Genomic DNA, 72089 nt, shown 5'->3' with positions numbered 1-72089 from the left:
ATATGACAAGAAATAAGCTTACTGTTCTAGTTCACTGTGAGGAAAGCCAAGTCCACTATTGGAGTTGACCTGAAATGGAGCAAAAAGGTAAAAGGAAAATTTTTGGGTTATGCAGGGAGAAGGCCAAGTCTGCACACTGTATTTTTTGAAAGATAAAAAAAATTTGATGTCTTGGTTCAAACATTCTGACTTACTTAGTCTCAAAATGAATCTATATATATATATTTGTGAAGTTAGTCCTAGGGAGAGTATCTATGCCTTCACTTTCATATACATGGGATTATTGCTTTATAGAAATATGGACTCAGATTTTGGAAAAATGACATAAAATGGTAAGAACACGTCCATTAATTCAATCCCTCATCATCAAGGAACTTCTTTTACTTTATTTTGTCACATGTGCAGGCTATACTGTATTGGGTTTACACAGGAAGGTTTTGATAATGGGAGTGCTATAAATCTGTCTTCTGTGAGGAGCTGCTAGAAGCTTCCCCCACATCTGATAAAGCAAATGCCATCCAGGTTCAAGATGGACCTGCCACTGACCAAGACAGACCCCATCATCAATGACAGCAGTGCCTCTGGGATAACAGATTTGAGAAGGGGAAAAAGCTACCATAGAGCAGCAGCTGTAAACAAGGAGTGAGAATATGTGAGAGAAACAGCTCTGCAGATGCTCAGGTCAGTGAAACAGGGGAAGAGGTGCTCCATATACGGGAGCAGAGATTCCCCTACAGCCCATGGTGAAGACCATGGTGAGAGAGGATGTGTCACTGCAGCCCATGGAGGTCCATGGTGAAGCAGATATCCACCTGGAGGATCCTGCAGGATCCCATGCTGGAGCAGGTAGATGCATCCAAAGATACGCCATGGGAAGCCTATGCTGGAGCAGGCTCCAGGCAGGACCTGTGAGCATGTGTAGAGGGCAGCCCAGGCTATAGCAGGTTTGCTGGCAGGACTTGTGACTCTCTGGGGGACCCACACTGGAGCAGTTCATGAAGAATTGCAGCCTGGGGGAAGGAATCACATTTGGAAAGCTCATGGACTGTCTCCTGTGGGAGGAACCCCACATTGGTGCAGGTAAGAGTTTGAGGAGGAAGTGGCAAAGAAAAGGTGTGATGAACTGGCCACAACCCCCATTCCCTGTCCCTCTATATGCTCAGGGGGAGGAGGTGAAGCAATCAGAAGTGAAATTGAACTCAGAGAGAAGGGAAGGAAGATATGGAGTTATTTCTCATTATCCTATTCTGATTTGATTGAAAACAAAAAAAAATTAATTTTTCCCAAGTCAAGTCTGTTTTGACTGTGATGGTATTCAGTGAGTTATCTTTCCCTGTCCCTATTTCAATCCATAAGCCTCTCTTCGGTATTTTCTCTCCCATGTACAGCTGAAGAGGGGAGTGACAGAGAGCTTTGTGGGCACTTGGCATCCAACCTGGGTCAACCCACTACAGTATATACCATCACCCTTTCAAAAGAGCTTGGATGTTAGTTTCATACACTTTTTCAAGGGCTTAAATGCTAGAGCTTTAATGCTTGTAGTTGAATGGGAAACTCATAAGGTGTGAAGTTACAAGGACTCAGCACACTGAGGCCTCAGACCCCTCAGTTTCCTCTGAAGTAAATTCTGTATGAGGTTACGACCTACAGTGTTGTAGTGGAGGAAAGCAAGAACTGGTTATAGAGCACCAATTTTGTTTGCTTTGGCAATCTGTGTAATCTTAAATTTAACAAGGAACTAAATCAAAGGTGTGTATCTAAGTAAACTACTGTATGATAATGGAGTATTACATGAAAAATATGTCAAAAAACCAGGCAGATTGCCCAGGCAGATTTTTCTAGTTAAAAGTTTGCTATGTGCTGGTCACACTTTCAGTCATGTGACAGTTACGCACATGTCAGCTATTTGAGCTGGCAAAATAGTCTTAATTTTAGGATATGCGTATGTGAAGGTCAAAATTCAAGTAAATACAGCCCTCACCATTGTTAATACTAGTAATTATATGAACGATAACATAGAGAGAATATGAATGTATATGTACTCCATTAACTGTCATGAATTTTCTCACCAGTGTAACGAATTAGTTTTCTGTATTCAGTACCTATGAAAGTAAGACTGACAGACATTTTCTAATTTCCTTGAATAAAGATTAGCAGTATTACATTTCAATTACACTTCTTAGCCATCAAACTGTTTAGAAACCAAAGAGCATATTCAGAGGGCTGGTAAGCAACCCTGCATCAGTTGAATTTCCCCTGTCTGACTCCAGTAATTTCTTTACCTCTCCAAGGCTTCTCCCCAACTGCAGAGACATAGGCAGGGTCTTAAGAAATTTACATTGTATTCTATTATTTATTTATTTTTACTGGTGACTATTGATGTTCAAGGCTTATGGCTAACAATTAGAAGTAATGAAATACATAATACAATGGCATAATAATGTGACCTGGAACTATCCAGATTCTTCTATCCTGTAGTGGTTTGAACTAAGTTTTCCCCCTGAAGCTAAGAAAAAGTGGTAACCCCCAAGGAGGTGGTAACCCCTGGAAGTTTTGAAATTTTGTCCAATGGACGCTCCTGCAAAATGTAAACATACCACAAGCAACCGGAAGAGACGAGTTGTAGTTTGGTTGTTGGTAGGAGAGGTGGCCGTGTTGTAGAGCCACGAGGAAGGGGCTCAGAGCCCCACGGGGGGCTTTGGCCCCCAGCCCCAGCGGGGGGCCTGCGGGGACCTGGAACAGCATAAATGTGAGTGAGCAGAGACAGCAGTGGCAGAAGCAGCGTCCAGAGACTCTGGCTAAGAGCCAGGACAGATAAGAACTGAACCGGAGAAGCAGCAGAGACATGCAACTGAGTAAGGAAGACACTGAGTTTTCTCGGAGAGCCAAGAAGGAGAGTCAGCAGCAGAGCTACAGAGTTCTGGGGGTAAGAACTGAACCAGACCCCCAAACTCCTTTGAGACCCCTCTGAGAAAAAGAGGGAGATGGACTCCTATTAAGGAGAGGAGTTTTAGACATGAAGCACCGGAGAGAGAGGAGCTGAGAAGCTCAGAGCGTCCTGGGAAGCTGGACCGGGACGGAGAGGAATGCGGGGGGAGTTGACCTTGGCCCCCCCGCTGCTGCTGACAAGCCTAGCAGTCTGAGACGGAGCACAGGAGCTCTGGTAGAACTCTTGAGGCAAAGGCTTGCAACTGAAAGCTGCCCAAGATGTTCTGACTCAGGGTGAATCCCCTGAGGAAGGGACTTTCACGAAGATGCCCCTGCACTTAGTGATATACCTGTGGTAAAGCGAGTGTTGTCCCTGCTACGCAGTCCACGGGTGAGGCCTTTGCTTGGATCGAAGGAGAGCCAAGGAGCTTGGAGACCCCCTTGTGTATGTTGAAAAGAGATCCAGCTACAACAACCCAGTTGCAACTGCTGCATGGAAGACAGATGAGGAGAACCTGCTGCCTTAGAAGAGACTCCTACTTTAAGACTGGAAGGAATCTGCTCTTCTTCCCTCCTGGACTCTTATTTGGAGGGGAGAAGAGGTCTGGTCCATTGTAAATACATATGTCATGGTAGAGATAGTTGTGATCGTGTGTATAATGTGTTATAATATTTATTTGTATAGTCATTGTAATATATTCCCTTTCCCCCACTGGCGTTTTGTCTGGAAAACCCATCTCACATTAGGTTGAGATGTGGAAGGGGGTTTAGACTAGGGAATTTAGATTTTGGGGCTATCTCAAACCATGACATATCCTCAGGTACTGTGCTGTGTTAGTTGCTGCCTTTGTGCATTGCTTTTTTCAGTTTCTTTACACTAACACTAACCTGCTTACTTATCTGGGTATTTTGCCATATACTAGCTACTCTTTTTGTGTCTAATCCATCATATTGGAGGTAAACCTGCACACACACACACACCTTCTTTGTATTCTGCTGTTAGTTTTCAGCTGTTGATGGCTAATTGGTAATGCTTAGCAGTTTTTTTAATATATTCAAAAGGAGTTGCATGACTTTCACAATCTCCAAGAGCAGGGAGAAGATGAAAAAGAAAAACAAAAAAAGCAAAAAAGAGGGAAAATACATTTCTGGCCTCAAGGATGGACACGTGTAGTCTATTATGTAATCTGTCCTGAAGTCTCATTAGCAAAAAGAAATCCTCCATCTCTACTAAACCTCCCACTCCATTAACATGTGTTTTTTCTTCTTGTTTCGTTAGAAGAATTAAGATGAGAAAATAGATTTTTAGTTATTATTCAGATGTGAGAGAGAGGCATTAAATCTGTTTCTGCAAAGTAACAGATATTACAAGGTTTCTCAAACAAACATTATAAAGCATAGGTGTAATTTGTTTATCACAGCAACCGCTATATAATCCAGAAAACAAAAGCTCTCAGGAGAACTGCAGCAACAGGAAACTGATGTGAAAAATGGTGAAGGTAGAAATGGAGATAAAACACTGATCTCTCTCTCAAAAAGCAAAAGTACTGTATATTTTGTTGAGACCAAGATTCCAACTTTTGCCTTCAGGAAGCTGCTATTAGGAAGGTTGTCCCAAAGGACTGAGATATAGGAGGATTGGTGTAACTCTGATGTCATGATCTAGAACGGACAGACCCCGTTTTAAGATTGAAGTCCTATAGCTACCAGTAGACTTTTGTGTCAATGCAGTTGTCCAGGATGTCTTTAAAAAAAAAAAAAAAAGTTCACCTTTGGTAGATCAGAAAAAGCCTTCCAGGTGTGAAAACAGCTCCCTGTTCAATGCCCAGAATGGGTGCAAAGCAGCAGTTGCATAGCTGTCAGTAATATAATGCCTACAATCTTTTTGTTATTTCAGCTGAATGCGGCATAATAAATTAGGTCAATGTTACAGTGTTGTATGTTGTTTTTTTTTTAATCAGAGAAACATTGCTCTCATTTTTCTGCACAGTTTAAATAAAATTTGGGCTAAGAAAGATCTTCAGCAGATAGAAACTGACCTTGCACTTGTGGCAATTAAACTCTGCTGTGGATTTGGTCCCTGTAGGGTACACCAAGATTAAATTCTTCCTTTATTATTAGTGTTCTTCTCTGTTATAGCTGTGTCTGCAGTGTAGGACTATATAGCATTGAATGCTGAAGGCTTGGTAACATAACAGAATTGGAGTCTAGCGGTTAACGACTTCTAAATCTCCTACAATATTAATTCCTTTCCCCCTCCTTTATTCCTTTTTATCCATTTGTTCTAGCTTCTTAAGCTATTGTTTTAACTGCTTTCCTTCTTTTAATCAGGATGAAGTGAAGAATGCTTGCCTTTTCTTACTAATATGCATGATATGCCCAGAATACCTCGTAACAAATCTACAGAGATTATTTTCTTGATAAAGAGAATACCCAGCACATACACCACAGCCGAAGAATGCTTAATATAAAATTATTTGCTCTGTGGAGGGAATAATGGAAAACCACAAACAGGCATTATCATTTATTTTCTTAGTTAACAGTCTCAGAATGATGAAATAATTTTGGTTATAAGGGACTTCGGGAGGTCTGTAGCCCAACCTTCTGTTCATAGCAGGGTTGATCCCTAATTCAGACAAGGTTGCTCAGGGGTTTGTTCAACTGAGTCTTGAAAACCTCCAAGAATGGAAATGGTATAATGCCTCTGGACAACCTGTTTTACTGCTGGGCTGTCCTTCTGGAGAAAAGGTTTCTCCTTCTCTATAACCTGAGCCTCATGCTACAGCTTGTGCTACAGCCTTTCAACTTCTTGCCACACACCACTGTTAAAAGCCCAGCTGCATCTCCTTCATCCCCTTCCAGCAGTACTGGGGATACTGTTGAGTGCCCCTGAAGCCAACCTTTCTCCCAGCTGTACTGGCCCGGGTCCCATAGCCTCTTCTCATAGGGCAAGGGCTCCAGGCCTCATCATCCTGGTTGCATCCCCTGAACTCACTCCACTGTGTCCATGCCCTTCACATATTTGAGGGTCAAAACTGAATGAAATAGCCAGATACGGTCAAATGAATGCAAAATAGAAAATAATCCCTTCTCTTGATGTTCTGGTTCTGCCCCTTTTCATAAAGCCCAGTATGTTTTTGGACTTTGCTGCTAGGGTGCACTGCTGACTTCATATTATTGTACTACAGTCATAGTTTCAAAATATGGATGCCTTAATCTAACTTTCCATTGTGCGCTTTTTTTTTTTTAAAAACACATCAATTCTTGTGTTGCATTGAGAAATTTTAATCACTTTCTGTGCTGCCAGTGACACAGCAATTTTCTTTACCTATGTCAAGGGACAGCGTGCTGCTGCTGCATACCAAACCTTATAATCTTTCTCTAAATACTGTTAAAGCAATCTTTTCTGTATCAGTTGTACTCTTTCAACTTTTATCTACTTCACTGTTACGAAATCATTCCTTTCTCATGTAAGAACATTACAGGTACTCTGAACTATTTCCCAATTACGTTATAGGTACTCTGAACTCTTTTCCAATTACTGACAACTTGCAAAGTTATGTCAAAACTACTTCACTTGTGTTGTTATTTTTAATATCAGTAGTGATTGTCTGTATAAAAAACCCAAAACAATGTTGTCATGTTATGGTCCTTTCCCACTCAATAAAATGATAAAAATCAATAGCATCTCTTGAGGAGAAGATCATGCAAACCAAAAACCAACCAACCAAAAAAAAAGTAAAACACAGAAAGAAAACATAGCTCTATAAATCTGTAAATTCACTATAAAAATGTATAAGGCTATCACTTCATGCTTTAGGCTGTAAGGAATACAGAGAAATTGAAATAATTTATGGACTAGTTAGCATGTACCTTACATCTGCCTATAAACGAGAAATATAACCAATGCCTACTTTTCAGAAAAACTAGATATTAATATATTAAAAATGGGTGCCATAAAAATTGAAACCAAAACCTGATTACTTAGAGTCATAGAATCAGAGAATATATTGAGTTGCAAGGGACCTTGAGTCCAACTCCTGGCTCTGTGCAGGACACCCCAAGAATCACACCACGTGCCTGAGAGCATTGACCAAGTGCTTCTTGAACTTTGTCAGTCTTGGTGCTGTAACCACTTCCCTGGGGAGCCTGTTCTGGTGCCCAGCCACCCTTTGGGTGAAAAACCTTTTTCTTATATCCAGCCCAAACCCCCTCTGACTCAACTTCAGGCCATTCCCTTGGGTTCTATCACTTTTCACCACAGAGAAGAGATCAGTGTCTGCCCCTCCTCTTCCCCTCACGAGGAACTTGTAGACTGCAATCAAATCTCCCCTCAGTCTCCTCTTCTCCAGACTGAACAGAACAAGTGATCTCAGCCACTCCTCATAAGACTTTCCCTCCAGACCCTTCACCATTCTTGTGGCCTTCCTCTGGACACCCTGGACCCCCACGTGCCTTTTCATAGAGCTGCTCTCCCCCGTCTTGTTCCCCCGTCTATTCACACAAGCAGGGTTGCCCTGTGCCAGACGCAGAATCAGGCACTTGCCTTTGCTAAATTTCATGTGGTTGGCAATTGCCCATCTCTCTATTTTGTTGAGGCTTCTCTGTGGGGCCCCTCTGCCCTTGAGGGAGTTGACATCTCCACCCAATTTAGTGTTGTCAGCATACAGACTTAGTATTCCTTCAAGTTCTGTATCCAGTACCTACCATTTTTTTCCAGCGAAAGTTCTACTACCTAAGTACTTAGGAATTTTACAGCTATCTTTTAATAACAAGTACAGTGTCTAAGTTACATCACAGAGATAACACTAACGGTGTATCATCCTTGATACTGTTAGGTGAAAGATGATGTTTTCCAAGAATATTTTGAACAATCATTTTAGAGCAAAATGTTTCAGCTCATCATAGGTTCCAGTGTTTTTTCTTTTCTTCTGAAGAGACATGAAATACTACTTTATATCACATATACTGCAATCTTCTCTTTAGTTGCCATTCACAGAGTTTGACATTGTTGCTTTAAATTGACATATAATCTTTAAAACTAGTACAGGATTTTCATAAAGAGAATTTGCATCAGTTATATTTTTATTTTCTTTCTGTTTGCTTTACTCAAAAAGTTTACCTTAAATGTGTATAGATTCATCATTATGGAACAGAATGCTGTATCTCAAAGTAATTCCCCCTATGGATTCCCCTGAAACTGACAATGAAATGTAAGCAAACTCGTGTCACAAACAGCCTGAACTGGTGATGTATGTGAAAGAAAGAATTCTTATTAAATATTGGACAGATTCTCTGTGCATTTCAGTACTGTCAGAGGACACTCATGACTTTATTAAGTACAAGAGTAAGAAAAAATCCATTAGACTCAATCCTGATGGTGTGAAAGTGTTTCAAGTGTGAGTAGACACGATGTCAGCATTGAAGATGAACATGTTTTATTGCTTTATTACATAGTTCTATTTCTCCTATATATTTTTAGCATCTATAACATTTTCATTTATACTTCAAATTATCTGTATCTACCATAAACCTACTCTGAACTGTTTGTGTGAAAATATTCTGAGTCTCTATTGTTCTTAGGCTTATGGATTCAGAGCGCGTAGAAAATTCTTTGGGGAAGGGCTATTTTCAGAAAATTGTCTAGCTGTTCAAAAGATGCAAGTGCACTGAGCCTTGGGACAATAAGACAAGCAGAAAAATGTGATTTCATCAAAAAGTTATTGAAGAAAAGGTTAGTTATTTTGTCCTTGGTTGTTTAACAATCCCTTTGATCCAGTACATTGCTATGTGGCCACGAGAGTCTGTCCATGCAGATTAAATTTCAGGAGTCCAAATAAACTCTCAGGAAGCTTCATTTAAACATTCACTTAAACTTTACTTAAGTCTTTGTTAAGGCTAACCAACACCGAAATTGAATTGAGGATGTGGATCTAAGAATTCAGTGGGCTTACTATTATTCTTATCTAGCTCAAGCTTTTTTTAAATGAAAATTTGGATTAATATATATTTCCAAATGTTAGAGTCACTTAAAGGAAAAGTAAATAAATGTGACATTGCAAAATACCATGAATTTCAGAAGAAGTAGGGAAAAGTTCCTTCTTCATTCAAGATCAATGAATATTGGCAAGGAAAAAAAGCATATTTCACCATCAACAGTTACAGTTTTAAAGAAATAATGAAAATTATTTATGAGAAATGCAATATTCTTGCAATATTAGAGACATTTTTACAGGCAGAACTAGCTGCTAATTTCTCAACATGTTGTACAGTGTTCACAAAGTGAAGCGTCTTCCCTTGTTCTGAACTAACTAAGCATTTTATTACCAACAGCATATTTTACATAAATATCTTTTGGAATAGCATTTAAAAAAGAAAAAATCCCACAACAACAACCCCATTAATTTTACTAGTAATTGGTTTTTATACATCTACCTAACAGCAGACAAAATGCCCAAATCTATACTTATGTACTTGCTCTTGTGAAGTATCCTAATAATCTAAAACCCCACAGATCTTCCTAAAATATGCCATATTTTTTTCTGTCTTTTTCCCATTAATTCCTATCAAAACATGAATAACATTGTAGGTGTAGAAAACCTTTAGAAGAAATAACGAGGAGGGAGAGAGTTAAATGCCCAGTCAAGGAAACTTTTGCTGCTAGAGAAAATCTTTAACATGGGAAGAAATTAGTTTCTCATCCAGGGTGCTCTTTATCTGTCTGCTGAGAGGTAATTCCCTTGTTACAAGTGATAAAATTCTCACAGACATGCCTGGAGGTCCCCACAAGAGGGGCCAGGCAGGCCATAAAGAACAGGGGGAGAATTCACCCTGAGGTTTTACTGAGCATGCGAAAGATGGTGTTATAAAAGTATCAAAATAGGTTTCCCTTTTCACCTTTTCATCCAGCTGTATTGATCATTTAGATATAATGCAGTGTCATTATACTGTCAAAATAAACTTAAAATTAAAGTTTGTTAAAAAGGGATACATAGTTTTGAACACTTTAATCAGATTTAACAGGTCATTTAACTGATCAGTTTTGAAATAAAATAAATGTATTCATTTCAGGGACTCAGGATAATTTTGATTTTTATATGAAAATAAGACAGTGCTTCCTCTCAGCATGACTGTAAGCATTTGAGCAGACAGATTTTTCTTGTTTTTACTCACAAGTAGATATGAATAGCACCTACTTTGTTTATAGCCCACTGACGTCTTTGTAGTTGAAGTGGGAACAGTTGGGTCAGAAACTTTCAGTAAAAATGCTATGTATCAGCGGCTGCATACTCCCATAGAAGAATTTCCAGATGAGCTAATTACTCTTTCAGGGCATCAGTGGAAAGTCATTGCTTCTGAAAAATTTATCACTGTTTATTTCCTTTTCTTCTCTTATCTGAACATCAAATGTTTCCTGAACTCAAGACAACCCAAGCTGCTCATTTTCCCTAGCAAGGCGCCGAAGAAATTCAAAGCCGTACATGTTTGAAAGGTTTCCTTTCTATCTCTTCTGCGTCCCAGGAATAAAGAGCCTACTGATCAATACAATGCCTAAAAAGTCCAACAGAATTTTCATAATGTGTAAATGTATTTCCGGAATATCCTGGGGTTTGGGGGCTTAGGGTTTTTTTTCCCAGTATGCTTTGTGGTTACTCAGTAAAACAAAATCTTTCTCTGCTACCGTTTATAATCGAGACTACAAACACAATAGTACAGGTAACATGTCTTTAGTTCAAATCACAGCATTCAGTGCTCCTACTGTTCCCACAGAAACAAACACACATATACAGAATGCTTTCTATTTATATTCACCCAATACTCATTTAATGTTTTGTGAAAATGCATGCCTTCAGCAGCTTTACACTTAGAATACCTCCACAACTGTTAGCCCCTACTATCCTTAGTGCACTTTAGGTAATTAGGGTGGCACAAAACAGTTTGTGGCAATTTTTTGTAGGTCATCCCTCCCATACCTTTAGTTGATTCAGGATTGCATTAAAACATGCTTGACAAAATATTTCTAATCCCTTGTGTGGACACCGTTTACATATTATTAATGAGTGCATTCTCCTTTATGAGGATGCTCTTCAATGAGACCTTAAAATGAACAAACCTATTTACAGCAGAACCTCCTCCCTTATTCCTTGTTCATTGGGAAATCACCTTCTTATATCCCTCTTTTGCAAGAACATGACAGACAAGCACAGCAAATCAACAGAGTTGATAATGAATATCTAGTTTGGGAGAAGAGAGGAGGAGGTGATGAAGGGAATGTCTGCTCCTGGACTCTGAACTAGGAAATGCATAACTAAGGATTAGAATTATGGTTGGTAAAGCTTGTTTGCTTTGTTGCATTGCTCCATATCTATAGAATTTCCTGATTTAGCAGGCAATCTCAGGGAACTTTGATGCACAAAATTAGAAAATATATCTGTTCCTGCCTGTGTGTGCTAAGCATCTAAAGAGCGCTGAATAGATATAAAAGCTGAGCAAAACTTTAACAACACTGTGACAGATTACTTCCATCCATAAAAGCAGTGAGGTAAAAATTAACCTATTTACAATTCTGTTGAGATTTTAAAGTTTTATTTCCGTTGCTTTAGAGGAAGCTATAGTTAAGTGAGATAACATAGGAAGTTAGGTACAATGTTAACTGCAGAATCTGATGTGACACCCTATCACTTAATAGGATTTGATTCACCTTCATTTGTACAAAAGATTAGTTACTTGAATTCTGCTTATAACGAAGTAGGAACTGGTAGAAATTGTTACCTAGTAATAAATTCCTTTGGGGAGGGGAGGAAAGAAAAGGCAAAATTGCTTAAAATCCAGCAGTCTGAATGCAGACAGAAACAAAAACATTGTGTTCTCCAAACTTATATGAGAGTTTTGATTTAATTTGAAATTCAGACTACATTTAAGGATCACAGAAAGTCTCCCTCATCTAATTTTGAAAAAAAAATCCAGTTTCTGTTACATTTATAAAATAGTCACATTTTTTAAGGGTACATATATCATTAAGAATCAATCCTGCTGTCTGCATGAACATGTACAAGCAATTCAACAAAATTGTTCGATGTCAACAGAAGCAGTGGAACACTTTTCCTGTATTTAGTGTGTGGGTATTTGGAAAGCAATTTGGATTTAGCAGGGTGACTAGCTGAAGTCAAAAGGATTTCCAGTGACAAAATTATTTACAGCAGTAAATCTCATTTACCGATAAATATTTTACTGAGTAGAAAATCAGGCATGAAAGTACTAATACTATCATACTCAAATTTCTTGCAAAATTAGGTGCCTGAATTGCAGTAACTTTGCTTCTTACATGATACTAAAATTTGAAAACAAGAAAAAACAAAACCAAAAGGAGAGTAATTCACAGAAAATTTAAATTTGTTTCTGTTATCTTTAAACATAAACTTTTGAAAAACAATGAGCTGAAACTGTGTGTGCCAGTCTTTTACAGGAAACAAAAAAGCCACTTTTTTCCTTGAATCTACTTTTAAAACAATACAGTAAGATAACCAGATTAAATTCTATCCCTGTTTCTAAGACACTTTTTTTTATTCTCTCCTCTCGCTCCTTTCACTTCCCATCCCAGCCCCAGAACTATTCAGCTTGATCCTAGACCCTTTTTGTCTCTTTTTCTCTTCATGAACATCCAGTTTACAGCAAGGTGACCTGACAAGATTTCGGACATTAGTCTGCCTGGAATGTGCTCAGGCATTTCTCCCTAATGTCTGAAGTATTTATATGTCTTATAAAAACTGACAAACTGAGTTTTTTATAATAATGGAGCAAAATAATTTCAGGGCAAATTATCTCATTTCCCTGAAGACTAACAGTCATGAAAACAACTGGGAACATCACAGTCCAGTTTAACAACTCTTCAACAGGCTGACTACTGGTGCACAATTTTATTGTGAATAAAAGAAGAGGCTTAAATGGATGCAGTTGGTGAGAGGCACTTTCATCTGAGTTAATATTTAAATATGATTGTGTAATCAAAGATTTCTCTACCTTGAAGAACTCATAATCTAATTCATGATAAAATGAGATGCAACATAGTACCTCATATTGAATTACTGGCTTGACCCAGTCGGAAGCAAGCATTAAATCTAAAAATATGTTATCTTTAGTATTTTACAACATGTTGAATTCCTTTACTGAGTTGATATATAAAACATCTGTATAACTAGACAAAAGCAAATAAAAAATCCCCCAATTTTTCCTTAGTTTCTTTTTTCTTAAGAAAAAAGTGCTAAAACTGGCACCTGAAAAGGAATTAAGATCAGACTAGGTTCATCCATCTGGGAAATGGTTTTGAAGAGAAGGTTAAGGAGGGGTCCAAGTTGAACATGAGCCACCAATGTGCCCTTGCAACCAAGATGACCAACAGCTTCTTAGGTTGTAGTGGGAGGAGCACTGTCACCAGACTGAGATGCTATCCTTCCTTTTTATTCAGCACTGGTGGGACCACATGAGCATTATATGCCAGAGTATTGTATTCATTTTTGGGTTCCTCAGTACCAGAGAGATATGGACATACTAGAGAAAGATCCAAAAAAAGGCCACAGAGATGGTGTATGGACTGGAGAAACTCTTATGAGGAATGGCTTAGAGAACAGGGACTCTTCATGCTGGAGTAGAGGAAAACTCAGGGTGATCTGTTCAATGTGTGCAAATATCTGAAGGGAGGGTGTAAAGAAAATAGAACCAGGATCTTCTTAATAATGACCAATGACAAGAAAAGAGGCAACAGGTATAGAGTGAAACACAAGACTTTCCACATAAGCAAAGTTTTTTTTTTTACTTTGAATTGACTGAACACCTGAGTAGGTTGCTTAGGGAGGATGTGTAGTCTCCATCCTTGGTTGGAGTACAAAATCCAAAAATTCCATGGTGCCTGGTGATGGAACCAGAGGCAATGGGCACTAACTGAAACACAGGATGATCTGTCTAAACATCAGGAAACACTTTTTCACTGTGAGGGTGACTGAGCTCTACCACAGGGTGCAGAGAGAGTTTGTGGAGTCTCCATCCTTGGAGGTAACCAGAAGTTGGCTGGATAAGGTCCTTGGAAGCTTTCTATAGATTACCTTGTTTGAGGAGCAAGGCTGGACAAGATAACCCTTCCAACCTTAACTGTTCTGTGATTCTGTGCTTTATGACTGTGATATCATTGACATTGGTAGTTTTATAACATTACCAGAGAGAATGTTTCTTTTGTGGTCTATAACCTCAACATCAATCTTGCAAGAGGATAACCACAGCTGACAGCTGGCAGCTAAACAAAACTTTAATTAAGAAGATATTCATCCAATACCACGTAACTTCTTTAGAAAACATCTTCATTCACGGGACAGGAAGTCAAAATTGCAGTGGAAGTAATTTACAAAATTTCTTCTGCAAGATAACTGAATAAATTTAAATCTTAATTGATAAACATAAGAATAATCTTTGACCTCTTCCTTCAAAGAAACCCATTTTTATATCCAAAAAGAATGACTACCTGCTAGCTTTAAATGTTTTTAAAATTGGAATTATTTAAAATTATTTAAAAAATAATAAAAATTTTTGTATTATAATTATTAAAAATCTATTATTTTAACAATAGCAGTATACATATAAGGTTGTTAACTCATTATTGAATTAGGACATTTCTCTCTTCAAATCCACACAGGTCTAGATAATATCAATTTCAAAATTAATAAAAAAAAATTAAAAGTCTTTCAAAGTGAAACTCCTTTTGATACTAAGAACAGAACTCTGAGTATGATAATCTAGAAAGACATATCTGATTTTAATTTGGTTTTAGCTAGTATTAAAACACTAAGTGTACAATTTCAGTTATATCAATGCTAGCTGCAACAACAGTTTTTAACTTGGCCTAGAGATCAGACATAGCTTTTTCTGGGTTTGCTGCTCACTATTATTATCACTATTACATTATGAATAACTGTCAATATTATAAACAAGTTCAAAAATCAGAATGTCTGTCCCTTTAGTGTCTGATGAAATAGAGTGGTGTCAAAAGACATAATGAAATCTATGCAGACAGTATCCACTGGTTTTTTTTCATCTACCAAACCTCTCATTTCAACACAGAATGTTATCAAGGTGGTCAAGCATGACTCCCTCTAGGTAAATGCATGCTGACTGCTCTTGGTAGTTTCCTTGTTGGTTAATTGCCCAGAAATATTTTTCAGGATTAGCTACTCCATTGCCTCCCCAGGGATGGAGATGAGGCCTGTAGTTCCCTGAGTTCTTCTTCTTGCCTTTCTTGAAGATAGGAGTGACATTTATTTTCCTGAAGTCCTCAGACACCTCTCCTAGTCACCATGATCTTCTGAAGATAATCAAGAGAGGCTCTGCGAACATGGGTGTAACTCATCAAAGTCCATGGATTTATTGCGCATCTAGGTTGTTTAAATTTTCCCTAGTCTGATTCCCTTTCACCAGTGTTATGACTTCCCTACTTCAGGTATCTGGGATTTTTAAAGACCAACTTTGCTAGTAAAGACAGTAGCAAAAGGAGGTATTTAGTACTGAAACAAGAAGCTAGGCCCAAAAAAGTTAAGTGAGAAATCTGGGTCTGCTAAGAAGCCCCCTCAACATCTAATTGGTCTGTTATTAATATGTATAGATAGATGTTGTAATCATATGAATATGTATTTAATTGCATATGAAAAATTGTATAAAAACTCTGATTTTGTGTGAAACCTTTGAGCAAGTTTTCTGTAGTGCAAACCACACTTGCTCCTGTCATCGTAATAAATACCTTTGCTGCTCAAAAGATCCAAAGTCTCTGAGCAGTTCCTTATACCAGATTTTTCGGATTCAGTAGCCCAGCCTGTTTCATGACTTATTTAATGAAGGTTCCCCTCTTATTCAGCAGTGGGACCATATTTTCCCAAGTTTTTCTTTACCTGTCGATATACTTATAGAGGCTTTTCTTTTTGTCTTTGATATCCTTCATTAGACTCTATTCCTGGACTTTGATTTTCCTACTGGCATCTCTCCATGTTTAAACAGTGCCTTTGTATTTCTCCCAGGTTACATGTTCCTGTTTCTGCCCTTCATATACTCCCTTTTTATGTTTCAGTTTTGCAAGAGAACCTTGTTTATCCATGCAGGCCCCCAGATATCTTTGCCTGACTTCCTGCTTGTTGGGATAGACTGTTCAGAGCTTGCAGGACATGAGTCTTGAACATCAATCATGTCTCTTGGGGCTTTCTTCCAACCAAAGCTTTATCTAATGGGATTATTTTAAGCAGAGCTTTGAAGTGGCCAGTGCCTGCTCTCTTGAACTCTAAGGCTGGAACTTTCTTTTTGCTCTGGTCCTTCCTCTCAGGATCCTGCACACCACTGCCTCATAGGAATGGTAGTCAATACTGCCTTTGGCTTTTACATTCCTAACAAGTCCTTCCTTGTGTGTGAATACAAGGTCCAGCAGAGCACCCTCTCACTTTCCTTTCTCACTTGAGTCACTCCAGGAATGTCCTGGATTGCTAATGCCATGGTGTCCAGTCCCTGCTCAAGCAGATACTGGTGTGGTTGAAGTCTTCCATGAGAACCAGTACCTGTAAATGAGAGGATCCTTCCAGTTGTCTGTAGAAGGCCTCACCCTGTTCTTCCTGGTCTACAGTAAACACTCACTGTTGGTTCATCATCCATTCCCAGGAAAAGCTTCAGGTATTTCAGCTTCTCTGACACATAAAAGACAGCTCTACCTTCTCATCTTCCTGCTTGGTTCTTCCTAAAAGCCTGTATCCCTCACTAGAAGCACTCCAGTCATGTAAGCTCTCCCACTGCCTCACCATGATTCCAGCTAGATCAAAGTTCTGCAACTCTACACAGATTGCTAATTTACTACTATCTTCCCAGGCTACATGCATTGGTGTATAGGCACTTCAGAGAAGCATCCCAGCATGCTGTTCTCCCAGAAGATGCTTAGGGGCAGGAAAAATATATTGTGGGATTTCATACAATGTTTTAAAAATGAGTTATGACACACAGAATAATTCAATTTTTTTTATTGTATTCATATTTCAACTTTCAGAAAGAACAGAAATTCTGTATATGAACACAAAAGAACTACCTTTTAACAGATTCCAAACATTTACTGAGCTAGAGTCATCATATTAGTAGTTCCAATTTATGTTACAGCAGATTAATTTCTTCAATTTTTTAATAAACATTGATTCCAACTTTTCTCTCTGATTCCCATGAGTCAGACAGCAATGTTATTTGTATAAGAGAGATTATATTCCTAATTACTTTTGTCTCATGAAGACTTTGTGTGGAAAACATACATTAATCACTCCTCATTATAAATCAGAACAAAAGAATGAGTTCTAGATACAAGCTACAAATAACCTATAGTCCTTACATGAGCAAAAATTCCACTTAGGCCAGAAGAGTTTTGCTTACTGAGTGAAGGTCAAAGCCTTGTAAGCAGCAGAAGGAACAATTTCTTTCTGCTTGGATCTTGGAGGTAATAACAACATTTGTCAACTCTTTGAAATTTTTGCAAAGTAAGCCTAGAGCAAGCACTGGAAGTAATAAGACACTCTTGTCTCGTATTTTCAGTGCTGAACTGGAGGCATATATTTTTGTCAAATGTTAATATTTCCATGAAAAAAATAACAGAAAAGTCAGGGGTTTGTGCAAGTCAGTTTCACAAGGAAACACACTGGGGCAACATTACTTTGAACTAACTTTTATACTAAGCAGAAAGTACTCTGATAGAAGCCTATCCTATATTGTTCTGTTATCTTACTAGACTAACTAGATTGGACACTTTCTTGAATTTAACTAGCAAGTAGCAGAATGATTAAGAATCAAGAGTTGATGAAAATAAACTGTGTGGTCACGTCAACACATCAGAAGAGAGAGCCATCTTGCAAAAAGATCTGGACAGGCTAGAAGAGTGAGCTATCACTAACTGTGCAAAGTTCAAATTTATTTTTTAACAAAGCCAAATGTAAAGTCCTGGGATGACACTACCGAAGAACCCAGTCCAGACTAGACAATGGGTGGCTGGGGAGAAGTCTTGCTGAAAGAGAGCTGGGAGTCCTGGTGAACAACAGCTTGAACAGCAGTCAACAGAGGCAAATTGGATCCTGCCCTGCATCTCCAGGAGCATTACTAGCAGAAATAGATATGTGATCATCCCACTCAGAGCTTGACAGAGTACTGTGTTCAATTTTCATCCCCACAGGTCAAGAAGGATGGAGACAGACTGGAGAGTGTCCAAAGGAGGAGGAAAACTTCTGAGCAAATAGGTACATACTGTATTTGGTGTGTACACGGGCATCCACATACCATTTATAATCCAAGATACTGCAATTTTCATCAGACAAATAGTCCAATTGATTTCAAGGCCTACACCAAAAAGTTAAGGCTGATCTTAAGGTTCTACTAAAGCTCAGACTTACTGATGATTCCTGCTATTAAGTTCTTCGGCTCCACTCCTTGCAACAAATCAGCTCAAAAATGCATTGAGCAGTCAGGCCACGTTCCAGGCACTAAATCTATCTCCAGTCTCTAATCTCTTACTAATTGCAGACCTGCAATACATCCTTCTATGACCATCCTCACCTGCATATATTTGGAACTCAAATATATAAAATGCTTAGTAATGGAAAGTTCTTATTTTCCATTTCCCAGCTTTCAACTTGTTTGTTGCCCTCCTTAGTTGCAGCTGAAGGAAAATCCTTAAAATTAGACATTCACTTCTGTGTAGTAATATCTAAAGTTAACCCCAAGTTTCAGTACACTGTTCACCAATCAATGATTTTGAGGTTTTTTTTTAGCAGTTTATAAATATGTTTGGCACCAGAATATGTCAAGCCAGATATTCTGCATATTGTAAGTCTGGAAACTTCTATTGCAATTTTCCTAATATGGAGAAAAATAATATTCTGTTATGCTTCTGCAGCATGATGTCTGAAGTATTAATTCACCCCACAGTTCTTAATATCACAAAAAATATATGACTTCAAATATGAGATGTTTTATTAAAAATATAGTATAGAAATGTACTGATGTCTTAAATCAACTCTTTCCTGCAAGCTAGGAATAAAAAAAAAATTAGTCTATCTTCAGATATCAACAATCATCTCTTTTTTTTTTTTTTTTTGGTTCTCAATTTGATAAAATTGAAGGGTTTTTATTCTTATTTTCATATTGAAATCAAAGCATACATCAGAAATAACCATAATTCATACATAAGTAAGGGATATAGTTGACAATAGATCAGACTGGTTTTGGATATTGGGCCCCAGACATATGGAACTTGACTACTAAGAAGCATATTTGAATTAAAATTTCACTTTTGAACAGGGTATACATTAGTTTATTGATGACATACACAGTGATGCACCCAACATAGAAATTATGATTTAGTTTTATCTGTTTAAGGTTACAGTAATGGGAACTGAATCAATAGGCCCTGGCTGGTATGAGATCATGTTTCGCCATTAACAGATATCTAAGTAAGGACTTACATAGAAAAGTGAAAACTGGGAGAATGATTCATCTGAAATTCTTACTGGCACATTTTCCAGTCATTTATGACAAATTGTGAGCATGATCTTTATATCAAACAACACAAAGCTTTAGAGCAATATAAGAAATTTTTTACTACAACCACCTGAAGTATTTGCACAACTACTGTTTTTTGTGAGAATACTTCCAGAGGATTAAAAAAAAATGTGTTATCTTTCCAATGTATATGCCTAGTTTGCTCTAAGAAAAGTGTCATTCAGGTATTCTTCTGAAAACTCTTTATAATCTGTCAATATATGCTGCAGCCTGGAGTTACATTTGATGAGATTTTCTCTGTGAGAAAAAAACCCTGAACAGTTCACAAAACTAAAATTCAAGAAAGCATTTTTACTGACAGATGAAGAAGGAGTGAATGTATAAAACTTGAAAATTCAGTAATAAATAATAATATCTCATTTATTATAATCAGTATATAAATTGAATTAAAAAAAAAAGTGAGGAGAGTCAATATTCTGGTAGGTCTTGCTGAAAAGCTGGTTGAAATGGAAAATCTATGAACTCAGGAATAAGGGTCTTAATGACTGTGATTGCAAACATAAAAAACTCAGGAATAAGGGTCTTAATGACTGTGATTGCAAACATAAAAACAGAGAGAAACCTAATGAGGTTCAACTGAGTGTAGGGTCCTGTATCTGAGGAGGAAAACCACAAGAACCAGCACAGGCTGGGGGCTGACCTACTAGAGAGCAGCTCTGCAGAGAAGGACCTGGGAGTCTTGGTGTATGACAAGTTGTCCCTGAGCCAGCAGTGTGCCCTTGCAGCCAGGAAGGCCAATGGTGTCCTGGGGCGCATCAGGAAGAGTGTGGCCAGCAGGTCGAGGGAGGTGATCCTGCCCCTCTACTTGGCCCTAGTGAGGCCACATCAGGAGCATTGTGTCCAGTTCAGGGCTCCTTAGTACAAATGAGACAAGGAGCTACTGGAGAGAGTGCAGTAGGGGATCACAAAGATGATTAGGAATCTAGAACATGTTTCTTATGAGGAGAAACTGCAGGAGCTGGGCCTGTTTAGTCTAGAGAAGAGATGACTGAGAGGGGATCTCATTAATGCACACAAATATCTAAAAGGTGGATGCCAAGAGGATGGTGCCAGACCCTTTTCAGTGGTGTCCAATGACAGGACAAAGAGTAATAGCCATAAACTTAAACACAAGAACTTCCACCCCAACATGAGGAAGAATTTCTCTACAGGAGTGAGGCAGAGCACTGGAACAGACCGACCCGAGTGGTCATGGAGTCCTTCTCTGCAGAAACATTCAAAGTCCACCTGGACACATTCCTGTGTAACTGGCTTTAGGTGGCCCTGCCTTGCAGGGTGGTTCAATATCTCCAGAAGTCTAAATTTAACAGTTATGTGATTCTATGATTCTTTTTGTTCCTATGCAAAATCCATTAATGGACAATATTTTTATTCCTATGCTAACAATATCCTGTTGTTTAAATTGATTTTTTTCTCCTCTTAATACTGACATGTACTTCATGCTTACTCTGTAGTGCTGCACTCTCTCTATTTCGTACCTAGAAAGAAATGATGTCCATTTTCAGTTTTTGTTTTACAGTTCTAAGTAAGTGGATATTTTCTATTTTATTTTTTAAAGTGAGCAAAGCTGAAAGTCTTTGTCTGTATCCATTCTATTTTGAATTCTTAATTTTTAATACCATGTTAATTTAATTTCCATAGAAGTTTTTCCTCACAGATTGTGTTATCCTAGGAAGGGGTACTGGAGATTCCTACAGATACTCAGTATTTCAGCAGTACTGCCAATGAAAATAATGTCAATTATTTTATCTTATGTATTTTATAAGATGCCAGAATACTCTCATATTGCTATGATTATTTACTGTTTTGTTGAGTGGTTAAGCAGTACAAAAGTTAGTCTCATTCTCTACATAATTTGGTCTCCCAAAAATATTCAATGAGTTCTGTTTATGCAGCAAAAGTCCTGAAAACTCAAAAGTTTCCATGACGGAGGAAAAGTATCCTCCAGAGAGCTCTTTTAATAAGATACAGGAGCCATAAAATCAGACCCAACATTAAAATATGCATTTAAAGCAGAAAAAAAAAGTCTTGTTAAGAAGAGCTCTTAATTATGATAAAAACAGTACATGCTTTGAAGACCCATATAACTGATCTAACCTTTAAAAACCAGCACTGATTTATCTTTCCACCATCACATTTTAATAATGAATCTCTCTGATAAATGTGCATCTTTTAAAACAGACACACAAAGGGCCGTACGTGCTTACCTTGTGTAACTCCCACCATTGATTTAATGACATCACTTACAGAAATAAAATTAATAGGACTGCAGTTTCTATATGTAAATGCTGAGCATTTATTTTTTAGAGCTAGAACTGGCTTAAGATACTCTATAATGATGGAAATATATATATATTCAAAGAAACAGTACTGGCCTACTATCTGCACTTTTCTCAAGCTATTTTCAGCACCCTCTGCACATTTACATTTTATAAGCGGGAAAGGAACATTGCTCTACATTTCTTTATAAAAAATAGGGCTGACTTTGGTTTCTGTCTGTCTAGAAGTATGCTTCACTGAATAAAATTTCAAAGTATAATCATTCACAGTTTGTCTTTTGGCTTGTGGCAAGGACATGGGTTAGGTCAAGCTGCTTTTTGGGGGGATTATTAGTAAAGCAGTATCAGTTTAAAAAACAAGGTTACAAGCAGTACACTCTCTTGTAAAGCTCAGAAATTCTTACACAGGTCTTAGAAACACCTATTGGTTATGGGCAAATCCATACTAAGCAGAAGAAACAAGATAATTATGTTTAGATGTTCCTTCTGAAGATTTACATGCCTTCAACTTTTTTCCTATGAAAAAAATACTGGTCTGAAGAATGTATCTTTATCAAGTATGTTAATCTTTTGATGATTCCTTTCACAATCTTTTAAATAATCCTATTGTCTGCTTCATATTAGATTATGTCTTTACACTGCTAACCTTCAAGCTCAAGTTATTTGACTAAGTAAGTAAAACCTTTCAGGCAGCAATGCGACCGGACTAAAATCCAGTCTGATAATCACTGTAATCATAGAAGTTCAACTGAGGTCAAAGATAGGCCACACACAGCACAGTAGAGGAATACAAGAGTCTATAGAAGTATCACAGCAGCAGGTGATTACCCTCGATTCAGTTGTTGATGAATTTCTCATCAACTAACACAAAGCCTAGATTAAATAGCATGATACAAAGCATGCTAGAGCTGATTCAGGATGAAATTCTGAATACTATTTTAAAAAGCACATAAACCAAAAGCAAAATAACAGCAAAAATCCAATAAATGAAACAATGAATTAAGTGTAAAAAAGTAGCAAACAAAAATGGATTATCTACCCATAGTCATAAAACTTCCACTGTATTTAAATGTGGGTCTTAACACACAAAAAGAGAAAAAGAAATATAAAATCATGGCACTAGAAAACATAGACATAGAGGATTAAGAAAAGTGCAAACTGTCCTTCTCTTGATAATTATATTTATAGCAGTGGTACCAGTTCATAAGTCAAAGATAGTTAAAATACATTATAGAGCTTAGCTGAATATTAAAATGTAACTAATTAAGAGTAAAGACTAAAAAGAGGTAAAAAAGATAATATATTATCAATTTTCATAACATATATGTAATGCAAACAGAATACTGATACAAAAACTAGGGAAGATGTATGGAAGTGAAGAAGTAGGATTATTCTAACATGCTAAAAAAAAAAAGAAAGAGCAGAAGTGGATACAGCATTATGGAGTAATAGGAAAAATATGTCTAAATTTAAAGATAAGCATGACATTTTAGTATAAGTATTGGTGAACAAGATGACTTCTGAACTGCTTTCAAGTCAGATTAGTACAATAAAGAAGAAAATGAACACTGGATTACATTCACAATAAAATGAACTTACTTTGTCATTTTATATCTGTATACTTGTTTAAGGTTCTCCTGTAGTCCTGAAGAGTCAAAAAATAATTTAAACATGGATATAATTTTAAACATCATTTTTACTTGCTTATTTTCAAAGTCAGGTGTGATATTTAGAGACTTACTGAGCCTATCCCTAAGCATGTCCTATTCCTATTTATCTCTGACTCTCAAACTGCAATCACATAGACCAGACAAAATATTCACCAGACGTATTCCTGATATGTTCTTGTGTAGCCAGTGCTTTGTATTCTGGGCTGATGACAAAAAATATGAGAAAATGGATGCCTGAACAACCATTTTCCTGGTTAAAATCTTTTAATATCTCAAACAAACACAGCAAATCAAGGATTCCTTGACAGAACTATTAGATGCAGGAAAAAGGAAATGTTTACATATTGTTGTTCTTTCTTTCTCCTTTGGGTACTAAACTATTACAAACTAAGCAATCAGCTGAAATAATTCTATTTGCCTTTAGAAGCAACAGATGGATTTGATCTAAATCAGTGAATAATGTGAGATGAAGTGGTCTGAACAATTATGGCTGAGAAGAATAGTCATTCACATTGCAAATCCTATATGAAATGCAATATTCATATAGATTATACAATTCTGAAATAAAAGCTGTACACTCCTTCTTTCCTTTAACAAGGAGAGATGAAATCTGTAGATTTTCCAAAGATGAAAGGGAATTCAGTAAGATACAGACAGTTCAAAAAGAAAAAAGAAAAGATAGTATTTCAAAAACACTTGACCTACTGTCAAAATATAGACAGGAATAAAACAAAGAGGTACAAAAAGAGATTGTGGAATATTCTAACAATGCAATAAAAATTAGGATGAAAGGTTATTAAGAAAGGCACAGACTGTTCCTAGAAACTGGGGAGGTGGGAGGGTGGGAGTGGGGGAAGATACTTCATTCTCCTTTTAACTCAAAAAGCAGAGAAATATAATCAGCAATTTGTCCTCATACTGCAGGCCAGATCAAAATCCCTGTAGGAAAAGACCCTTTCATGAGCCATCCTGCTCATTCACAAATTTAAATATTTGTTTTTTAATTCTTAGTTTTTAAATTTTCTTAATAGAAATAGGTCTTATCTACAGTATATTTTTAAAAATTTGTCTTGAATTTAGAGCCATTCCCTCTTTTGCCATGCCCACTGCATATGTGTCAGTCTCTATTTTTCTCTGAAATTACTCTAACTGGTCATATTGCACAGTATTAAGAATGTCTAATATCCTGCCAGTTGCAGTGGGGGAATGTAATGATGTGTTCCTTTCATCAAAATTAAAAAGGAAACTCTGTCAGGTTGGTATTCTGGTGCCCTGGAAAACTCACTCTCATTTGAGCCAACTTTAATATCAGATATAATTCTAGAAAACTACGTATCTTTCTTTTCTTTTCTTTTTTTTTTTTTTTTTTAACTTAAAATGTAATACAGAATCAGACATTTTTTCAAAACTACACTTTTCAGAATTCTGCATGTAATTTCCTTATTGCACAGTGTAAACACAAGTTATTACAGAAAAACATATATTCAGCTCAGAGACCATAACCTGGCAGCAAATGACTTGTAAGGAGCTGTGTTTTCAGTGAGGAGTTCCATGTGAAAGTGCATGTCACAATCAGGTCTTCCTTATCTGACTGCAAGTGTAACAAAAGCAAAAGGCTGTATGTAACTGGGAGGCAGGCTGGCAAAGTAAATCAAATCTATCTGAACCTGTAGCGACAGAAGATCTGTTAAACATACCTCAAGAGGCATGACTCTGAACACCTTCACAGCAGACAGAACAGGTTGAGCTTGAAACAACCATAAGAAACAGGCAACTAAAATCAGGTCAGTAGCATCTATTGGGCAATTACCCTACAAATTAGCACTAACCACATGATAATCTGTAGGTGCAGAGGAATTATACTGGGAAATAAAGGAGGAGGAGGATGTTTTTAAATCAGAAACAAGGAATTTTTATTCTGGATGCCAGAAAAATTAAGCTCAAATTATTGTGTGAAAGGATTGAACTGTTCTGGGAAACTTTAAAATACGTCACTAGTCCAATGCTGATCTAATAAGAACAAGGATAATTGGCCACCACCTGGTTCACATGAATAATCCTATTGATTTCAGCAGAGCTACTTTCATGAGTAGGCCAATTATAATTTTGCTTTTACTGAGCATTCACATATCATCCCTCTAGAATCTTGTAATAATTTCTGAAGCTCTTACAAATTTGTCTACAATTACTTCTTTTTAATATTATCTTAAGGTCCCTATTCTCTACCTTTGGAATATCTGTGTCTCTTTCTTTAAATTATGTTAATAATCTCCAAAAAAAGGATAGATACAACCCAAATAATGCATGCATGAATAACAAGACAGTAAAGTTATTAATCTAGAATAGCTAAACATATTATCTTATTTCTTAAGGCAACACAATTTTATTCTTAAACACATCAGTTGTATGTGTTTATGACCCAGTCAGTCTACATAAATGAAATCTTTCTGTTATTTTACACATACTTTGTCATTTTCCTCCTACTGATTTTATCTCTGCTCATAACACAAATTATTTGTTTTATTTAAAAATAATAATAATTAGGTACACAATGCATTTGAACAATGCCTTTCTTTCTTCAGTCTGCAGATGACTTTCCCTTTCTTATGCATACCAATTTTTTAAAAATGTCCAGTAAGGCACACAATATAAAAAATGGGACTTTTAAGCTGCTTTATGTTATGCATACAGCTATGCCAAATGATTTTATCAGATAAAATATTATTGTAATAGCTACCAAAGAAGCAATGATTAGTCACTTAAAGTGTCAACAACTTTTTATTTAATACTACAAAATTGCATTGTTATGCCTGCAATGCATATTTTACAACTTCACATTCTTGAACTAGATTAACAACACTTTGGCTGGAAAGATGCTGATATGCATTCTTTGCACAGTGCAGGTGAGGAAGAAGGTCACTGCAATTCTCTCGTTTTTAAAGTTTGGACATCTGTGCTCTTGTTTGCTTGTTTGTTAGCTACGGTAGAAAAACATAATATTCTGAATCAAGGTGAACTGGTGGATAAAGAATGCTTGCTGAAGCAGGTGAGCAGTTCTTTCAGAAGCAAAATTCCTACTAATATTTGAAGACTTTTCTTGATGTGCAAATTAATAGCCACAGTCCTACGATATCACAAGTTTTATTCAGAGACTATTATACCGTATTAAATTGCATTAACATGATTGCCAGCTTAGAGCCTGATTTATTATAAACATATAATAAAAAAGATACATTGACTTATTTTTCTTCCCAATATATCAGCATCTATTTTGCGTGAGTTGATGATTCAGTTCACCCACTTGGAATGATTTATGGGCAGACAGAACAGCAGAACGTTCTTTTATAATTCTTCTCTGAAAAGAACACCAAAAACACTGATCACAAATTGTTGCATAGGACTGCATTTTAGGGTCTGGAATTTAAAATCTAAAACAAACCTCCATAGCAAATGTATCTTGTCTTTCGGAGTGAATAGTTAACAAAAATCAGCTAAATTCAGCTAAATTCACAGCACGTGGATGACTCCTAGTTTTTGCTGTACCTATGCAAAGAAGCACTGTCTGATTTTGACCATGTCGAACCAGTCCTGCATGTAAAACAAGACTACCACTTCACAGTTGTAGTTACTCAACAGCGTTCATCATTCTTCAATTTATTTGTGTTCACATAAATGAAACACTAATTAAAAATAAAAATTCTGAGTCTATTAAAGTTAACAAGCATTTCTGACATCAGTTTTAGCAGACCCAGCATTTACCTAAAAAGATCAGTTTCTTGGTCTTAAGGTGACGTATTTTTCATATATTTAAAATCTGAAGGATTAAATGAACAAAAAAGTAAATTAAAGCATCAATTTTCTAGTTAAAGATTCACAGTAGTATTTCCAAAAGATAAGAATTTTTGTGGCTTACTTCAAGTTTGTCCATTAAATCAAAAAGTTAAGGTATTATTTCGGTTAAGTAAAGCTTCTTATTAACCACAAAAGATCAAAATCTTTTAGTGTTCACCACTAAAGGGAAATAAAAAAGTCATTTTAAAATGGAAAGTAATTTTATACTGAAGTGCAGAAATTAGTCATTTTTGTGTCAAAACAAAATATTTCACTTTAGTTTTACACAGTAACAGATTACAGTCGTCCAGGAACATCACAAAGTCAAAACAGTCACATAAAAAGCCTTTTCTTTACATGAAGAATAACTTATCTAGAAACCTAACTAAAGAATGGAAAAACATAGAGAGTGAGGCACCATATCTGTCTACTATTTTGTTTCTTAGATTCCTCTTAACCCATGTCATAAATCCAGCTTGCTGGCTAAACTGCTTACTGGCCTAATGGGCAGTCAGCAAAAAAAAAAAAAAAAAAAAAAAAAAAGGCAAAAAAGTCTTAGAATAAAAATGCTTCATCAGCTGCTTCTGCTGAAGATCCTCTGTGGTCTGTCTTTAAACAATAGCATCATTCCATGCAATACTGTGAAAACTAACACATTTCATCTGAAAAAAAGAGGTCATCACCTTTGAGAATAATTTTTTTCATGACATAGGACATCAGTCACCCATTGATTGTACTGAAAAATAGTAACAAAAAGGAGTGGCTTACATCACCAAGAAATTGCTATGCAATAATTTTGGCACATGCCAAAGAAACACCAACACAATTGAAAAGCTTTTATTTGGTGAAGTGCTAAAACCAGATAATTAAGGAATGACTAATCTAACAGGCCTTGTATAAATAACTAAAACCATATGTAAGCTGAAGAAAAACATACCTAGCCTGAATTTTTCTAAGTTGTCTGTGAGACTTTAGAGGGAGCCCTTCACAGGCAGAATTTTGCTCTTTATGTTTCCTGGCCTTTTTTTTTTTTTTTTTTTTAAAGGAGAGAGAAATAACAAGTCTCTTACGTTACCTATTTTTTATTTTTGATACAAACAGGTATAAGGTAGCTTTCCTGTACAAATGTGCTAACTCCCATAGAGTTAATTGCAGCAGGGAAAAGAGAGTGTTGATGTCTGCTTTATGAAATAGAATGTATCCAATGGAAAGAGAAAGTGCAATAATGCAATAATACACTTCTCCTATAGGAAGGAAAGTTGTGTGCTACTGCTAATTTTTTCACAATACCAATAAAAGCACTTCTATTTCCTGTGTGCTGTGGAGGTGTTTTCAAGTCATACATTGTTTTAAAATCCAGTAGACAAAGCATAACAGAAAACATAAAAAATTACTACAGAGTACATTTCAGTGAAAGGAGAGCTTTGGACAACAGTTACCATGTGAACTGACCAAGGACAGACTCTTAGATCCCAATAAATTACATGATCTTAGTCTTTCTTATACTTGCTATCGAGGAAATTATCCTTTATTAACATCAGTCACATCCTTTATTAACATTGCTCATGGTTTATGTCAAAGAACAAAGACTTTTTTAGCAGTTCTGTTCCCACTCATTGCATGCAAACAAAGGAACTAATCTGATCCTACCTAGCCAGATCTTATCTAATGACCAGTTTAACCTGGCAATCAACATGGTAGACTTGGATTCCCTAGGAAGCAGAAAAGAATATCACCTGCCAAAAAGATCTAGACAATACAGGAAACAAATTCGAAATTCTGGAGGAAAAATTGTGTGCTGGGACATGTTTTTTTTTAGCAACTTATCTCCTTAAGTCTGGGGTGAGGTACAGAATAAAAACTGAAAGCACAGGGAAAGTCAGGCTTCTTCCATCTCAAGGAAGTTACCAGAATTCTTGGAAGACTGTGAATAAACCTAAAGTATCTTAATCTTCCTGAAGAAACTGACATTAGAACCATTATTCAATTCTGTCAATATCTGATAATTTTTTGAAATGTTGTATAGACTGAAAAGTTATCATTTTCCCTAATCCTTTTTGAGCCTCATTATTTAACACTTCAATTACCCCAAATAGCTGAGCGTCTTGCAGAGTGCCTTGCAAATTTACTTGCTGATGCAGAACTTGTTAAAGCTCTTTGATAAAGCTTTAGAAACCTAGATCTAAAGAGAGATGGTCAGAAAAGGAGATGCTTTTGTCATTGGAGACATCAGCTATTTACTGCAAATTTCTGATGGGCTAAAGAAAAATTTACCTTGAGCGCAAGCAGCCACAGAAGTAGAAAAAATGTTGTTTATTTTATTCAAGGAAATCTTAAGATCCTTAAATACATTGTTCAAAAGACCTACTTTAGCAATTATTTCTGAGAATCTAATTAGGATCGTGTTTTAATTCTAGAATAATATAATTAGTTTATATTAAAAAGTATTAAAAGTGCGTATATTGGGCTTGATTGCCAAGGTTTTGGTAGTGGTGAAGCTATAGGGGTGGCTTCTGTGAGAAGCTGCCAGAAGCTTACTTTGCGTCTGATAGAGCCAATGTCAGATGGTGCCAAGAAAGACCAAATGCTGACCGAGGCTGTGCCCGTCAGCAACAGCTGGTAACACCTCTGAGATAACAGATTTGAGAAAGGGAGAAGGTGCTGCACAGCAGTAGCTGGAAGAGAAGTGTGAGAACATGCGAGAGAAAGAGCCCTGCAGACACCCAGGTTAGTGAAGGAGAGGGAGGAGGTGCTCCAGGTACAAGACCAGAGATTCCCTTGCGGCTGCAAGGTGAAGGCCATAGTGAGGCAGGCTGTCTCACTGCAGTCCATGTAGGTCCAACGTGTAGTAGATATCCACCTGCAGCTCCTGGAGAACTCCATGCTGGAGCAGGTGGAAGGTGGATGTGGCCAAAGGAGGCTGTGATCCTGTGGATAGTCATGCTGGAGCCAGCTCTAAGCAGGACCTGTGACCCCACTGAGAGGGAAGTCCACAGTGAAGCAGGCTTGCCATCAGGATTTGTCATCCCATGGGGGACACACACTGTAACAGCCTGTTCCTGAAGGACTACCTCCTGTGGAACTGGACCAGTTCATGAAGAATTGCAGTCTGTGGGAAAGACCCACAACGGGAAAGATCATGGAGGACTGCCTTCTAAAGGAGGGACTCCACACAGGAGAAAGGCAAGAGCATGAAGTGTCTTACTCCTGATGAGGAAGGAGCAATAGAATCAATGACCTGATGCCAACCTTCATTGCTCATCCCACTTTGTCACTCAGGGGAAAGAAGGAGAGAAATTTGGAGCTAGATCAAGCCTGGGAAAGAGATTTTAAGATTTGCTTTTATTTCTCATTATCCTACCCTGATTTGATTGGCAATTAATTAAATTAATTCCACAAAGTAGAGTTTGTTGTTCCTATGACAGTAATTGGTAAGTGATCTCTCCCTGTCCTTATCTTGACCAACAAGCCTTTGATTGTATTGTATCTCCCCTGTCCAGTTGAGGAGTGGAGTGATAGAGCAACTTCATGGATACTTGCCATTCAGCCAAGGTCAACACATCATAAGTGGGTGTATTCTGAAAACACATTTTTAAAAAGTGTGACTATTAACAACAGTAACACCAAAGATACAACTGGATCATCACAATCAGCTTACCCAGCAGTGACAAACATCTGTTGTCAAAATCCAGACAGAACTGAAACTGTGAATTAATTAAGTAGAATAATGCAGTTATGTCACTAACACCAACTCTTCTGTGCAAGCAGGACATATTGCATTGTGGATGTGTTGCTATCTTTCATGTAATTTTTAGTTATTACATTCAAAATAATTTCTTGACAATCATGTCTGTTAACCAAAAGTGTCTTTTTTAATCTCCAATTATGTGGAGTCTATGGAAGTACTGTGCTTTTCCTCAGCTCCAGAATCACAAAGCACTCTCCTTTACAAGCATATTTTTTAAGAATTGTGACCAGAATGATATTCTCTTTTATTTCTGAATTATACTTATAATTCTCTTTCCACACCAGAGATCTATATCACTTTAACATACTGAAATGCTCTCTTAAGTTGTAATGACCTATGAATAAGGTTCATACCTACAAACCAAAGAGAAAAATATCTAATGGTATAAAACCAGAGAGATACTAAGTAAAATGTGTGTGAGGCTACCTCCACGTGCTGAATAATAAAGAAAATTAATTAGTAAATTAATTAGTAAAGACAAACCTTTCTTTCACAGTGCAAGAATCAGACAATTTTAAAACTTACATGTAACTGAAAAATTTAATACATCATACCATGCAGGTATATATTTCATTAATGAAATTTATTTGTAATTAACTAAATTTTTTAATTTGTATTTAAATCATATCTGTACCTTTAATTCATTATATCACACAAGTATACACTTAGTGATCTCACATAGCCTATCAACACAAACATTAGAAAAATCTCACACAAAACATCTTCCTAATACTGCAATACTCTTTCCTATTGCTTGTCAGTAGGAAATCAAGTTTGTACATCATGTATGCTTGATGTGTGTTTATTACAAAAGTAATTATACCTTCCTTATAAAGGATGGTAATCTCTTTCTATTTTAGTGCAACAAACCCTCATCAATGATAGCTTTTCACAGTAGTTTTTAGACACCTTTGACACCATGGCTGCTATGTCTTATTACAATGCATTGGGCATAAATACATGCTCTGCTCTTCTTGTTTTCTCTTTCAACTATTTTTAGAATAACGTGCATATGCAGGTATATAATGGATTTTGCACACAATTTACCTGTGCTAGAAAAGAGTCAGAAGTTCAAATATGACTCTATTATACTTCTCAGCGCAAAATATATCTCTCTTATCATGTAATTACCACTCTTTTTTCCATTGAATGCTACTCAAAATTTACCATGGCTAAATTGAAATTTCAGTTTCTTCTGTGTCTAAGAGCACAAAATAGAAATATGTAGAAATTCTTGGTTATATATTTATTTGAATTCTAACCACATTTTTCTGAACTGAATCTTTAGTCAGACAGCTTGTAAACAATGTCATTGCATCAACTCGATTACATGTGTTGATAACACCAAACTAATCCCAACTTACTTCAAAAAAACTGTGAAACCCTCTAGAATAATTCTACCTCTTGTCAGTTCTGTATTTTCATTGACAAGAGTATTTTCCAAAGCACATTATCATACTACCACCCAACAAATAATGCCCCACATGCATTCTGTCCATTTTGGGACCGCTACCTTACAAACAAGTGTCCCACTCTGTTTATAGAGGAACAAAGAAGGTAAAGCAAGCGTACTTTTAGCTAAGTGACACACCTTCAACTTTAGAACCAGCTTTAAGGTATCAATTTCTCACTCTATTAATCCATGTAAATAATTTTAGAAGTAGACTTGTGGACTAGGGATGCAAATAAATTGATTTGCCTGTAATCCTTGTAAATAAAAATTTCCCTATCATACTGACTAGCTGTGCAGTTAGATGTTGAAAGATTACGCTCCTAAATGAATGTATAAACCTGTTTTTTTGATTACATTTTGTAATAATTTACTACTAACTAAAAAACAACAAGAAACCATTAGAATTTATAAATACATTAACTAAGCAAAAAACAGATGGTATTATTTATTAGAGGGCTGCAGTTATCTCTTGGGTTTACAAAGATCCTGTTTTGTGAAGTTTTTCATCTTGTTCTAAGGTTTGTCCAACTTCTGGGAACTATCTTTTTATGTAAAATAAAGAAATTATAAAAGCATATAACATATGCAGGATAGACAGCATTGATATACAAAATAAGCAATTATTAAGTACCAAGGTACTTGATGTTTATAAGAACTTAATACAACAATTATTTAGGGAACTCTGCTTAGGAAAACACGCTCCACTGATAAGCTGTTGTTTTCTGAAATTTGTGAATTATTAAGCTAAGTTTTTTCCAGATGTAATTTTTTTCAGTGTTACAGAATAACTTTCATATAATAAACAGACAAACAAACACACACACCCCACTACACACACCTGTCCCAGCTCTGCATCTTTAGATGAATTAATATAGTATAAGCGTCTTCTGTTTCCAGGACTCACTGTAATGGTTTATCACCAATTCTCCAAAGGCCAAACTGGCAGCTTTAAGGGGATCTATCCACTTTCCACTAAATACAAGGATATTCCAGTTCCAAGGATATTCCAATTCCAAGGATATTCCAAGGATATTTCCAATATTTCCTCCCTTGGTGTCCTGGTTTTTATCTAGATTCATTTGGTTTGATTTAATTCCTAGTAGCTAGTACAGTGCTGTGTTTTGGATTTAGGATAAGAATAATGTTGATAACTGTGAGATACTGGATTATTATATTAATTATTGGCTCAGACCAACTCAAATATATGTGTGGGGGGGAAGGGAAAGGGACAGGTCAAATTTCATGAAGGGGGAGTAGTGCCCTGCTTCACACCCCAGCCCCTTTGGGCGCCCCTGGGCAGCCCAGGAGCAGCTGTCAGTCACTGACACACCGGGAGCACTGTCAACACCACGCCCTGGAGTCCCCAGCCCAGCCTCATCCAGGTTGGCACACTGGATGTCCCACCTAGAGGCTGGGGGGTGGCTGCAGGGGGACCGAACAGGTAAAACGAGCACCATGCGGCCTTCATGTTGTCATGACCCCCCCACCATGTGGACACACGGAAGCTGGAATTGCACAGGACTCAAGGCAGGAGGTTAATTCTCTTTTTTTATTTCTTCTCCTCATCTCCTTTCTTGATATTTGGGTAACTTAAAGCTGAATGGGTTGGGTTTTGCTAAATTGTATCAGTGTGAGATCCTGCATCTGAATCTCACTGAATTATTGATATGGGTCAGAACCAACTCACTGTGAGTGTGTGTGCACGTGTGGGGAAGGGCTGGGCCTGGACCTGCAGGCCGCTGATAAAGCCTGTGCATCAGGCCCGTGCTGAAGGCACAGGGCAGAGCTGAAGGCAAGGCCTGCTGCCCCTGAAGGGCCATGGCAGAGCTGAAGGGCCTGCAGCTGGGCTGTCAGTCAAGGCAGACTTGCCTGGCAGCCCGCCCATACCGCACCCCTGCAGCCTGTGATTGCTACAGCACAACTCAATCAGGCCTGGAAGGCACTGACCAGATATCCTGCCTGGGAGGGAAAACTGAACTCTATGAATACACGAGGCTCCATGCGGTCTTCCTCTGCTTCTCCTTCTCTCTTCTCCCTCTCTAGCTGGCACCATATGAATCACAGAATTGTGTCAGTAACTATTTTCTCACTCTCCTTTCTCTCTCTCCTTCTCTATTTCTTTACCTCTTTTAATCTGTTTTTTTTCTTTTACTCTTTTCCTTCTCTTGTGGGTAATGTAAAACACATGAACTGTGGTGTATGGATTGTTTTAGTGGGTGTTTCCTGTGGAATAGGTCTTTGTGCTGAATGTTTTAGTGAAATGTTTTTTTCTTGGTTGTATTTTACTCCTGTAAAAACCTTTTGCCAAAATATCTTATTTTTCTCACTAAATTGAAAAGAATTTCTCTTAGAGTGTGACTCTTTCTTTAAACACTAATTAGAGATTATAATGAATCAAAAGGCTTTTAAAAAGTCTTAAATAAAAATGTAACTGCTCTGGGCAGTTTATAGCTTAATCTGGAGCGCAACAATGGGTTAGCATATGCTTTGTGAAATGCTTTGGTTGGATGGTGCCATTTAAACTTTTGCTGCATTCCATTATTTTCTAAAATTTGCCAGTAAAAATATGTTATTTGACCTCCTGAGAAATGTGTGCAGCATCTTGTCCCATGCGGTCTCTCAAGGTATAAATGAACTGAAGGGCCTTTTAATAAATATAGCAGGTGGATTTTTGGAGCCTTGCATATTTTTAACATACAACTTCTTCAATGAGCTTGTAGGGTGAGCCTGGGGTCTTACATTAACACACTGATGTTTTAGTTGTAGCTAAATAGCGTTTACCCTAAGACAAGGACTTTCCACGTACTCACACCACCACCCCCACTGAGGAGGCTAGGGGAGCACTAGAAGCTGGGAGGAGACATGACCGAGACAGATGACACCACTGACCACAGGGATATTCTGTACCATATGGAGTCATGCTCAGCATACAAACTAGGGGAAAAGCTGGCTGGGGCTCCTGCTCAGGAATTGGCTGAGCATCAGTCAGCACGGATGGTGAGCAACTTCATTACGCATCCTTTGTTTCTGCTGTGTGATCAGTGACAGGACCTGAGGGAATGGCCTGAGGTGTTGTCAGGGGAGGTTTAGGTTAGATATTAGAAAAAAGTTCTTCACCCAGAGGGTGGTTGGGCACTCAACCAGGTTCCCCAGGTAAGTGGTTACAGCAGCAAGCCTGACAGTGCTCAAGAAGCATTTGCACAATGCTCTTGGGCACATGGTGTGACTCTTGGGGATGGTCCTGTGCAGGGCTAAGGGTTGGACTGGATTGTCCTTGTGCATCCCTTCCAACTCAGCATAGCCTATGATTCAGTGATTATTCTTATTATTATTATTATTACTGCTGCTACAACTATTATTGCTATTATTATTATCTTCCCTTCATTTTCTGTCCTATTAAACTGTCTTTATCTCAGCCAATGAATTTTACAGAACTTTCTTGCAGTTCTCTCCCCCATCCCACCGGGAGCCAGGGTGTAGTGAGCGAGCAACTGTGTGATGTTTAGCTGCCTGGCAGGTTAAACCATGACAGTTCATTAGTCCTTTCCTTCTTTGCCTAGACATCAGAATCACACAATTTGTCATTCTGAGGAGAAGGAAATATCACTGCTATGTAACTACCTGAGCAGTAAAATAATAATTATGTAGCCTTTGTTATCTTTTGGTCTCAAAACATTTTCCAAGTAAGCACAAATATATATATATATATATATACACACACACACATATATACATATGTATGAACGTATGTTTCTACCTATATACATATATAAAAAATCCACACAAAATTTTTCTTCAGAAATAGAAGAAAGTGCAGCATTTTGTCAGGAAAAAACCCCACATAACTGAAACTATGTGCTTAATTTTAATTTTGCCTTTGTCTTACCAGTGAACAGACAGTCATATTCTGATTTTCTTATGCTTAGATAATGCTACTTGACTCCCAAAGGGATTGCCAGGATTACCTTCTCTTTTGTGAGAAAAGGTTTCAGACTTTGAAGTTGAACTGAATGCTGACAAGGTGCTCAAAAGACCATATTAGTTATCAAAAGACCGTATTATTCAGCTGAGATTTTTGGTTTTTTATACATGACCAAAATGTTTGTTACAGGATATTCAGTCTGTGAGGAAGAGCTGTTGTGTACATTTACATGCAGAAATTTACCTCTTTACATTTGCCTGCATATTTGTTGTTCATATGTCATTTTTATCTCTGGTGGCAGTTACTCCCCGTTTGTTTTATACAAATTCTTTTTTTTAAGAACACTGATACTGAAAAGACCTAGAACAGCATTAAATTCATTAATGATTTTATTAAGTCAGCTAGTAATCAGGTACACATCTTTCTGCTCTATTTTTTCTAAACACATCTTCTCTGGAATTTAAATTATGACCAAAAGTGGCTGACTAGTCTGAATTTCTCAATTTATTCATGTTCAATAAAAAGCTGTTCATCAGCTTAAACTCAGCTATGAGTTCAAATCAAATTTAAACCACCTGGGAGTAAACAAAATTGCTCTTCTTCCCTAGCACGTCAGCTATAGATAAAAATAACAAGCACATTTCCAAGGAGCTCAAGATTCTAAACCTCTGTTTCTACCAACAGATTTTACTGAAATGATTTAACGATTAGAAAGAAGCACCCTGGGTGCATTTTAGATTAAATATTTTGATCTATGATTAAGGAGAACAGAAAGAAGAAATAGTGGTTAAGCCTTATTTTGAGATTATAAAATGGCTTTTATTTCACTAGTGTCAGTATCAATTACACATTCATTACACAAAAATTTTAGGTTGTGTTTTCAGTTTCTTCATCATCCCCTTTCTCTTCTATCTTCCTTCCATTTACAGAGGATGTCCAAAAGCTTTAATCGGGAAAATGACATTACTGAATTTATTGGAAAAGACAGGTATGAGGTGTGACGCCCTTGCTATAAAATACATAATTTAAAATAATGTTTAGCTAGCTACCTATCTAAGTTAAATTCTGTTTTGCCTCAGTTGTATTTGACTCTGACAGGACAGTTCTGTTTAAAACACCAGCAAAAGGACTCTGGGATTCGGACAGCCATATGTCAGGACTCTTTCTAGGAGTTCAGTTGCTTATGCATCAAGATATATCCGATAGATTGGGCTGGTCTAAACTGGACTCTTGCTGCTGGGAAATTGTTACGTGTGAAAGAGGTAGGATGTGCTCACTTAACACTTGGGAGCTGCTCTCAAGCTCAGACTATTATTTTTGGGCCTTGCCTGAGCTTTGTTGCAGGTGTGCCTGACCATGTGTTCTGTTGATCTGGACCTGCTGAATTGCTTTGAGGCTTGACAACGGATCTACTCTCTCTTTACCGAATTGATTAGCACCAGATTGCCACCAGTCCTGCTTTTGCTCTTCTTATTTGGATGTTGTAGAATTTTGCCCTTGACCTTAGAGGCATTGTCCTTCTGTCACTAGTTGCTCCTCTCTTACCTTCATTTCTGTAGAAGCCATTCTTGCTGCACATATATTGTAGATTGTTAAATTACGGTGAATGTGTTTTTAGATAAAGTATGGTTTATTATTGTTCTTGCAAGGAGTGGGTACACATGTGGTGAGAGTCATTCCATCTCACCTGTTGTAAACAACTGGCTTTGTATGTTTTGGGACAGGCAACAAGTGATAACAAAGTCTCCATCTAAGCTGCTAGCACGAAAACTGCTGCTTAACATGAATTGCAGGAGACTCTTTTATGTGATCACACTCCTCCATACCTGACCAAGGGGTAATGTAATATCCTTTTTTTTAATCTGGAAGGCTGTATCTGCCTCAGAGTTACAGGTAAAATTTTTCCTTGCGGTATAGTCATGCTCCGTTAAAAGAGTACACAGTACACTGCTTTGTACAGCAAAAGATAAACCAAGACTCATGGCAGCTGGAGCCTCTGTCTGAAACAGGGTGATGACTCAAGAAAGGAACAGGTTGTAATAGGAGGTACCACTAAGAAGATTATGTGAAAGATGATATGAAATGAAGAAGACTTCTTTTATTTCTTTTTACTTTTTATAAAATTTTCCTGCCTGAAAAGTCTTTGAACAAAGGTGACAGCTGTTATGCTAGTGAGGTAAAGCTGTATTTCTGACAGTGTTCATATTACTGCAGCTCTTAAGGATCCCAGCAAAGGCCTCAGATCAATAGTCACTAAGTAAATGCTCAGGGATACTGACTCTTATAATGGAAAAATAAAAGACAAGGAAGGGAAATAGGAACAGGAAAAATGCAGCAACCTATCACTTACCTATAAAATAAATGACAGAGTTAGGGTCAGAGTTCATGTGCGAATAAGTTTAGCTGGTCAAGAATTTAGATAAATTATTTTCTGTCATCTAGAAATGATCATGTCACTGAAAATGAAATCTTTATCTGAGGCAGAAGTTTCACAGATACTGAACCGGAAAAATTCTTTCACAATTTCATAGTACTGTTATAGTCAAACAGAGCCAACTATCCATTGTGGACATGAGACAATTAGGTCATTAATGCCTTGGTCACTTCCAGTGTAGATTCTTGCTTCTGCTCCAGCTGGGAGCAACCTGACTTTGATTTACCATATCTCAGTGGTTGTTCAAGGTCTAACACAAGCACAGATTTTTCTCAAATATCATCATGAACAATATTTATCAGAAATTACGTGGGGTGATTTAGTAAGTTAGATAGATTTTGCTAATTAAAACTGTAACACCAAATGACACAGTAACACTTACTCAAGATGGTAGTACGTGGTTTGAGTTGAGTAAATAGCAGGAGCTTTGGAATAGAATCACATCAATTTATCAAAATCAAGTAACAAGAACATGCATGGCATTAATAATGTCTGCATATCTATATATAGAGATGTATCAGTGTCATTTTAATGACTGATTGTGAAAGAATTTTTAGCATCTAATTTAACCTACATCATTTATTCTGCTTATTTACTTTAGTGTTTTTATGACAAATTTAAACAGAAACCTAAATATTTATTAAGCTCTGTAAATTATCATTCTCATGATCTTAAGAAGAGCCAATTCTTTATGCTGTTTAACTCCCCTAAGCCCAGAAATTGAGAAGAAAAGAAATTAGAAAAAAAAAATTTCACTGAAGAATAACATTTTTTTTGCAGCTATCTGCAAAGGAATAGGTAGCACATGCATGGTTATTCAGCAGTTTTATGTAATTTTGAAATTACACCTACTTACTTCTAGACCTCACATTAATGCCCATCAACAGTAAAAAAAGTCTTAGCTTTCTCCTGAATTACTGAAATTTTGGCTACATATGAATTTAATAAAGAAACATGATTTTACTAGACAGAACACACTATCAACATCAACCTTCTTCCCAGTGAAGACCAATCTGAAGAATCTCTGTACCATCAATCAACTACTTCTTGCTTTCCCCCTGCTAAGAAGGAAAAACAAAAGGCAAGAAGGTAACACAATTAGGAACACTTACAGAGAGGTCGAGTGATTCACTGGGAGGTATGATTTATTTCCTATTAGAAAGGAGTTATGGAAGCTTCACTGCAGTGACTGTTCAAGGACAGTGTTAACGGAATTCTGGTGACAATCAATCTGTTTGATCAAATGGTTACACCCATGTGACTGCTTGGTCTTGAAAATGCTTTTGCTTTCGATAAATGGTGAAAGGTATTCTGAATTTGGTAGGCAGTGTGCTTTTGGAAATTATCTTCAGTTACCTTTCCTCAGTACATCTATTATGATTAGTAGTAGAGTACTGGAGTTGCTGCAGTTAATAATTGAAATATTTATTGAGTTTTCTTCAGACTCTGGTCGTTATACATATTAGAAATCCTTTTGGTTTTCTTTATAAGTAGGTCATATGCACTAAGCATGAATTCAAAGAATTTCTTAATGACTCCCCTTTTGCCCTATCCTTCACTATTTTGTGGAAATATACTGTCAGCTCATATTTTACTTGCAGCCTGGTTTATTTTTATTTTAATACATCTATTTATAGGTGGCTTAAGAGAATCATTGGTTTTCACAGTATGTATCTAGCCTAATATTCAGCTCTATCCTCTCTTCAGCTTCAAAGAATATACCTAAAAGTCATCAAGTTTATGGTTTTGGATTTTATAAGTACACCCCACTTCAGTAAGTGAGCAGATATGTTTTCCCTCAAACCCACCATTCTGAAAATACATATATGAATTATGTCAAAACTTAATACTTAAACTTGCATTACATTACATCCCCAAAATGGGGTGCCATAAAGAAAAAATAGCCTGAAATAGAAATGTGGAGCTCAGCCATCTTAGAATAGATACATTAAAAATATGCAGTTCATTAAAAATGCATAGTAAGGAGAGCTTAAATATTTACAATAATAAATTTATCTTGCTCCAATTTTCAATGATTTATCTATGTGTTTGCTGCTTCTGTGGATGAGTATTCATAAAGAACACCACCATATTATTTTTCTCTCCAATGATAATAGAATTATGTATTGATATTTTTGTAAAATCAAGTTAATCCTTCAAGCAAAAGTTTATTTGTTTAACCCACCAAACCACATCAATGTCCTAGTTTATGAACGTAATAGAAATTAATGAGAATATTCTTGTGAAAAAAAAATAATGCTTCTACTTCTATTACCTCTTCCATTATTTAATGAAAATACGTTACTCTTGGGGAAAAGCAAGAGTGACTGTTCCCTGAAGACAGGCAATGGAATGGATATGTCTTATCCCCAGACACCCTAATCTGAATAGGTCAGCTGTCATTTTGACTTGTCTCATAGCAGGAGGGTGCCCTGCATATGATCCTCTAAGGAGTAAAAAGTGGATGTAGACAAAAGTTTTCTTCTGTTGTATGCTGCACTGGCAAGACAGATGTCCCTTTATTTCCCTTTCTCCAAAACCTCTGTCTCTGATTTATACCCATGAGGGAGCCAAAAGGATTCTGTTCCTCTTGTACACATGAAAAGAAAGAAATTTGCAAAGAATCAAGCAAACTGTGAATGCTCATTGCAGACACTGCCAGTAAGGAAAACTTCCCAGCATGATTTTTAAAGGAATGCATATTTTTAAGCAGGTGGATTGCTTCCTATTCCTAGCTGTAACATATACACTACATGGTTTCTCTACATACGGTGATAGAAAAAAAAAAAAGGAAAAAAAGCGTTCTAAAAATCAACATATTGTTAAAGAAAATTTTCTTGGGGTTATTATTATACTCAGGTGGAGAAATTTCCTTCCACTCTATCCCCAGGATATCATATTCTGGTTCCAAAAACCTTTAAATCAAAATAGGATTTTATTTCAGGGAATGTATTAGTTAGGGGAAGTTTTATCTTGCTACCTACTGTCAGTTTTAGTGTAGTTCTTTGCAAAGATGGCAGAATGGTGTATTCTACATAAATCACAGAGTCTGTTAGTAGTACTATCACATACTTTTCCATTTACTTCCCGTTGTCTTGGCAGTAGAAGTGTATTGTGGCCTACTCATACCTGATTGTATTTGCTTCTCACCTGCAGTGCATTTGATTACCATGCTTCTTTTAAGCATTTTTTGTAGATGAAAACATGAATTTTTGTCTGAATTTTGTGTAATTATAAACAGCGGCATGTAAAACCTTCATGCTGGAAAAGAAGGAGCTGAAAAATAATACAAATTACAACTGAATATCACTCCAATTAATACTTTTATACTAAGAATAAAAGTGTATACTGTCAATAAAGTAGACATGTTTCAACTTAACTTCAAAGGGTAAACTCCCTTACACTTCACCAATCTACATACATAATATATTCAACAGAATACACCCATATGACTGATGTTCATTACAAAGACAAAATACACACTGGGCTATTTTATAACACTACTCACATAGGAAAATTACTTAATTTATTACTCAGCACAGCTTCTGCTGTGATACATTTTAAATATAAGATTGCAGTGATTGTTTACTGCTGTCTCATTGGATGCTTCTCTTTTAATTGCAATAGGTTCTAGTATGGAGAGATAGTTGACGGAAAGACATGGGGATTTTTTAGTCCCTGACAGATACGTTTCCAAAAACCTTGAAGCCTTATCTGTGCTTCCATATTCATTATCCTTTCATTGACTATTCTAAACTATACTTTAGATTTTGCAGTTATGAATTCAGATAAGTAGCAGAGAAGTATATTTGTTGCACATTTTTCATCAAATACTTGACTGTGACTGTTTAAAAATAAAATGCATATCTAAACAAAGCAGAATATAATATTTTAGGTATAATGGGTTTACTACACTTAACATGGATTTATTGTTTACCATACATTTAACAATAAATTAATGCATTTATCGTCTTTTTGTGCTATGACTACTGCTATCTGTCCCAGCATTAGACCAAATAAAAAGAAGGGAGTAAAGGACGCGCTGCTTTATTTGATGCTGCCACTGAAAGAAATGCCTTTTCTGCCTAAATCGACTAACCTGCTTAGCTGTAATTTGATGCACATTTTTTTTTTTCATTTGAGGACAGCTGAATAAAACACCTGTTGATTCCTGGAACAGCAAAAGACAGTGAAGCCTACCAGAGTTACAGAACCACAGCCAGTTAAGTCAGCGCAAACAGCTTAATTCAGAGGTGAAATGAAAATAAATGTACAAATGAAAAAGAAATAAGACATCTTCTGCACAGTAATGTAAAGCATAAAAAGCACATAATTTTTAATAGAACTTTATGATGCCTTTTTCTGCTGACTACACAATCTGTTCAAAGTATCCATGAAAGTAAATTACAAACTGCTGGCTATTTTTCCAACTATTTCTTGGAAATTAAACTTTCTGTTAACTGCAGTTATATTTAATATTTTCCCATATTGGTGGAAAATAACATTCATCAAAGATTTTTCTTTGAAGAAAATAAGGAACAGTAATATTATTTTAATGATGTGTCTCCTAGTAAGTAATTGTTGGTATTGTTCTCTTCCCAGGGACTATGGTTCCAGAGTTTGTTTACACCCCTCTGAGTAGGTTGCTACTGAAAGAAGTGGTCTTGGTCTATGTTGCCTTCTGCCCTAGTTATTTGTTCCCATTTCTGCCTTAGTTTCTGTGCAGTAAGTTTATCTGACTGAAGCTTTCTTTTGTTGTTGTTGCTATTGCCAACAGCAGGGACATAGCTGGAATGTGGAGGGAAACTGGAAATACAGAGTTGTGGCTTTTACTGTTCTTTGTGGTAGATTCCAGTGCTAGAACAGCTAAAACTGGAAATTTGCATGGAATTACACTTTATTTATAGACATATTTATATACATATATATGCATATAAATTATATGAAGTATATAAATTATACATATAATATACAAATTTGTATATACTATATATAAACATATACATATACATATCTTTTTTTATGCAGATGGTAGCACACATGTATTTGTAGGAGTATACCTGTTCACCTTTGACTATTATGAATAAGATTTGAGCTCTGCCCAGTATCTACCAAATTTTATAACAAACGTAATTCAGATGTACAATCTTTTAAATTAAATATCAAAACTTAATGATGAACAGATCTAAAAGAAAAAAAATTACAATATGGCTGTATGTAACCCAAACTGATATGAAATTCCATCAAAAAACCCACAAAAGCTAAAAGTGATGAAAACTTCAAGGTTTCAAAGCTTCAGAATTGTTTGGTGAAGTAATGGTTTTTTATACATTGCCATAAAACTTAAAAACCCTGCAGTGGGAAGATCTGAGGCTGTGGACAACCAGGGATGTTGAAAACTATGAATTTGAGAGTCAATTTCTGTATAGTTAATGTGACATTAGAAAACATACTCTCAGATTTCCAGTTTTAGTTCTCATCCCTGAAAGGCTCCTCTTTTTATCTTCTGCTTGTATTTAAGTTTGGTATTACTTATTCTACTCAAGATGGAATTCTAAATAGCTGAAGATACTTCTGGAATATTCTTAACTAGAACCTTTTTTGGTTTACAGTTCCTCACCTCAGCTCATACAGAAAAAATCCCCAAACAACTTATTTGCCATGTAAATTTTTTCAGTTTCTCACATCAAGCAACCCATATTACTTATGTTACATTACCTCAAATTTCTCCATCTATCCTCTCATCTTTACAGGTGTGGTAAAATAAACAACAAATTCTTGAGGGATCTCTAATTTCAAGTCTATTTTTGGGTATTTCAGAGTGATGAAGTCACATTCAATATTTTATGTCTTGTTACTGAGCTATAAAAGATACAATGTAAATTAAGCAGTTATAAAAAAAATACCACTAGTGAGTCCGTATTTCTGAAGTTTTATAGCAGAATATTAATCAGAGACGAAAAGTTGTAGATGAATTAGTTTTACTCTGTGTCTAGTAAAACCTGTACAGTCATGTTTATCCTTTTTAGGCAATGTTTCTCTGATCTTTGTATAAATTGTTTCCTGGCCATTCACATTTCCACCACCTCAAGCTAGGTTAATGATTATTAGCCTAACTAACCAACTCAATGACTCAAACTAAAACTCCTGCCTTTATGTATGCATCATTTCAGAAATGTTATACAAACTTTTCTCTGAGCTTTTCAGATGTAAAAGCTGCTGCTCAATAACTTAAAAAGCAGTGTTTAGCAAAGAATTATTATATTCTTAATAGTCAGATTAAAAAATAATTAATGTCTAAACAGGAGGTAAAATTTGCAATGGCTACACATTGTGTGGAGTCCATGACCTTCTCAGGCAAGGGAACGCATTTATATCAGTCAGAAAATTTCAATTTCAAATTCAAACCTGAAATTCTAGAAACAAATAGAAACCAGACCCATACATATATGCTTGTGCACTCATGTGTATATATATATATGTGTGTGTGTGTGTTCACATATGCATTCATAATTTTACAATGGGATTGTAAAACACATTTCTGTATCTATAACAAGTCATTTAATGAATACTTTGAAATCATGACAATCTACATTCTGTAATGACATCCTTTATTTTGCATTCTCTGAGGAAAAGACATGACATAAAAAAGTTATTTGAAGTATTTTAAAAATAACAGAAACTTATAGGCAGCAGTATTATTCAAAAAAGATTTCTGAATACAAATATACCAACTTCTCCTTTTTTGTATTATGTATTAAAAATAAAATGTAGTTATTTTCTCTTTCTTATGAGAAAAACTGAATCAGAAATAAACATCCATACCAAAATAGCAACCATTGGTCTTAGACAGACTTAAGAAGATAGTAATAATTAGGTTTGAATGGTAGCAATGAAGCAGGGTTTAATCTTCTTTATCTTAAAGGTAATAATTAAACCATAACTATCCCCAAAGTTTAGTCATACATGTTAACTGGCTTTGGTGAGAGAGTAGAAATCATTTAACTGCAGCTGTGGACTAGACTAAATTGTAGTTGGCTATGCCAACCATGGTTTACGCTCAGTATCTTGAGTAGGTCAGAGTTGAAAGGAGATTCTAATCACTCAGTATCATTAAGGACATGCAAACTAAAACAACAGAGCAAATTTGGAAGGATGTCCTCTGTAGCACGAATTATTCTGACTAACAGGTGTCTGTTACCAGTCTGTAATCCACTCAGAGGACTTTTAACTTTCAGCTTTGGGTTAATGCCTACCTACTGTTTTCAATACTTGAGACAGGTCAAGTCAGGAAAATCCTAATAGATCCTTGAAAGACAAAAATGTTCCAAGTTACACAGGGAAAGTATTAAAAAGATAAATAGAGGAAAAAAAATGAGTAAAAAACCCATGAATTTGAGATAGATAAAAATAACCAGAGGGAATGTTTCTGAAGAGAGTAACAATGGTACTCTACAAGATTTATACACCTAGAAAACATAACTTCTAAAACCTCTCAGCAATTAAGAAATCTAGTTAGGTTAATTCCTGAAAGAATGGCACTTTTCATGAAGCTTGATGAGATTATCTCAAAATTTCATTTATTTTTTTCGCTGCTTTCTAACTGGCCTCCATATAAACTCATCTGCATGGTTAGTTACTGCATTACTTTTAGCTTAATTATACACTGGGTAATTAAAATGTTTTAATGACAATTTCTCTATATTTTAAATGACAAAGGCTATTAAATTTTATTATTATTATATTCTATCTTAATTTACATATATAAACTGGATTTTGACACTTTAACTCTAGCAGACATCAACTGCTATTCTTATAGAATATAGTACAATAAACGAGAGCCCAGCACATATTTAAGATTCTTCCTAAGCTCCAACTGCTTTATTCTATGTTGATTCTTCATAAAGTTTTAATAAAATATCTAAAGAATATCTAAGTAAACACAGAAAATATACCAAAGCAGTTGTAATTTGGTTTAACAGGAAGTAAACTGTGTGATAGATGAAAATCAAGGTCATTCTTACACAGAACATCGATCATCTAACAGCTTATGCTGGTAAACCAAGTTAATGCTAACACACACCAGATTTCTATTCTTTTTTTAATATTGTTTCTCCAGAAAAACAGATTCAGTTCAAAAATAACCCCTTGGTTCAAAATCACCGAGTACCATAAAAGCACTAAGAGTAACTTAGTGCTATATCATGAACTGCTATATCATTAATTATTCTACAAAAATGTGATTTCTTTAACTATAAGATCATCTGTCTTTCAGACAATAAGCATTGCCACAAGGTATGCAGAATTGATTTATGAAGAAAATTTGTTTTCTGGGTAAGGTGACAGGCTTAATAAGGGATGAGATTTTAAGATTACTTTAATTAACACAATTAAATAATTACCCCTAAACTATCAGCAATGTAAACTAAACCTCATACATATTGTGATCCCTCGTAAAGCAAGTTAACAAGACTGTACAAGAGAAATAAGAAATGCTAATACAATTTCCTAAAAGGTAATATATCAAGTTTATCTACCTGCTCAAAAAGGGATAATCTTCTCACAGCCTAAATGTTCAAAAGACATGCTATCTTTTCTGCCTCATGCAACATACTCCCAGAACTGCTGGACAGCTCTTGCAATGATATGCATTCTAATGATTTTTCCAGGTTCCTTCACAATTTTCCTCCTGGTAAGTCCTTATATAAGGTGTGGTTAGCAGTTAAGGAGTTGTTGCAGCAGCAACAAGAAGATACCATGGGTAGTTTTGAAAAGCTCTGTCCTTTTGAAAGCTGTGTCCTTTAAAAACACGAAGATGTCCTTTGCAGATCAGTAGTGGTTTTGAGGATTTATATTTTAGTCTTCTGTCATGAAGAGTGGGACTGAAGTTCTGTGTATCTAGCACTAAAAAATCAGGTTCTCATGTATGTAAGTCAGAGGTTAATAAGTTGTATTCCATTTAGTGAAATCAGCAGCAGTAAGTCTGAATGAATACTGAGTTTATCGACGTTTGACAATGCAAACCTTCCAGAAGGAAGTAACATTTCTTCTGACAATCTCTGAAATCCAAAGAGACCACTTTTACCAGACAAGCACATACCTCAATAGGGACACAATACCATATGACTAATCACTATTAGGAGATTTGCCATGAATTTCCACACCATGGACACATATTATTACAGGTGATCAAGAGACGTAGGATTATTTTTACAATGCTTTACAACTGATTAAAAAAAGAAAGAAAAAAAAAGGAAAAAAAGTCCATTTTATCTAGAAAATAGAACACAGAGATTTAATATTACGTTTGTATAGGATTTGATAGGCAGAATATAGTTGAATTATGTTTATGTTATATTATATTTAGAACACTGATACCTCAAGAATTTGTAGTTTTAGCAGGCAGGCATTCCTCATTTGGTGCGCCGGGTGCAGTTGTAGTTATTTCCCCAAAGTGCACACCGAGGTATCTTCGCTAGAGCTTATATGTTTGTTGCATTACACAATTATTCATTTTCATTTCCCGCATTCCTGTTACATATTCACTATATTTCCCAGCCCTAATTACCATATACACATATCCTTATAATGTCTCTGGGGGGCTTCACCAAGGGTCTCTGGTGGTCACTTCTGTTTGGACCCCCCAAAGTTCCAAACAACCATTTTATCAACTCCTTTAAGATAATGCATCTGGTTGTGCAATACCCCTCCTTTGTTTGCTTGGCTGCTCCTGCTTTATTGTTTCTTTACTTTGCTTGGCTGGATTCTTTAAACTGAGGCATAGTAATTTTCTATGTGACATTCTGTTGCAAGCACTATTAGTTCTGTTACATTTCTAAACTATGGTATCAATTTCACAACATAGTAGTGGGTAGGTACACCAGGTTTCTTGATTCTGGCCTTTAGAAAGCGCATCTTTAGAGTACAGGTAATTATATATATAATTTTTTTTAAATAACTTATATTAACCTTTTAATAATTTAAGTTCTAGGTACATTCAAAGGTCTACTCTTCAGGGGACAATTTGCCACTTGAGTGAAATTCCCACTTCCCCTATAGTAGAACAAAACTGATTGTTCTGAGTTAAGATGAAATACAAGACGTGCAATTCTGCTGATGCAGTCCAAACAAATCTTCAGAACTGATTGTAATGAATTTACTCCCTCTATGTATCTTATTCATATGCAGTTCAAACCTATGTTAAGATATTCTACATGCACTGTGTTTTCCATAAACTATTAAAAAGTCTTATGAAAATTTATTTTCTAAAAGGGTGACGAGTGCACATTATACAATAGACTGAGTAGGTACAAGGTCTGAACTAGGTTAAATTGCTATGAAATGTGTAAAAATCAAAAAACTCCTTATTATTTTTAGCTCTTTTGAATATGAGAGTATCAATTCTGCAGTCATTGTGATGTATTGTGCTTCACCTATGCATCATTTAGGTCCAACAATGCCTCTTCATGGGACAGACTTGAGAGGTTGTTTTTTTCTTTTCACTCTAGTAATTTTAAACCCAAGGGGTCTAGTGCTTTAAAAGTAGTTAAAAGGCTAGAAATTTTTTGTCAGAAACAATTTCAGTTTCAGTAAGAAAAAATAGGTCAGCTCTCTTATTTTACTGAAGAGTAAAAGAACTGCATCTAATTTAACCCATACCAGATTTCTAGTCTGCTATTTGCACCGCAAAACCAGGGAAAATCTACTTTAGTTTCAGTTGTTGTAGTGATTTCTAGACTTTGTTTGATGATTAAAAGAGGCAAAAATTTCTGCTTAGTGTGAAACTCATCTTCCAAAGTACAGGCATCAAATGAAATCAGACTTCAAAACCAGAAGTGATTCATAATTAATTATTTTCATTTGTAAATTTAAAAAATCAGCATAAGATTAAAAGGAAATTTAGCCTGTAGCAGATAATTGATGTTTTTTATTGTTGTTGTTGTTGTTGTGTTTTGTTTTGTTTTAATGATGGCTAAAATCAGCTTCCCAGTTTGTATGGATGGAGTTGAATTACTTAGCAAAATTTAAAGGAGGCTGTGAAAGATATATTACTGTTACTGGCACACACTGAGAACAAATTTATTTTTTGTTCACACCTCTTATGGGTTTTTCATATACTTCTTAATGCAATAAGAATTTAATTTATCTTCCATTATGCTCAGAGGTTGAGGTTTTTCCCCAGTTAGCTAAAAAAATACCAGTAATGAATTCTGCCAAAAGAAAGAGCAAGTATTGTGGTGTCATTTTTCTTCCTTCCTTTTACTTGCTTTTAATAATTAAAAGTCTTGAAGATTAATAGTCTTGCAGGCATTTCTATTGAAGTCAACAGAAATGCTCACATTTGCAAATTATTTTGAAACAAGAATTTTTGATTTAAAAAAAAAGAAATACATTATGCATAGCTGAAGTGTGAACCTGTCAGTGTTTATTTAACATTTTACTGCTGAAAAGGATGAAAAAGTGTGACTTTTTAATCATGATTTTACTTAGGAATATAAATTTGTTGGACTCTTACCTCTTTCACTAGATTCTGTTGTAATTGGTATGGCTTCACAGATGGTCTTTAGTTGAATACAAAACTTGGGAACATTTTAATAGTCAAAATATTATCTAATCAGCACATATCATTAGTTAAAACTCTTGTTTTGGTAGCTGGCATTCCAACAAAACATATTTTAAACTGATCTTCTAATTGGATTTAAAATTCATCATTGATTAAACTGGGTGGCATAATCTGATCTAACATTTTAATCATACATTATTTCAATTAAATGGAAATTAAAGACATGGAAGCTGTAACAGTATCAATTATAAAAGGTGGAGTGGGGGCTAGGGGCAGGGAGTGGGAGGGAGGGGATCCAGAAAGCAAGTTAGACCTTTACAGGAGTCACAATTCAGCACAGCAAAGCAAAGGCATTTTTTTCCTAGGAAGGCAAGAGATTTAACTGTGAGAATCAACAAGACTATAGAGGATGGTTAAAAAAGATACTTAGTAGGTAGTTCAGACTGATGGTACCTGAAAGAGAGAGTTGCAACCACAACACAGCAACAGATTGAAAAGCATGAGGAGTTCAAGAGGGAATTAAAGAAATAGAGGATGAAAGGAGCAATGATTGCTTGAGGAGGTGAATTGGAATGAATTTACAGAGCAACTGATTCCTGAAGGATTAGCATTACAAGTATTGTAATGAGGTGAGAGTGCCAGGATACCATTGGTGAAATAGAGAAAGGGATAAGAAATGGCTTCACATGGGACACAGACTACTGAACAAACAAAATCTTAAGTGTAGATAAATTACCTTTTAGGCTTTTTTGTTTACTTTTTGTTTGGTTCATTTTTTGTTTGTTTGTTTTTAATAAGACAATTGTTCTCAAAAATGACAACATCCCTATTTGAAAGGCTGCCTGGATAGAGGTTTATCTCCACAGACAGAAAGAAGTTGGACAAGCAATGCTGGCAGCAGAGATGAGGGCAGAACACAACACAGGATCCCCAAGCATCCACCTAGGTTCAGGGCAGCCTCTGGCCTGTGTGTCCCAGGGGATCCCAGGAGGCTGGGCAACCCCATTGGCCAGCCTTGGACCTCCTCACAATAATGTCCCTGCCCTGGCAGGACTGTTGCCAAGGACAATATGCATTATATACATATATATATGTGTGTGTGTGTGTGTTTATATATTTTCCACTAATGGCGTTTCATTCTACCACTGCATGTGGACTTAGTCAAAGGTAAATTGGCTCACAGTAAGCTTCTAAGGTCCTTGAGAGAACTTAAGAACTAAACACAAGCCAATGGCTGTTTTCGTCAGAATATCAATCTTACAGCTGAAGACCCTTTTTTTCCTACAAAGATGCTTAGTCAGTGGATGCTGATATCACATTAAGTTCTCAAAGCTTTCACAGCAACATTTCATTTGGTTTTCTCTGAAATATAAAAGACCCAGCAAGCTCGTTGAAGAGCTTCCTTTCTGTTTGCCCATCCCATGAGGACCACCAAGATTCTTAATACTGGAGTGAGCCACTGAACTAACTGCATATAATTCTCTCCTAAACAAATTGTAAACATTTCACAGATTGAAATGTTGAGTTATATTTGCAAAGGAAGAAAGGCTGGGCTTGTGAAATAACTGTATTTCTGAGTCAAATAACCAAGGCTAAGCTAGTACTGAGAACAATAACATTAAATTACATTTCTGTGATAATGAAAAAATCCAACCAATTTTATATATATTATTCATATATATTGTGTATACATATGTATACACACACTATAATTTTATATCTACTTATATCTATCATGCTGTACATTACAAATGTTAGATGTATGATATATATGATCATAAATACATGTTTATGCGTATATGTATAACATTCTTAGATAGTCAGAGTCATGTGTTTGCTCCCCTGCCATTCCTTACACTCACCAGTCACAGAACTTCTCAAGTCAGGTGTTAAATGAAAATAATTTTAAAAAATAATATAATTGGAAAGCAGAGAGATCAATATTAGTATCAAAAGACAAATCTACTGCCTAAGTAAATCTGTCAGAAAGTAGCTTTGCAGCTGGACAGGATTTTACCATAAAAATATCTTATTTATTGGCTCAAAGACAGGGAAAATGAACACTAGTCAATTACTGAAAAAGAATTATTTATGAATATGTCAGTTAATAATATAAATTGTAATTTTAAAGTCACATGTGAAATATTTAAGGAAGGTGAAGATTAGATGATATTTGCTCTTAAGATAAATACCTTTCAAAATCCTCTTAAAAGAAAAAGGCCATTTGGAGAATATGGACACAGAGAAATGAGAGAAGACCATGCATTTTTTTCCAAGTAAATTACTATTACTGAATTTCACTTCCAGCATGAAGATCAAAAGCTGTTTCCACAGTTTCTGCATTTTAATACAGAAAATAATATTCAAATCTCAACAAATTGTCATCAAACTTGGTAAATTTCAGATTCTTCTTTGTTATATTTTTTCAGTAAATCATCAGACTGCCTTTATGAAACAGAATCTTTACCTTCTCAATTTAAATCAGAACCATGTTATCCTAATCCCTTGCTGAAAAATTGTAAGAAGGTGATACACATGCATTTATGACATATTTTTTAGCAAAAACCAAATTGTCCAGAGACACTATGAAAGAAATTGACATGACAAATATTTAAAAAGAGTGGGCCAGAGGACAGTACTTCTGGAGTACTTTTTCTTGTTCATGCTAGCAAAGCAATGAAAAAAAGTATAAAGCTTTTTTGGGGAAATATTTTAATTTGGGAAAAGAAATGACGAAGAATATTAAGAGGGGGAGATGGATACAAATGTATCAAGGAAGACAAGTCGGTAGCAGAATGTAACATAATGTGGAACGTAGTTGTCCTTCTAAGACACAAATGAAGTGTGAATGGAAAACAAAGGCAGGAGATTAAAAAAAGAAGCCAATCAATCCTGAGGGAACCTGACCTATGTTGGATGAAGGAAATTAATTGATATAGTACAATGCAATATGTAAGATTGCTATAGGATTACCTAAAACATGGGGTCCACAGGAGCTAACAGAACATTCATACAGGTGCCTTTTTTATCTTAGTTGATCACTGTCAACTTAGTCTTGACCAATAGGTTTTTGGTATATCTTTAGTGGACTGCAGTACCTTCTCCAATCTCAATAACTGTCTGGTTTTCGATCATTAAAAGCTAAGTGCTGGCCATAACTGTGTATATTGCAAACCACCACTACACAGTAATACTGAAGAAAAATATTAATGTATCGAACAAATACCATTTCAAAGCCCTTATATGGTTTGCTTCCTCAGCATACCATTTTAGCTTCCAAATAAAAAATAAAATCCATAGCATTAAAAATAGTATGCTTATGTAGCTTTGTGAACATAACTTGTGGATGAGTTAATTTTATATCTGAGTTATTTATTAAGACATGGAAACTTTATTGAATTTTAAGAAATAGATGTATGCAACTGGAAAGTTTTAGACAGCAAGGTATTAATTTGACTGACAGTTCACTCAGGTACTTCAGGGTTTTTTTGTATTTAACTTATTCAACTTGCTGTGGAGTGGTTCATACTCATTCAAAGGCTTTAAAAAGGGCAAAAAGTCTTGTCCATTTTATTCCCTTCACATCCAAAGACATTGTGATCAGCATAAAAATAAAACTAACTCTTAGCATTTCTGAAAAAAACCCATTAGAGAAATATTCACCTTTTTTTCCCAAGCACAACAGCTTTCTGTACCAAAGATTATAACAAACTGAACTCAATTGTAATTCTTGTTCTCAGGGGAAGCTACTTGCTATTTGGCAGCTCTTTGATTTGAGATACTTTGATTTGGTAGCCTCTTATCTATTAATTCACACTCTGCTTACCTTCCTGAGCAACAAATATATTTTATCTCAATGGCAGACTGTGCTGAAAATGAAAATTAAAAAAAAAAATACTTTTTGTTCCTTCCAATTTTTGTGCTTAGCACTTTTATGTTCATTTCAGTTTTGGATGGTTAATACTCAGATAGTGGCAGTACGTATGCTTTTGGCAAAACATAGTATTATACAATTTGGCTCTTATATTTGTCCCAATGATAATAATTTTGAACTTTTCCTGTGACTTCTGCTTTGTTTCCTACAGGTACGTAGATAGCGGGATTGAGTGTTACATCTTAGCATAGCTGTTGAAGTTTGTTGGATATTTTGTAAAACATGATCAGGTATTAGAAGGGATGAAAATAAAACACTTCAATTTCTTTCTCAGTTGCCAACTTTAGAGAATTGTTAACACCCATACCACTTTTTACTGTCTTCTCACCTGAGTGGTTCCTCACCATGGAAAACAATAACATTTCTTTAGTTAATGAACACCATGGTTCTTGGCAACAGTTATAAATTTAAATTAATGACAGAGAGATTGAACTTGTGGGGAAAGTATGCGTGTGTGAAATCTATACAGTATAGAACACCCATCTTTGCCATAAAGCTTTAATATAATGATGAGAAAGAAATAGAGGCTATCACAGGTATCTGTGTAGTCAACCAGGTGAGGTACTGGTAACTTATCCTTTTCCTAGATAAACATTATATTATTAGTATTCTTTGCTTGTATCCACCCACCTACTGAGAAGATACACACACGAATAGAGCCTCAGTAGTTACTAGCCATTAGCTTAAATAAAAATTCATTGCATCAGATTTCATGGTCCTCAATGACTAGAAACCAAAATATGCATGCATCTTCCTTGCTTCTGAAGAGAAATAAATTTACTTCTAAAATGTTACAAATCATGTCACAATAGTTATTCAGGTAATGTGCACATATTTTTATTTTTTTGATCTGTTGGACTACCATAAAATATTTTCCACAACAATACAACTTTCTGTTAACATGGCTGACCTGTCTACATATTTAAACCATGAAACCATATATTTTATTTCTTGGATGGATCTCTACATTTCAATGTGCATTGCTTTTCGCATTCACAGTAATAATTTTTGAAGTGAAGGGGGAAGCATCATGCCACAGATTGAAAAGATCAAACTTAGGCATTTTATTTTGTATCTTGTGTAAATACAAGAATGAACCAGATGCTTATTAATTAAGTGTGGGCAGATGACAACAAGGCACAATGGCACATTGCACCAGCTGCGAAGACTGCACACGGGTTTTTTTTCCCCATCATTCTATTTTCATATCATCAAGCAAGCATTCTAAGTGTCAGGAAAGGTGTCAAAAGATAATAATAGTGAGAAGTAAGAATTCATCGTTGCTGCAGCTTCAAAAACTTTAGCTTGTTTTACATTGCAATCACACTTCCAGGTGAGAGAGGAAGAAAGAAATTTAAGAAGTTTTATAGCTATTCCGGTTACCTTGTATCAGTCCTCATTTTGCAGACAACGAATGTCTAAGATATTTATGAACTTCCATCACAAACAATATGATAGACAACACCATTTTAAGTTTGAAGGACCCATGTACTCCATATGTCTACGAAACAGCCATAGCAGAAGTGAGCATTTTAAAATTTAGAGAGGGTAAAGGCCAAAAATATGGTAAAAAGACCCAACAAAAAATCAAAACAGAATATATTTTAAAGATTATTCCTGCTACCATCTTATTATTTTTGTTATGAAAGTATTCTGTATAGCATTCATTGACACTTTTCCTTCCAAAACCTTTCAGAATTAAATGTTCTTCATCGGGAATTTGGCTCTACATAAACATTTCTATTAGCTGCAGTGAAAATTAAGGTTGCATAGCAGAGAAAAACTAGATTGAATTACTTCTAAAAATTCCTTCTGAAATCAATAGTACCACAAAATACCTTAGTAAGAAAACTTCTAATCGAAGTATATAAATAATATCACAAAATGCCTTCTGTAGTATTACCTCATTGACTACTTAGTTCAGTGGCTTAGCCATTTCTTTTTTTTGCCAAAAAAAACTTTAAAAGGGTCATTAAGCTCGTTTTATGTGATTTTATTGGGCTTGGACATTTAACCAAATGAGCTTGAATTCCATTTTACATGCACAATGGAATTTGCTTTAACTACCACTCTCTAAGAAAAATAAAAATTCCAATTAAGTAATCATTTTGATTAGTAGAGACTCCTAAATATACATAGGCTTTTGGTAAGCAATTATTATTTATGAAAATTTTTATAAGTACGGTGTATGTTACATAGAAAAGCCTAACATTTTTTTTTCTCAGTGAAAGGACAATTAACACACCTCCAAATATGCATTTTTAGCTTCTCTTACATTGTATTTGTAAATTCAGTCAAATGCGCAGAACAAGTTTAATAAAAGGACATTGGGTAAGATGTAGTCTAGGCACAGTTCTGTTTCTGGTTTGCATCCTGATAGGTACCAATTTTGTAGTACCTGATACATACTGATTTAGATTCAGTAACCTTCCTTCACTATTGTAACCACACCTATAATGTCCACTCTCTAGGAAAGTGTTTACCCTCCAGGTGTCTTTGAGGCTCACTGCTAAAAATTGATCAAATTACTGCACTATACAAAATCATTAAAGAAAATAAATACTCAGTGCAATGATCCTGTATGGAGTGAGACTGTGATCAAAATGCCCAAGCTGATGTCACACTGAAGCAATGAGATCTGATTTCCTCACCCTCTTGCCACAGAGCTTTGACATATTTTGTGCTGGGGTTTTTTGTTGTTTTTCTTTGGGTTTTTTTGTTTGTTTTGTTTTCCAGTTCAATAAGCATCATATTGAATAATACAGTTATTTAGATAAACTAGAAAAACATCAAACCATAAGAGTATAGCTTCTCAGAATATCCAGTAAGATGTTCTCCTTAGTTGTAGATTCAAACCACCTGAAGAAGGGGAAGATCACATTATTTTCTTTGAGAAAGATGTGGTGGAGAATAAAACATCCAAGCAGAGACAGGAAAAACAGGGAAAAACTCATGGTCCTGCTCTCCTTGTTGAAGGGCACTCAGACCTCATCACTGCGACCTGCAGGGCTAAGAACCTTCAGGGACCATAGCCTTTCCTGAAATGACTGCATTGGATCTGTGACACTATATATGCACAGCTAATTCAGAATAAAACTCTTAAGAGATTATTATATTACATGTGTAGTGATAAGGACTGAAACTGGCCTGAACCTGGTCAGTCTTAACCACTCCCCTCAGTCCTCATTCACAAATATACATAGATAGATGCATATAAATACATACACTATGCACAGATGTATACATACACCTTTTCGTATAGACATATGTACACATCTATAAATACACACAAATTTATGTTGTGTGCATACTTGTATATGTACCTTCAATTCCAAAGAGAGATAAATCAAGACATTGTTTCAAGTTCATGCATAGTTCAAATAGTCTCTAGTTTTCTTGTGTTTGAGTTTTAAGTACATTGACATAGGTTAGCAACAAAAAATATGGTAATATTCTGTCCATGTCTTTGCACATATAGAAACTTTTGCAGAACAGAGCACAGGGATTCTGACATTGCACTGTGCACTTTTTCCTTTCTATTCCCCCTGCACCCAAATTAAGTTTGGTTGTTTTTACAGAAAATTTGACAATTTGAAAATTTTAATAACTCAGGGCTAATATTTCAACAAAAACACAATGGCAATCTCAATCTTCTCTTCCACGCTTTTTCTTCTCAGACTGAAAAAAGAGCAATGGTTTGAGTAATTTGAAAGCAGAGATACTTCAGGAATCCTAATGTCAGTTGCCAATCAAATAATGTGGAGTAAAAGAATTATGAAATTATTTCCTCTTTGTGCTTTCTGATCCCAATAAACAAGTTGAATTACTTTTTGTTTCTCACACTGAGAAAATCAGTAATCAAAAAGAAACATCATGTTTCTTCAAAGCGGGAAAAGAGTAGCCTAACTTGCTGAAAATCACTAGGCAGGTACTTAAAAGTAGGGTCACTCACATATGAAAAGGGACTTATACCCCACCTAAGTATCCTACATTTCTACTGTTATGATAGGAATTATATTATCTCATCTGCTTTTTAAGTCAGATATTGTTATGAAGTTTATCCATTAGATTGCCAATCTCACATTTTTGGTAGCTTTCTTTATCCTGCTTGCAAAGTGTGAATGATTGGATGACTCAGGTTATTAAGGTATACCATAAGACGTGAATGATAAAGCTATTTATCTGCACTGCTCTCTTAGGAACACAATAAAGTTATTACTGAAATTTCAGATGAAACATAAGCCTCCCAAGCCCTTTTCTAACAACTGCTCTACACAAGACTATTTTGAAACCTCTTGATAAAATGTTTAGCTGAGAAATATTTGCTGAAGACGCATTGATATAAAAGACAAGCATTTAGAATTTCACTTGCCATAATACTTTGTGAATTTAGTAGAAAGGCAAGACAGAAAAAATTGGTTGCATACACTAGATGGCACTGATAAAGTATTGCTCAATTAACTAAACATCTTGAAGTGTTTTTCTATTATTCTGAATGCTTTATTTCAGGATGTAAAAAAGAAATAGCTGTCCCCAAAGATTGATTCCAGCTTCTGCTGGCAGTTCCACAGACACACTACACACACCATGAGAGACATTGCATTGCTTGTTCCAAACTGTAGTAGCATAAATTTACACAAAAATGTGAAAACTAAGGTGTCTTTTATTTTGGGGGGATTTTGTTTGTTTGAGGGCTATTTATTTATTTCTTTGTTTGTTTGTTTTATTTGGTTGATGGTTCTTTTTTTCATCAGCAGCGCGTGGTTTATCTTAGGAGGGCTGGTATTTAGGAAGAATGATTTCCCTTCCAGTCCATTAGCTCAATCAACTCAACAAAGTTTTGTGCCATTCTGATTTATACTGAGCTGGACAGAGGCTGCTATTCTCATGCAAGGAGTGCACATCTCAGTTTGTGCTTGCTCCAAGCTCTGAAGCTCCAACCTTGCTTCAGAAAGGTTATCCAGGAGTATGGATAACATATCAGTAAGGCTTATCTCTGTTAATGCTGGAGAGAGACAGGTTTTTCTGAAAGTTGATATCAGAAGAGGAACCCCAACTGGGTGCTCTGATCTGCCCTGCAGCAGAGCTTTTATCCCCATGTACAGCAGAAAGGCTGCAGAAAGACTAATCCCATACACCTAAAATTGCTCTCTGTGACTACTCCCCACAGTATGTATTTTCATATATACTCAATATAACCATCCCAATTCCATTTAAGGAAGATAATCTCCAGGAATCTGAAAGAGTACTGCTAACTATGCGCATAAATATTTGTTAAGTCATTATCTGTTGTATGTATTTGCTAACGACAACAAAATGCATTGTTGCATTTCCTGTAGCATGTTGTCTTAATCAATGTGTTCTTTATAAACTATTATTTTATACAGTAGCAGAAAATATGGCAAGATGTCTAATCCTTGAGGGGAAATAAGGTAATAACTTAATATCGCTGGTCTGTTATTTCCCCATGCTTGTCTGTAGTCATTTTAGCATAAATAATGAGACTTATTTCAGAAAATGTGTGGAGCAAGTAAGCAGTTATGCTGTGTTGTATCTAATAGTTTTTGTTTAATCAAAGACAACCAAAAAACCCAACCCAAAACAGGTGAGCTGTAGCTTCAGCAAATAAATGCTATTTTTAACAAGAACCGTGCAAAATATTTTCACTAACTATACAGAACTTCCTCTACACATACAGCACCTATCTATAGGTCAGTTTTACGTGTAGTAACAAGTAATTATTTTTGAAAAAGTGAAATAAATTGGCTAAATGTCATTCACATGATATGATCAAAATGTGTATGCACCAAAACATTGGATATGTTAAATCAATAGTTGCACTAAAGGAAAACTTGCCTAAAATTCTCAGTTTTGAAGCATAATTCAGGATCAGTATGCTTAACACACACTTTCTAGTCTTCACTCTTCACTTTGTTCTTTATAGTTCTAAGAACTGGCTAATTGTAACTTGTGGTTGAAGAATTCCTGAAGACACAAGGAAATAAATATATATCATATATTATTAAGCAAAATAAAGAGTTTGTCATGATGCCTTCTCTTTTTAACTCACACCACATCTCTGCTTATATAGATTTTCTGGATACAAAAAATTTCTCAGAAGCTTTGGACTAAGACAAGAATAACATTTCAAAGCCTTAATTTTTAATCCCTTATCCTTTTATATTTTAAGCAGGTGCTTTAATATTATCTGGTCAAATACACAAATAATTCTTGCACTCAGTATTGCACTTGAGAAGGCTTGTAGAATGAGTTAGGTTCATTCACATCCTGGTTCGGGTCACTAGTTAAAATAGACTACATGTTCCCATCATGCTTCTCATCCCTTTACTGGAAAATGATTGATAGCACCTACTCTGGAAATCATAGGACACTATAGAATTAAGTAAAGATAGTTATATACTTACAGAGAAAGTTGAAAAAATTCATATATTAATTATATGAAATGTGCAAAATTTCATGTATCTAGAAATTCCATTCCCAAAGAAGCAGAAAGATAGAATGTATCTCAGGGAGGTTAATAAGTTCTTGAATTTCCTTTACAGAGGGCATTAGCATTTGTTCCCTCTAGTAGCCCCGCCCTATGTGCTTAAGAAAGCAGTTAGGGTCAGTCTAGGCCAAACTGGAATAAACAAAAGAGTAGTTCTTGTCAAAAAAACCAAACAAACAATAACCCACCCCCCAAAAAAAGAAAAAAAAAGTATTTCGGTACAAGAGTCCTTTGCAGATCTTAACCTGTTATTCTTTTGGCCTGATCCAATACTACAGTTCTGGCAAGCCTCCATCAGTTTTGGCTAGCTGATATGCAGTTGAGCTTTGTAGAACACTTTGGCAGTTGCAGGCATATACCACGACTATAATATAACCTGGAAAAAAATTACCTGGCTGTTTTTCCTGGTTATATATAACATAACCTGGAAAAAAGGGATGTTTAAAAAATGTTAGTGTAAATCAGTTGTTGAAACTGATTTAAACTAAAAAGAAATAAGACTAGAATTATTTAGAAAAATACTGCAATATATTGGAGGCTCTCATATTTAATTTTCGAATCAATTTAAGAGTAAAATTTTCTTATCAACTGAAATGGGTTCAGTTTCAGCTGCCTTTTTTTCTTTCTTCACTGCCTTCTACTTAAAGTATACACTCACACTTCATACCACATTTGCACTACAGCTGGCTTATCACTTCAACAGGTTTATGATTTTGCCTTACTGTTCATAAATTTACTCACAAATGAGAAAATGACTGAGAGATTAAGCTGTTCTCCTTGGTCCAATAGCTTGAACTTCTCTGATATCTTTGTACACAGTACAGAAACAAAGTTAGCAGACTTTCAAGCCCTTCAATTAATGTATCAGGAACCAGGTAGCTTTGTGATGAACAGCACAAAGAAAAGATGGCCATCAGGAAGTGTTTTATATACTTTTTCTATTACTCAAAACATGCTATTTTGGCCTTTCATATTTCTAGGACAGCCACAGAAGCAAATAGATCTTCCATCCAAGGACATGCAATACTGGAAAGAAGGATGGCTGAACTGGCAATGAAGAGAAAAATAATAAAATAAAAAATATAAGCAAGCAGTGAAATGAAAGAAACAAAAAATATTTAGCAGAAGTTTTATAAAATGTCACATATTTTAATGTGGTTATTTCAGTGTAAATAGCAAATGCTTCAATAACAAATATAGACAGGGCAGCAAGGAGGGCACACAGCAAGGTCATTACCCTAAACTTCAGGAGAAAAGACTTTGGCCTCTTCAGGAATTTGCTTGGTAGAGTGGATGGGATAAAACCCTGCAGGGAAGACTAACCCAGGAAGGTTGGTTAATATTCAAGAATCACCTCTTCCAGGCTCAGGAGCAATGCATCCCAACAAAAAGAATGTCAGGCAAAAACATCAGAAGGCCTGCATGGATGAACAATGAATTCCCAGATAAGCTCAAACACAAAAAGGAAGCCTACAGAGGGTGGCAGCGAGGACATTTAGCCTAGGAGAAATACAGAAATATTATCCAAGCTGCCAGGGATCAATATAGCAAAACTAAAGTACTGACAGAATTGAATCTGGCCAGGGATGACAAGGGCATCCAAGAAAAGCTTCTGTAGGTATACTGATGATAAGACTAGGGAAAATGTGGGATGTCCCTGGAAAAAAAGAAAAGGAGACCTGATTACCCAGGAGATGGAGTAGACTGAGGTACTTAATTACTTTTTTGCCTTGGTCATCACTGCTAAGTGCTCCAGCCATGTCGACAAAGGCAGGGACTGGGACTGGGACAATGAAGAGTGGTTTGCTGTAGGAGATTGGAATGGAGAACATCTGAGGAATCTAAAGGCATAGAAGTTGATGGAAACTGATGTGGTGCATTCATGGGCCCTTGAGGGAACTGGCAGATTCAGTGGCTAAGCCACTATCCATCATATTTGACAAGTTGTGGCAGTCTGGTGAAGGTTCCACTGACTGAAACAGGAGAAACATAACCCCCATTTTTAAAAAGAGAAATAAGGAAGACCCAGGGAACTACAAGCCAGTCAATCTCACAGCTGTGCCTGGCAAGATTATGGAGCAGATCACCCTGGAAATTATTCTAAGTCACATGGAAAACAAGAAAGTGTCTGGTGACAGCAGTAAGACTTCACTAAGGGCAAATCATGCCTAAGAAATCTGCTGGATTTCTATGATGGGGTTACAGTGATGGTGGATAAGGGAAAAACAACTGAAGTCATCTACCTGGACTTGTGCAAAGCATTTGACACTTGTCTCTAAACTGGAGAAATATGTATTTGATGGATGGACCATTTGGTGGATAAAAAATTGACTAGATACCTGCACTCAAAGGGTTGTGGTCAGCGACTCAATGTCCAAGTAGAGAACAGTGATGAGTGGCTTTCCTCAGGGACTGGTATTAGAACCAGCACTTTTCAAGATCTTTGGTGACATGGACATTGGGATTGAGTAAACCCTCAGAATGTTTGCTGACAACACCAAACTGTGTGGTGTAGTTGACACAATGGAGGATAGGGATGCCATCCACAGGGACCTTGACACCTTTGAGAGGTGGGGCTGTACAAACCTCATGAGGTGCAATAGGGCCAAGTGCAAGGTGTACCGCATCGAGGAAATCCCAAGCACAAGTATAGACAGGGTAAAGAATGGATCAAAAGCCATCCTGAGGGGGAGGACTTGGGGATGTTGGTTGACATGAAACTCAACATGACTTTCTGATGTGTCTTGCAGCCCAGAAACCTGAGCATAACTTGCAATGCGTCAAAAGCAGTGTGGCCAGCAGGCCAAGGGAGGCAATTCTGGCATTCTACTCTGCTCTTGTGAGACTGCACTGTTAGGGTCGAATGCACTCAGGTACCCTCAAAATACCAGGCAGTGGAAGGATTTAGGACCATTTATTTCCAAAGCCAAGAACATTTAACATCTCAGCACAGATCTGCACCGGGCTTAGGAAAGGACATGCCCCCTGTTCTTCTCGGGGCTTTTGTCATCCCTGGGCCCCCATTGTAGGGCCTTCAGACATGTCTGTAAGAACTTATCTGCTCTCGTACCCAGGAGTCAGCTCCTCTGGAATGCAGGAGGAGAAACTGTGTCTGGGGAAAATGCCTTTTTCCAGGCAGGAAAGCTTCCTTAAGCGAATAACCCTAATCTCCTCATAGTAAAGTCTTCCAGAAAGGTCTTCTACACTTCTACACAGCACCTGGAGTGCTGTGTCCAAGTATGGGGCACCCACGTTAAGAAAGATGTGGACCTGTTGGAGTGAGTCCAGAGAAGGGCAATAAAAGCAGTCAGAGGGTTGGAGTACCTCTCCTAGGAAGACAGACTGAGAGAGATGAGGCTGGAAAAGGAAGTTTCTGTGGAGATCTTACTGCATTTTTACATTCTGCAACTGAATTTATCAATTGCTTGCCAAACAATTACAAAAACAACAAAAAAAGAGAAATAAAATCCTACTCAGAAAATGCTGTATTTACATTAAAAAGTATATAAATTACTTAAACATAGAATAGTTTATTTCCCTTATATTCCATCTCATACAGGCAGTTATTTTGAGACAGAGTTGAAAATTCTGTAACTAGATGTTTAAAAAACTCCTGTATGCCTAGAACACTAGTTTTGAGATTCTCAGAAGACAGGAGCCAATAGTTTCAATTAATAAATTATGAATGAGAAAACAAATTGATTTTTCAAAGTCTTAATGCTTAAGGAACTTCAGACATTTTTCAATAGAGTACATAAACACAGGAAGGTACAATTTCAGACATCTCTAGAAATGCATATATGCTTCAAACAATATTGTGCTGCTGATTTCTTATTTCTAACTCAATTATTTTAGGAAATTTTACCTCAAAGATATATATGTGTAATAATAAAAAATAATTATTAATGTGAGGTGGTATGCAAACACTGCATTTTATAGATGATTGAGAAAAAACCTTGAAAAGCTCTTTTGAATAATTGGTGCATATGTAGAAAGAGGAAAAGAAGAGAACTATCTATAAGCTTTTATTTTGGATAACAATTTAAAAATCTTCCATTGAAATAGCATTATGTAAATGAATTAATATGTAATGTGATATTTAACACAGACTAATTGAAAAAAATTATAGGGATTATATTTAGAATCACAACATTTATATTGATATCAGAATAGGATAGCTTTAACCCAATAGATAAACATTTTACTTGCTGGGATCTAGTATATTTAATCTTTAAATATTCTGCTATTAAATTAATTCTATCTTTTTTTATCTAACTTAAACTCTATTTTTATTAACAAAAGGTGTGAATTAATAGTAGTTTTTGCTTTAGTTTAAGTAGTTGAAAAATGCAGTGAACTTGAAAATTGCAGTGAAGCTTGGCATGGCTATAAGGATTGCTCAACTAATATTTTTTATATAGCACATCTACTATGTTATTTTCATACCCCTTTTGTGTTTTTTTCTTTTATTTCACGTGTTAATAAACTTAATTTTTAAAGATCATGAAATATTAAATATTTTGAGCTATTTTAAAACACAAAGGTCACACGCCTTTTGCTTTAACTGGAGGTTATTTAGCTTCAAATGAAAGACTACCAAATTACAGAGCTCTTCAGTTTAAATTCATATTCACAAACCCAGAATTGTTATTTACAACTGAAATTGAAACTGTGAGAAATGTCTCATGACTTTCAGGTAAAAAAGGTGCAAAATGCTTACCCTAGCAAAACATAAAACAGAAAAGAAGGGGTTTAATTTTACTAAGACTTATGTCAACAAAATCCTTTGAAACTGGCAACAAAGGGTAGCAGAGAACAATTTTCCCTCCATTAAAAAAAATAAAGTGTTCTTCACACTTTTCTGTTTTCTAAAAAAATATGTCAATCCAAAGACATTTGAAATTTAATTTATTCATATTTTGATTTTCAACAGATTATATTCATCATAGATGAGAAACCTCAATTTATTTTATTGTTATTGATAAAGCAGCAAAATAATATAAACAAAACATCACATCAAAAAAAAGCCTGAGATACTGAGCACCTGTCTTTACCAGGTGAAAAGAGAACAGGTGAAAAGCCTGGAGCAAGGCTGACATACACTTGATGATAAAGGGCCAGCTTACGGAATATTCAAGCAAACCAAACATGAATAAATCTAGGGGCCCTGAGGGATGCTCCCCTGACCTGGCTGACAACAACGCAAGGCCACTAATTTTTGAACAAGTATATCAATTGGAATAGGTGCCTGAGAGCTGAAGGACAGCAAATCTCCCTAACTTCAACAGGAGCTGGATGTAGGGAACCACAGGCCCATCTGGCTTTACCTCAATACCTGGGAAGATGATGGAACAACTAATCCTGGGAACTGTTGCCAGACATGAGAACAATTAAAAGGTGGTCAGGATTAGTAAACCTGTGTTCATCAAGGGAAAGTCATGCTTGACAAACCTAATAACCCTTTACAATGACATGGCAAGCTTGGTAGATGAGAGGAGAAGAGTAGGTCTACCTTGACTTCAGTAAGGTTTCTGATGCCTTTTCCCATAACATCCTCATAGAGGAGATGACGTAGAATGGGCTGGATGAGCAGACAGTGAGATGGGTTGAGAGCTAGCTGAATTAACAGGATTAAGCAACAAAATATAGGGAAGTAACTAGCAGTGTACCTTGGGGAAAATACTTGGTCTAATCATGTTCAATATCTTTATTAATTACCTGGATGACAAGGCAGAGTGTAGCCTTAAAACATTTGATGATGATAAAGAACTGGGAGGACTGGATAACATGCCAAAGGACTGTGCAGCCATCCAGACCTCAGAGGGTTGGAGAAATGTGCTGACAGCCACTTTATACAGTTAAAGAGAAAGCAGTGTCAAAAGTTCTCGACCTGAGGAGGAACACTGTCATGCATACAGGATCCATGATGGGCATTATTCACCTCAGAAATGACTTTGCAGGGAAGGCTATAGGGGATCAAAGTTGCACACGGAAACAGCAATGTGTCCACAAAGAAGGCCAGTAATTTCCTAGACTGCATTAGGCAGAACACTGCCATCAGTTCAAGGGAGGTTGTCCTTCCCCTCTGCCAGTGCTGGTGAGACCACACCTGGAGTATTCAGCCTACTTTTTTTCTCTCCAGTACAAGAGAAACATGGAGCTCCTGGAGTGAGTCTAACAAAGGAGCGCAAAAGCAAGTCAAGGGCTGGAGAAATTCTTCTAGGGGGGAGAGCTGAGAGAACAGGGAATGTTCAGCGTGGAGTAGAGAAGGCTCAGGATGATGACTTCAATTTATGCAAATATAACAGAATTTAGAGGAAAGCTGTTTTCAGTGGCATTCAGTGACAGAACCAGAGATAATGGGCACCAACTGAAACAGGAACATCCATCTGAATATCAGGAGGCAGTTTTTCACTGTGCAAGTTCCTAAGCACTTGCACAGGCTGTCCAGAAGGATTGTCAACTCTCCTTGGAGATACTCAGAAGCTGTTTGGAGATAGTCATGACCAGCTTCCTGTAGGTGACCTGCTTTAGCAGGGAGGTTGTTCAAGGGTCCCTCCCAACCTCAACTATTCATTTCTGTGATTCTGTGATTGTGTGAAACGCTATTTATGATTTCAATAGTTACAACAAATTGGTCATCAACATTTGTTATGTATGCCATGTGAACCTTGACCACTTTTCCTAAGTTGAAGCTCAGTATATTGATAAGCAACTAACATAGGGGATACAAACAACATGTTTCAGTATCAAAATATACCTTAGTTCTCCCAGTCACTGTAAATGTATAGAATAATGCATAAGTTAGGTCAGACCAACAGCATCACACTTTTGCTAAAGGGCTGTATGAAAGAAATGAGTTTATGGAGGGTTATTTCTCCCTGACATACTATTTTACCTTCTGGCAATACCATTTTAGCTTCTGGCAATTGCCATTTAGGGACACAGACTAGGAAAAAGTTAATAAAGCTGTACATGAGGTTGCAGTTTGGAAGAGATACCCGGTACTTGTTTTCCCTTATATCAATATTAGTAACTAACTTAGTGTGTTTAGTGGTGCATAATCTCTGATTATTTTCTTTTACTTTAAAATATTTGTGCAGGTTTCAGTGCTAACTGTTGAAATCATGAGTCACGGTGACTGAGAAGCAAGAGGTATATAAAGATAGTTTCCTGAGCATGAGAGAAATAAGTTTCAAATAGAAGTGACTGTCATTTTTTTCAGCAAAACAGGCTTTTGAACATAAGAAGAGGAAGGAGGGAATTAATTCCATGATAAAATAAGAAATAAGCCAGTGAATAAAGTTCTTCCTGATCAGAATCAGAGAAAGAAACAGCATTTGCCAAATTGCAAAATAAGAGTCTTTACCACCTATCAACTTTTATTGCAAACTTTCAAATCTGTTTTCCATACACTGATTTCATATCAACCTTCAAAATAGCTTGTTTCTAACTCAAAGCAGAAATCTCTAGATTTGATTGCATGATAAAACAGTCCTGCAGTGTACAACTAACTGGTACTTCTTAAACAAGGAACTACTGTATCTGGACAAAAGCTAGTTGAAACATGCAAAATAAGAACAGGCTTTCTTGGTGAAAACATTAGTAAAATATAGTATAAATAAGGGCAAGAAAGGATACAGAATAAGACAAAAATAATTTATTTTGTATACATAATGTATTTTATGTTCTTTTTTACTGTATTTCAATCTATGACTGTAGAAGTTGTTATTAAAGTGCATAAAATAGTTTTTTCCAGTTTTCAAGTTAAGTTGTGTGCTTTAACACAATCAGTTAAATAATATCAGTGTAGATTAAAAAAAAGTACACCTGATTTAAATTTCACCATGCTGACCAACAAATATACTTGCTCAGTTTAAATTACTAGTAAAAAATGAAGTAAATTTCAAAGTAGGAATTTTCTTCCAGAATTCAGTCCTGAAGATTAAAAAAAAAAAATATTACCTGATTTCGCCTCTTGTGATAGAGATGGCAAGTCCTAATCAGATAAATGCTAAACAGCAGGTCTACGTTTGCAGATGGAGGTGAAAGGAATCTTTAGACTACAATTTCAACTAAACAAAACAGATTTTAATAAATAAAAATATTTGAAACTACATTAATATTTTAGGTCAAAATCACAGAAGATATGCGTTTAGAGAGATTCTAAAAACATCTAGCCATGTTTTATTTTTATTTTTCTAAAAAAAAGCAATCATTCTGAAATTCTGCCAGATAATATTAATGAAAAAAAAAAGGAAATTATACACTATGTTTTGGAACAATGAGTTTTTTTCATTAAAGATATTTTGAACTATTTTTGGACTATATATACATATAGGGGTTCTCTTGTTCAGTTTAAGACCTGATGGGCTCTTTTTGTTTCAGCCTGCAGAAACAGAATTTTTTAATAGGTAAAAAAATAACAAAAATATTCCATATATTGAATATTAGTACCACTTTTTATGAAGTGTTAAAGCACATAGCTTTGTACTGAAAATACATCTTTCGATATCTTTATATACATGAATTTTGCAAAAATCTATTTTTTCTCCTCCAATTATTTGGTGTCTCGCACGATAAATGCTTATAAGTATTTCTTCATAAGTCAAAAAAGAGAGATGGCTATGTAACTTATGTTTATAGAAACATACAATAAGAACAGCTTGCTGTCTCAGTGTTGCATTACTACAGACTCTAAAACATATTATGGAAGTGGATCTTTGTACATAGTTTTGGGGAAAGAGCTGTGGGTTCTAACATATCCTTATAGCAAGAATAAGAAATATTAATTAATTCTTCTGGTATTAGGCATCATCCAATGTCTCATAATGTCATTTAAACTATGGATTAGGCAGAAGAGCAAATTAGATGTTTCGTATTTAAAGAACTCTTTCATACTCTAGGCTGAGTTGACCAACATACTTCAAGTATCAACCAGAGTTAAAAAAGACAAGAAATAAAAAAGCACAAAAACCCCCTCACCACAAGTGTCAAAACTTTAACCTTTTTACTAGACTCTTGGCTATTTTGACAATCCTTTGAAAAAGACTTGTCATGTTAACCAGATGTATCTGGCCCATGAATTGTTCAAAGAACAAGCCAAGAACAATATTCTGTAAAAGATTTTTCCAAAACGTTAATAATACAAAAAATGTTATCAGTTCTTTGAGCAGTATTTTGATAGGTAAAATAAAGGTTTTTGTCAACTAGGGACAAACTCAGTGTCTTTTGGGCACTGTAGGTGAGAATACATCTTGAAAGAGAAATGTTCAGTCACCACTTCTTGAAAAGTGTTTTCTTCCATGATTCTACCCTTTTAAATAGGCATTCATGACAAATCACTATACAAAAGAGCAGCCTACTACAAATAGAGTATTAAGGGCTCTTACTTTGAATTCATCTCATTTTTTATATAACATCTAAAACACTTCTGAACAACAGTTTTTTCATACACAATGATAAGTTTTCTAAAATTTGTTTAAGTGTTATTTGGGCAAACAGTAGATCCACTTACTTTCAATTTACTTTCTGGATCAAGATCAGGTCTAGTGGGGAGTGGAATGAATATGAATTTTTTTTATCTCTCAGCAATTACAACAGTAAAAAGGAAATACATTTTAAGAGCCCCATGAGATTTCTTAACACTGTTTGCATGATCAAGCAATTCCCATGAACAATTTGAAAGCCATGTTATACAGAGGCCCCAGTGCCTTTTTCAAATTTAAAAAAATTCAATCTTATACTGGTTCTTTTGAGATCATTAAAAGTGATTCATTATGTTTTATATTCATCCACCATGTGTACTTGCCACATACTTTACAAGCCTCACAGTCCCATTAGCCTTGTCCTGATATGTGCTTTTTAGCACATCTCCCTTTAAAGAAATGGGAGTAAAATTGTCTTTTCAACAAAAATTTCACTGTATGAAACAAACTGTCCTAAAAGTGTAATTGATTCAAGTGTTTTCTGCATGTATAATAAAGGACTATTTAGAATTAGTGCTCAAAACTGCATAACCATGCCCCCAAAAAATAGATGTGCAGATATTGAGTGCTGTAAAAATAATATTCCCACATTTTTAATTGGATTTATTAACTGATATAATTATTTTCTATGGTAAACTTTCTTCTTAGGAAAGAGTGATAACAAAGATAATGCCAAAGAAGTCACATTACTGATGCTTTAGTATTCAATATTTCCATATCCCTGTAATTCATCACATACTTAACCATTTAAGGAATGCAATGATCATACATTTTAATAATAAAAGGCTTGCTCTTTCACCACAGAAACTCAGGTAAAGAACTCTTAATATGCTGTAATTCCGGCTATATTACAAACAAATTATTCCCAATTATTCTCAAATCTTCATTTGCGAAGCCTAGCCATGAATGAACAAACAAATTAATATTATGTTACTTACTATATGGTTAAAGATAGTCTTTGTTGTCTTTCAGAAGAATTATTTAAGGATTATGTCTAATCTCCTTAACTTAACAGACAATGGATCAGATCAGATCCCTATGGGGTCACATAAGGATTTATTTCCAGGTTGATGTTCATATGTTCTCATAATCAGATAAAAAGCACATACAGTATAAAAAAATCATTCACTAAGAATCTGCAAGAAAACCTTCAGATAAATTTCAGAAATGGTACTATTTCTTCAGGAAATTAACCATAAAGCACACAAAATATCAGAACATCTTTAGCAGCTGAAGATTGTTAAGGAAGTTGTCCTGCTCATTTCACTGATGTCTCCTATGTTACAAACTGGAACATACTAATAATTAAAAAACAAACAACAAATAAGCAAACAAAACCAGCTGATTTCCGGCTCATGTTTATCCAGATGTCTATATTTTCAAGAAAAAAAAAGTAATTATCCATGGAAAGAAAAGAAAAGGGAAGTAAATTAAGAATTTATACTTCAGTGGAGGATATGGTGTATTGTAGCAATAGTCCAAATTTAGTCTTTCACTCAGAAGTTCATTACTGTTTGATGATATTCTCCAAAAGTAATAACACGGAAAAGCCTCTAAACAGAGTAATGAAATTAAACGAGCTTAAAAATGGATGATTTAAACTTTCAGTGTTTGGAGAAAGATTAAGAGCTAAATAATTTTCCTTGCTAAAGCTAAACAGCAAAACTAAAATACTTCAGTTTTTTAATAACCTCTTTCAACTACAAGTCTTGACATATCTCAG

General features: G+C 35.9%; 1 long non-coding RNA gene across 1 annotated transcript; it reads left to right on the top strand.

The window, feature by feature from the left end:
• The first annotated feature begins 33782 nt into the window (after positions 1–33782).
• LOC120323379 lies at positions 33783–43306 on the top strand. The gene is made up of 3 exons (XR_005563758.1): positions 33783–34051; positions 37369–37427; positions 43022–43306. It is a non-coding gene; the product is annotated as an uncharacterized LOC120323379 (long non-coding RNA).
• Positions 43307–72089: the final 28783 nt, after the last annotated feature.

This window comes from Pipra filicauda, unplaced genomic scaffold (assembly GCF_003945595.2).
Source record: "Pipra filicauda isolate LSUMZ 115617 unplaced genomic scaffold, ASM394559v2 scaffold24_size8852520_pilon, whole genome shotgun sequence".
Lineage (NCBI taxonomy): Eukaryota > Metazoa > Chordata > Aves > Passeriformes > Pipridae > Pipra > Pipra filicauda.
This window is presented reverse-complemented; position numbering and strand designations above follow the sequence as displayed.